Source organism: Salvia splendens, chromosome 22, assembly GCF_004379255.2.
Source record: "Salvia splendens isolate huo1 chromosome 22, SspV2, whole genome shotgun sequence".
In the NCBI taxonomy this organism is placed as follows: domain Eukaryota; kingdom Viridiplantae; phylum Streptophyta; class Magnoliopsida; order Lamiales; family Lamiaceae; genus Salvia; species Salvia splendens.
Window position 1 is genome coordinate 16,132,044 of NC_056053.1, and position 54,640 is coordinate 16,186,683.

The following is a 54,640-nucleotide window of genomic DNA, read 5'->3' on the forward strand; positions in this document are numbered from 1 at the left end:
AAATACACAAAAACTTTGACTTGTACTTTTATGAGCATGCACTATAATTATTTCCTTTAACTGCAAGCATATACCAAAAAAATTTTTATGCCAACATAGAAAACAGAACCTATGTATTATGAATAGCAACTATAAAAAAGCCGTATTTTAATTGATTTACAAAAACGAAATCTTCCTTATATCCAAAAAAAAGCTGATAGTAATTATATTTCTAATGCTCTTACCTGTCTTCTAATATGATAATTCTATTTTATAATTCCATTAAAAATTTTTAATGTTATTATAATAAATTCCATTAAATGTCGTATGTTTATTTAATACTGAAATGCAATAAATTAATATATGATATGAAGTAATGAACTATTTAATTTATTGTGTATATGTTGACAAATTAGCATGAACAATACAATTTTAGAATCTGTTAATATAAATTCTACTTAATTAATATTTGAAATATAATTATAAAAGTGAGATGAGTCGGGAAACTTCATTAACGTCATTGATATTATATTAAATTAATTTTATGCATAAAACAAGTTTTGGTTAGTATCAAAGTCCCGAATAATTCTGGTTAGTATCAAAGTCTCGGTTCTGTTGAATTGTAAAGCTGCTAGAGCATTGATTAAATTAAAAGGCAAATTTTATTGGATAAAAATATGGTCCAATACAATGTAAAGAAATTGGCTTCTCACTGAAGTTTTAAACTTCTACAAATACCAGTTCAAGTTTTCCATAACATCATTATCCAAAAACTCCTTGGGCAAAAGCTCAGTCCGACCAAGAGTAGAAATCGAAACAAGATATGAGAGAAGAAACACATCAACATGATGAAGAAAAAGATTTTGGTTATTTTCAAGATTCAGATTCCAATTTCAACCATCACTACCCAAATTACCAAGAACACTATCGCCGGGGAGGAGCGGCGTTACAGATGTAGACGATGGTGGGATTCCAGGAGGGGCCGCATCCGGATTCCTTGAGGGAGGAAGACTATTATTTTGAAAATTTTAAGGTTAATGGATGCAAGAAAGTTGTACTGTAACATTTTACAGAGAGAGAAAAATGAGAGGCGTGGTTGCATCTATTACTCCATTGGGGGTTTGATATTTTGGAATGTTTTATACTCCTATGAATTTCATATTCATCAAGTATGTCATTTTATTTTTTCTTGCATATTAATGGGTTGATTCAATTTTTTAGGGCTATGAATTTATTATTGGTCCAATATTAATATTGTTTGTATTATAGTTTTATTGAATAATACTTTTATTGATTTTTTTAATATTCTATTAGAACGAGAATAGGAAATGATCCAAATTAACAGTATTGTTTTATGGAATATAACTATTAATAAAATACTTATCGTTATTAATCATGGAAAATGAAATTATTTATTAATCTTTGATTGTTGCTACTTCAATTTATTTTTGAAAATTCTAACGCCGACCAAAAAAGATAATATGGTCGAAATTGGTGGGATTTCCAACAAATTTATATAAATAAATCCATTTTTATACATGTTTGAAGAAATTAAAGCAATAAATTATTTTGAAGTAAAACATATGTGCATGCATGTGGGTTACCATAAAGAATGAAAGATCGTTGTTTCTCTTGAATGTATCTCATTTTTACGTAGATAATGTAGTTCGATCTGTTTATAGTCCGATAATTATGAGCGTTGTTCTTATAGATGAAAAGAATTTATCTAATGTGAATTAGACTAATTATTAGTGACATTACTATTTATTAGCATTTTTTAAATAATATTGACATTATGAATGAGTTATATCATATTTTTTATAGCTGATGTAATTCGATCTATTTAGAGTTGATAATTATATGTGATATTGTTATGTAAAAAGAATTCATCTAATGTGAATCAGACTAATTAATTGATGTCACTATTTATTAGAATTTTTTTTTGTGAATAATATTAACATTATGAATAGGTTAAATTTTGTTCAATCCAACATAATAATTTCTTTTCATCAATTTTTTTATAATTTTTTTCTAGTAATCCTTTTATTGTACCAATCTTTTGTAGTTGATGTAGCTGGATCCGTTCAGAACTATAAGTGATATTGTTATAGAAGAAAAGAATTCATCTAATGTGAACTAATTTACATTTATCAACTTTGATTCAAGACGAAGGCACTATTTATTATCGCTTTTTTGTTGTAAATGAATATTAACATTATGAATCATGTTAATATTGTTCAATCAAGCACAACTTTTTTTTCCATTAATTCTTTAATGAAATGATTTTACCTTTTTCACATTTATCTATTTTTGACATATTAATTTAGTATACATATTTTCAATTAATTAAATTTTAGGTTAATGTAATGAAAAATATTTTTTTGTACGTAATTATTACTATATGTTTATTGTATTAGGTATAAAGTCTCGAATACCAAAGCAAAAGATTGACCAAGAAAGAAGACAAGATGTAAATTTAAAGTTGTTTATAAGAGAGGTAGAGATGGAAGAACTTATATACATACCGACTGTGTTTGAGGTTGCGGTATTGGTGGTGAAAGATTTTAACGAAGCGTTTGGTGATACAAGTATTATTATACTTCATCCGTCCGCGAATAGAAGTCTCATTTTTTCATTTTAGTCCGTCCGCGAGTAGGAGTCCCAGTTCACTTTTACCATAAATGGTAATAGGGTCTCACCTTCCACTAACTCATTCCACTCACATTTCATTTAAAACTAATATATACAAGTGGGACCCCTATTTCACCAACTTTTTCCCACCCACTTTTCTTAACATTTCTTAAAACCCGTGTCGCCATGGAGTGGGACTCCTAATGGCGGACTAAGGGAGTATAATTTTGTTTCGGGCAATTGAAGCGCATTAACTACTGCTTCATTGTTATTATTCTAAGTTAAGTTTGTATTTAAGTAAACATGTTGTGCATTAGCATACACGTAGATAAAGTATGATTGTAATGTTTTTATTTGAAATTTGAAAAATAGTCTACATCTCAAGGAAGATGACAGCTTTCATAGATGGCACGGGATTTTATGCGACTTTATTTTGTGTGTTAAGTGGAGAGAGCAAAATAAGAGAGAGAATAAAGTAGAGATAAAAGATGTTTTCAATTTTAGTAATATGTCATCTTAGTTGGGACAAACCGAAAAGAAAAATGAGTCATCTCCAATGGGATTGACGGAGTACTATAATTAGCATTTGTTTTTTTTTTGAAACATTTTTATGGAGTACTATATATCTACTAAATTGTTATTCAAAATAACACATTTTCTTAATTGGAAACACCATTATCTCCAATTATTCTTTAGAGCATCCGCAGCGGTGGCGGTTGGCGCCACCGCCGTCCGTGCCAGCGGCAAGGCGAAGGACCGCCACCGCTGCAACCGCGCCGCTGGCACGGCGCTGCTCGATGTATCGAGCACGTCCGTGCCAGCGGACGCACACGTGGCGGTCTCCCATTCGCCAACGGCATAGCCGTTGGTTTCAAACACTTTTTTTATTTTTTTTTTTTAAAAAAATCGGATTTTTATTAAAAAAATCGATAAAAAATAAAAAAAAAATTTCACTTCCCCAAAAAATTATATCCGTTTATAACCGTTTTTCCCCACTTTTTAATTTTTTTTTATTTTTTTTACCTCAAAAATACACACTTTCATCTATAAATACCCCCAATTTCACTCCAAAAAATTCACACTTTCACTACACAATTCTCATCATCAATCTCTCATATCCATTTTCATCTTCCTCTCACACCCTACAACACCACTATGTCCGGTAACGACGACAACCCAAGCGGCTCTCACGGTTGGAACCCCGAATGGTTCGGTTCGCAACCGTTTCATAGTCCGGAAACGGAATATTCGGCCCCTCCTCTCACCCAAGATTCGGGCGTTCCGAGTGGCTACCGGCCATACCCAATCGACGATCAAGGTGCCTCCGATGGGCGCTACGGGTGGACACCGGAGCCTAGGCCTCGCGCCCCTTCCCAAATGCCGAATCCTCCATCTCGCGCCGGTGTCCGCACACCGTACTCACCGGCGGAGATGGAAAGATTGTTCAAGGCGTACTTGGAAATCTCCGAAGATGCGGTGGTTGGAACGAACCAATCCGGCGATCACTTTTGGTGGCGCGTCTCTAGCCGGTACAATGCACACCGGCCGCCGGGAACAATCGAGCGCAACGAGAGTATGGTGCGCAACTGCATCGGCCGAGCCAACGAAGAAATTGGCAAGTTCAACGGCTATTTCATCCAGGAGTCCCGGAATGCCGGGAGCGGCCGAAGCGAGGTCGACATCATCACCGCCTCGCTGAGCACCTACCAATCCATGAACGGTAAGTCGTTCAAATATCTTAACGTTTGGCAGGAGACGCGGACGCACCCGAAGTATAAGGGAGGCATAACATCCTCCTCTAGCGGCTCCTCCAAACGCTCACGGTCGGCATCCCTATCCGACGCCGGCGAAGAAGTGGCTAGCCAACTCGCCGAAGCTAACTTGGGTAGCCCCGATGCCCAACCAAGCGGTTCCCGACGCCGACCGCAAGGTAGGAAGAAGGCGGCGGCCGAACGACGTCGCGCCGCGACTCCATCTGCCCCTGCTCCCGAACCCGCACCCTATGTTCCACCTCCACCCCCGAACAACTCGTTGTGGGCCCTTTTGGCCCAACTCAATATGGCCGATAGGTCAACTATGACCCCCACGCAACTTCAAACGCACGAGTCCATGATATTGGGTCTCCAAAAACAATTGGGGTTGGTGCCGCCGGATGCGTAGTCTTCCTCGGGTTATATTAGCCAATAATTATGTAATTTTTAATTTTTAGGAGTTTAATTATGTAATTTTTAATTTTTAGTATTTTAATTATGTAATTTTTAATTTTTAGGATTTTAATTATGTCTTTTTATTTTATTTGTAATTTGTTATTTTTATTGTGGTTTTTTTAATGAATTTTAGTATTATGAAAATGTTTTTGTGTAATTGAATTTTATATTAATTGTGCTCGTCCTTGCGGAAGAGCACAGTTGTGGGTGTTGTGCTCTTGCCAGAGAGCAGGCATGAATAGTACCGCCCGGGCCCACAACCGTGCCGCTGGCAAGAGCACGGTTGTGGATGCTCTTATCTTATTATTCCTTCTCCACTCAACTCACAAAATAAGAATATACTACAAAATCTACAACGAATAAGAATTAGAGTGGGACAAGAGAAATACATTTCCTTTTTTAAAAATGTACTTAATTATATTAATCTTATTTTTGTTGAATTATTTAGAATTTGTATTCATCAAGTGAAAATCACATGACCCGTGCATAGCACGGGTGTTAATACTAGTATACTAGTTTGAATCGGGTATATCGGAACTAGTTATATATATTGTGACAATTTCAAAACTAAACAATTTGATATAAGTAAAATGAAAAAAGTGCCGCTGTTATAAATAATTAAACATAGTCACTCTTGTAAAGATACTAAACCAAATTTTATTTTTTTCAATAGAAATTAAACATAGTCACTCTGGTAAAATTTCTATATCAGATTTAGTTTTTTTTTTTTAAAACCATTTTCAACTCTTTAATGGACTAATTATATATGGTGTTAGTTTTCAACATTCTAAAGCTGACTTTAACTTCCTACGACGAGCGTAACTTAGTTAGTAAGAAGTTTCTCCTCTATCTAAGAGTAATTCCAAGGGGAAAAGTAAATGAAGAGGTAAACTAATATAAAATATTTACTTTTTTTCCATAAAAAATCATCCTCCAATGGGAGAGGTATATGAGAAGGTATTATACCTTTTTCTATTTTGAAGAAGTATCTTTACCTCCCCATCAATGGAGAGGTAAAATTTTATAACTACCATATTTGTCTTCTTTTCATGAAAAACCATTCTCTAAGAGGAAAGATATTTGAGAAGGTATTACACTTTATGTTTTTAATGCATTTTATACTATTATTTTATTTTAAAAAAATAATTTACCTTTGTATATACCTTTTCCTTTTGGAATGTGTTACTTTTTAAAAGGGTATATTTCACTTTTTAAGAAGGTAAAGACATAATATACATTTTCTATATACCTTCTCCCCTTAGAGATGCTCTAATAAATCGAGGTTCGAGTCATCGCAGAGATAAATATGTATCCATTATTGATCTTTTTTTTGAAAAGAAAAAAGGAGAAAAGACTTCCTTCTTTTAGAGTATGTATATTGTAAAATACGTTCCAAGTTATTTGTATATATAAAAACCCTGCATGCATTTTACCGGTTGAAGAGAGAGAATATTTTGTCACATTGATTTTTTGTATTCATTTATGATAGTAGTATGTTTTACAAGCATTAAATATTTAAAAGAAAATGAGACTAAGTTTTCTGCATTATCAACTAATCTGCAGTTTGACTTGACACAAATTTTAAGAAATATAATAAAAAGTAAGTGAAAAAAGTTAGTAGAATGTGAGTTGTAGTTAGGAGATTGTGAAGTTCATTAATAAAAGTAATAAAAGGTAAATATGTTAATTAATTGAAGACAAATGATAAATAAGCAGTAGTATAAAAGAGGGATAAATACTGTTATACTGTAAATAAATTGTTTGGTGCGAAAATGAAATTGAAACAACATAAATAAATACAATAAATAAATTGTTTAGGCCATCCGCAACGCTGTCTCTTAACCGTCTCTTAACCGTCTCATCTCTTAACTATTCATGGTCCCCACTGTACTTTTCACTCCATCTCTTAACTAAGAGACATCACATGCATCCCTCCATCTCTTAACCATCTCATCCCTTAACTATTTATTCAATTTCATTTTTTTAATTCCAACAAATTCAAATAATAAAAACACACTTCATTAAATAAAATAAAATTATAATTTAAAATCCTAAAACAATAAAAAAACACATAATTAAAATCTAAAAAATAAATAAAGACATAATTTAAAATACTAAAAATAAAAAATTACACAATTAAAAACTACTCCGCGGGCGAATCATCCCCCGAAGGCGGTGGCGGTGCACTCAAGCCACCTGTAGACGGAATACCAATTTGTCTTGCCATATATTCAATTCCGGCAATATGGGCTTGATATTAGGGAGTCGTCATGCAGGAAGTGTCAGCCATCGTGGCGGTCAAGTACATGGACAATAGGGTGTTCGAGCCCGAGACCGAGCCCGCATGGCTTGATTCGCCTCGGCTCCTCCTCCCTCTAGCCGCCTTCGCCGCCTTGGTCCCTTGCGGCCGACGGCGCCACTGGAGGAGCCCCCTGCATCGGTGGCCATGCCCTCAACCTCTTGTGAGGCGTTGCCTAACCCTCCCTCACTAGACGAGTATTTGGCCACCACCCGTGTGCTTCGTGCGTTTCGAGCTCGAGCCCGAGCCCGTGCTGGACTGGACACCGCCAGCCCACCTTTCAACGTCTTTGACCGCCTCCCAAACATCGGCATGTTTGAATTCTTTGTTGTTGTCGTCAAAAAAGACTCGCATAGCCGCTCTCAGAATGCCGGCTCCACTGGCTCCGCTTTGGTAATTCGCCGCTTCATTCTTGTAGATCCCGCAAAATTTTTTGACATCTCTGTCGACTCGGTCAAAATGACTGCGGAGCATCTTCATGGTGCGGCGGCGGGACCCATTTGGCTTGTTCTCGTTGTAGGCATCGATGACCTTTTTCTAAAAACACTTGCGGGTTTGTTGATTCCCGACGATGGGATCGTACGAGACGCTGACCCAATCGTTGAACAGAGTCATCGTGTCGTTGCGGCTGTATGGATGACGGCCTACATCCTCCTCCTTCTCGGCCGCCTCCTCCTCTTCCTCCACAGCGTCGAATGCGCGACCCCCGGAGCTTCCACCGCCCCGTCCTCCTTCTGGAGTGGATTCATTCGGAAAATCCTCTATAATTTGGGATAATCCCTGCGATTGCCCATACCTCGGGGCGGAGGGACGAGCGTATGCATCCACATCAAAATAGGGTGGTTGGTACGCCACCGACGTCGACGAACCGGAACCGGAAGCACCCAAGACATTGTACATGTCCCCCCAGTCACCAAACGTGTTCAAGTCATAGCCGCCGGAGCCGCCAGAATTTCCATCGCCGGACATTTTGAGATGAAAATTGGAGAGGTGAGATGAAAATTGGAGAGAAAAGATAGATGAATTGGGAAGAATAGATGTGTGTTTGTGTGTATAACGAGAATGAAAGAGGAGTATTTATAGAATAAAAAAAGAAAAAATAATAAAAAATTAAAATATTACCGTTTTTTCAATTTTATTTTATTTTTTTTATTAAAATCGAATTTTTAAAAAAATTATTTATTGCGTCAGCATGACGACGCCCACTCGCGGGCCGGCGAGTGGGAGTCACGCCTAGCGCCAGCGCTCGCCACGTGGCATTGGCGCGTGGCGAGACGTCTCGCCAACCCACCCTCCGGGCCGAGACGCCCGCCGAGACGAGACTGAGATGGATGGCTGCATCGCTGTCTCGATTAGAGGTGCCCACAGTTTCCGGTTCCGCCGACCCGAAACCGTGACAATAATCTTGAACCGGAACCGTCATATTTGGAACCGCGGGCCGGTTCCGGTTCAAGATTTTACGAACCGAAACCGTCGTCGAACCGCCGGTTTTACGGTTCCGGTGAGGTATCCGAGGCGTCAGACCGTCGATAGCTTTTTCAGGCGGTTTTTTGACCGGAACCGACGGTTAACCGCGAAAACTGGTGGTTAACCGTGAACCGGCGGTTTTCCGGTTCCGGTGCGGAACACAAGGCTGACACGTTGCAGAGCCGATGAGATGTTTCATGCAGGTCGTCAGGCGGTTAACTGGCGGTTTGTTGACAAAAACCGGCGGTACCCCAAAACCAGCGGTTCCGGTCAATTTTCAATTTTTTTTTTAATTCTGATTTTGAATTCAAATTGATCCATTCTCCCCATTTTTATCTATAAATACCCCCTTCTATCATCACTTTCATTCAGCCCATTCTTGTGTTAACAAGAGTCTCTCTCTTCAATCTCCCAATTCTCTCTCTTTGTTTCTCATTTCTCATTTGTGCTATTGTGCTTACATTTGAATTATTCAAGTGCTACTCTTATACTACGCATTGTTATACTTGTTCCGCAGTTCTATAAGTTGTCTTTCTCAATTGCTAAAACAAAAAAAATATATTTAATTCTATATTTCTACTATATAATTTGTTACTGTCAAGATGTCTTCATCCCGAGAAGGTCGTGTTGATAAGGGCAAGGGAAAGTCCAAGAGGCCAAGTCGAAAATCCGTTATTGATGAGATTTCTCAAAGGAACATGGATATGTGGCAGGTTAATAATTATTATCTACTAATATTATTAATTATGAATTATATTACATTATTGTTCATAATTCTATTTGATATTTACAATACAAATATTATTTTGTAGATTCAAGAAGAGCAAGATATGGTCAATGCTATTGCTCTCTCTCGCTCTCAATTCCAAGGCGGGCGTGGATATGGTGGTGGCGATGCTTATGTTGGTACTGGTAGTGGTGCTCCTGGTCCCGGTGCCTATTCTCAACAAATTCCAACACCGGTGAATCTTGATGACGACAATGATGATGTTGACGAGGAGAAGGAGGAGGAGGAGGAGGAAGAAGAGGCGGAAGAGGAACGACAACAAGAAATGCCACCCCCACCACCACCAAGGACAAGGAGTCGTCGTGGTCGTGGTCGTGGACAACCTCCTCAACCTCCTAAAACAATTGAAAGGTCTTTAACCTCAAACATCATAGTGAAACATTTTAAGAAGGTACGAGATAGTACCGATCCGAACATTTATAATGTGTATTGCAACTATTGCGAAAACGTATACACATTACGAAAGGGTAGAGGATATGGTACATTTACCCGTCACATGTAGAAAGCGCATCCGGTCGAGTTTGGTATCGCTCCAACCCAAACTCAACTCAACTTTCAACATGGAGTCGGGACCGGGAGTGGGACGGGTCATCCCAAACATCAGGTATGTGTAGCAATACTCTTTTAAAACATGATCACAAAAATGCTCTTAATGTGATGTCTAGATTTGCTGTGATGAACCATTTTCCGTTCAATCATCAATGCTTTTGATAACGATGCGTTTGTGTCGAGTATGCGACAAGTTTATAATGCCGCTGCAAGAAAATTGAGTTGAACTTCTATGACTCGAGCTGTTGTTAGACAATGCTAGGAAAAGAAGGCGCAATTAGGTACGTTTATTGTCAACTTGGGTCATGAAGTTTCAATTTGCTCTGATGTGTGGACTGATTGTTTTAGCAAAATTCATATATGGGCATCACTGTGCATTTCGTTGATCACAGTTGGACTTTAAACAAACGTTTGATTGAATTTCGGGAATTTCCCGCACCACACACTGCACAAGCAATTGCTCAATTGATCATTCAAGTTTTGAATGAATTTCAATTGATCAATAAAATTTTTTCATTTGGTTTTGATAATGCAAGCGCTAACACTGCTAGTATAGATGAACTCATCAGTGCATGTTCTCCTGTTATTGATGGCAAATATTTTCATGTGAGGTGTATTACTCATATTTTGAATTTGTGTGTTCAAGATGCGATCAATTTGTGGCAAAAGTATGTTGATTCTATTAGAACTGTTGTTAAGTTGATTCATAACAAAGTTTCTATTAGTAGAGCTAGGAAGAAATATTTTCATAGCAAGCAGTGCAGGTACACCAATTTTCGTTTGGATGTTTCAACTCATTGGAACTTGGCGTACGATATGTTGGAGTCGACCTTGAACTACATTGAATATTTATGTGATTTTTTTAGAACTTGCTCGCATGTTCCTTCTGATTTGCTTTTGATACCCTCTTGTTGGGACCACAGCATGGATTTGTTTCGATTATTCCAAGCATTCAAAAATGCCACTGTTGAGTTATCCGGTGTTTATTATCCTACTTCTGTGCGCGTTTTGGAGCATTGCATATATGTGGCAATTTATTTTAAGACATGTGTGAAAAATACTCAATTCATAGAGTTGAAGGCTATTTTGTTTTATATGGTTGAAAAATGGTTGAAATATTTTGCGGGTATTCCAAATGTGTTTTTGATTGCAAAATGTTTGGATCCAAAGTGGAAGTTGCATGGTATTCATAAAATTTTAGACATGTACTATGGTTGTTTGCACAATTTGGATTTTTCTCAACTTCGCGAAATGGGCTTGACAAGAGGAGAAGCCTTCGAACTAAGTCTTCCGAATGTTGATGAAATCAAACTAAGGTTAGATAGTGCACTTCGTGCTCTCTACGCGGAATATGAAATGCGGTATAACACCACTCACCAAGTACGTGCTCCTCCTAGTCCTTCTACATTTGATTTTGGTGGCGGGAACTATAGCAATGTCATGATTGATCCAGACGTAGTATCACAATTGCAAGATCTATACGGTGCTACAACCAATAGGACTAGAGCTACTAGTGAGTTAGATATATATTTGGAATCGCGCTTTATTTTTCAAGATGCAGGTCCTCCTACTCAACAAATTGACGTCCTTGATTGGTAGGGAACACATGACAAAGAGTTTCTGATACTCTCGATAATGGCTAAGGAGATTTTCTCCGTTCCCGCTTCCACCGCCGCCATTGAGCAAACTTTTAGTGTCGGCGGTTGTGTCCTAGACGACAAAATGAGCAGTCTCTCCGCAAAAAACATGGAAGCCACTATGTTACTTGATGATTGGGCAAAGACGGACATGAGAGCACAAGAGCCGGATTTCGACTTCCGTATAGAAAGTGATGGTGAAGACTTTTCCACCGATGACGAGGTCGGAAGCGAGGACGCTCAACAATATCAATGAAAGGGGGGGTGAATGGCGAGCACGACCGACCAAAAAGGTAAGTAAGGTAAGAGAACTACGTGGGCTTTGATTCCTCAATAAAATTGTGGATACGTAGGCAACTCAACTTAAATTTGAAAAGTTTAATTTTGTTTAAGTTGAGCTCAAGCCTTTTCAATTTTTTTTCTTTTTCCCCCATTTCATGTTTTTTTATTTATGTTCCGAGGATGCTTGTAAATTATATGACATTGTTGTATACTTGTATATGTATTGTAAATTGTAATGTATCATTATCCGTTACAACTCAAATTCAATAAAATTGATATGATTTTCACCTTATTCGTCTTATTTGAATTTAAATTATCCATTGTCTTATTCCAATTTATTGTATAATTCCTAAATTTCAAATTACATAAAGGAGAAAAAAAACCGAAAAAACCGCCAAAACCGTGAGAACCGTCCGAAACCGGCGGTTCGGAACCGGAACCGGAACCGTGAAATAGCCTCACAGTTCGGTTCTGGTTCCGCCTTTCTCAAAATCGGAACTGCCGGTTTACAAACCGTGGACACCTCTAGTCTCGATGTCGTCTCGTCTCTCCGAGACGAGATAGAGACAGCATCGAGACGCGATGCGGATGGCCTAAAGAGAGAGTTGTAGAAAGCGTAGAGAGGAGGGGAGAGAGAGAGATTTTTGGTAGTGCAGCAGCGACAGCGTTGGAGCAGAAAAATTGGCGAATTTATGAGTGAAAGAGGGCCAGCAGCAGCGCCGCCGGCGGGAATGGCGGTCACGGATCATCAAATTGCGCAGGCGCTGGACTCTCTCCTTCGCGAAACTAACTCCCTCACTACCGTCACCGCCGTCGTTGAACAGCTCCAATCCAAACTCGGCGTCAACTTGCTTCACAAAATCGACTTCATTCGCAGCCAGATCCACCATTTCCACCTCCTGCACTCCAATTTCATGCCCCACTTCCAGCACCCCAAGGACCATTTCGCCATCCATCAAAACCCTAATTTCCCTCCCGCGCATTTACCGCCCAATTTCTCCGCTGCCCAGGGTTACGCCTTCCGCCCCCCTCCCCCGCTGCCTCCTCACCCGCCGTCCCCGTCCTCGGCCGTAAACACCCCCAGCACCGCCTCTGCTGCTCTCCCTGCTAAAGAGAGGTGCGTTTCCTAAAATTTAGGGGCAAAGGTTGTTTCTTGTTTGGTTGGTGTGGAAATTGGGGCTGCCTTTCGGATAGGCTTTCCTTCAATTCCTCACCTACTAAAGAGATCATTTTGTTTTTCCTTTTTTCTTTTTATAGAATTCTACCTTAGTGTAGTTGTCAGTGTGTGTTTTGGAATCTAGTAGTATAATTTAATTTAGGTTTTGTATAGATATTCTCTTAGCTGTAGAATTGTCACAGCATACCGACGAATTGTGGTAATCTTTTAGCAAATTAAATCAAGGTTTCGCTGTAAAGCATTTTAGTGTGTTCACTGTTGACTGAACTGAAGGGGTAAACACCGCTCGGAATCATTTTCTGTGATTAATTCTTAATCTCTGTTTGCAGCTAACATTTTCGTAGACATTCATTATCTGAAGTTTTTGTTGATGATGCTTGATATATATGCTAAGTTGCAAACATAGTATAATTTTTTCCATGAAAGGAATCCGCCGATGCTAAAGTTCTGCTAACAACTATCATCATTTGGTGTAATGCTAGCTATATCTTCCACTTTGTTGCAGTGCATCGACCGGGAAAAAAAGAAGAGGTGGGCCAGGTGGTCTGAATAAACTATGCAATGTTTCTCCATTGCTTCAAGCCATTGTAGGCCAGCCATCCTTGCCGAGGACTGAGGTATGAGAAGTTGAGAATCTATGTTCTTATTTCTTATTTGATCTGGAAAAATATATTCTTCCTAAATCTAGATTTTTTTGCAGATCGTGAAACAGTTGTGGGTGTACATTAGGAAACACAATCTTCAAGACCCTAACAATAAAAGGAAGATAATTTGCAACGACGAGCTCCGTTTGGTATTTGAGACTGACTGTACCGACATGTTCAAGATGAATAAACTGTTAGCTAAGCATATAACTGCGCTCGAGCCCACAAGTATGGATCTTTAAGTGTCAAAATCCATCCTGTGATCTTTGTGATAGTTTCCGCTCCTAATAAATTTGAAAAAAATGCATCTCATTTTTGCAGAACAGACGGCCCAAGATGCAAAAAAACAGAAGGTTGATGTGGAATCAGGAACTGAATCAACTGATGCCCCAGTTCCAATTGTGGTAATATCTGAAGTACTTGCCAGTTTCTTTGGAACTGAGGAGAGGGAGATGTCACAAGCTGAAGTGTTGAGGCAAATTTGGGAGTATATAAAGGCTCACCAACTTGAGGTATGTCACTGAGTTAATGCTTATATTCCTCTTCTCGGTTGCAAAGAGTTGTTTTTCCCCCTTGTACTAAACTGAACCTATTATATACTCATGTAGATTTTGGCTTCTTGCTTGTGGCTTTGGAAGGAGTGAATTTAACATCTTTTTCTTTTCAAATTTATCCGTGTCTTTGGCATATTCCTCACTTCAAATTTTCGAAGTTAATTTTGTTTGTAATGAGCTTAGATGGAAAAACCCCATTTGATTTGTGAGCTGGAACAAGAAAGTAATCTTCTAGTTCTGTGTGTTGGTTATCTCTCTGTTCTGTGATTTTTTTTTCTCAGTTAGTCCACTGCTGAACCATGCTTTATTGAATTGAACTCCCTTCCCTCCTTGCTTACTCCATTCTTCCATTATTTCTTTTTGCTTTCCGTCACAGAAAATGTTCTCTTTTATGATGTAAAGTAACTTTTCTCTGTTTTACTTCTCTAGGATCCTTTGAACTCAACAGCAATCTTGTGCGATGAAAAATTACGAGAGCTTCTTGGCTGTGAAAGCATTTCAGCGTTGGAGGTACCCGAGATGTTGGCGCAACGCCACTTGTTGAAGAAATCGTCACAAAGAGATCTGACTGGTAAGTCTTCCCAAGTCTTAATTTTTTTATTACTACAAAAATTATACTTTTTAAGTCATAAAAGATATCGCAACAGAACTTTCTGCTACCTATTTGGAATTGTAATCAAATATCCTTTTAAAGGTCCCTGTTTTCTCGTTCTGCTCAAATTTTCAGAGTCCCGGTTTTCCCATAATATCTTAAACTAGCTGACAACAAAAGAACTCGTAGTTATACTTTGTCATAGTTTTCTTTGTTTTTTTGTTTCCCGGTTTCTGCCATGCCTCCAGATATTTCGAGGTATTCTCCTCCTAATAAACGTAGTTGCACAACTAAACTTATTCAGATAGTATTGTTACAAGCTCTTAAATAAATGTCTAATAATGCCCTCTATTTCTTTTTGTTATAGATTGCAGATAGATGATGTTAATCCTAACACACTGTATCCTGACATTACTCCTCTGAATGGTGTTCTTCCTGTAAAGAAGGTTCTATGGCTTGTGTCTTATGATTGATTAGGCTTGTGACTGTGGCGCGAGAAATTCACGGTGTTGGTAAATTATGAATACAATTCCAACTCATCTCGTCATCCGATATGTTAGATTTCTTTATCGTTGCAACGTTTATGTATTTTTCTGATGTGGGTATTTGCTAGTTTGTGATATGGTAGCTCATGCACTGAATCTCCCAATTGTAAAGAGAGGTGTGTAGGTTTCATTCTTTATCTACTGTTCTGAAACAACTACTAGTGTAATACATATGCTTGCAATTCCACTTGAGTCCTTGAGATAATCTATCGATTATTAACTAATATATAAAGGTTTTTTTCCTCATAAATTTCTACCAATTTTTCTTCCCAAAATCTTAGGAGTGTTCAAATGAATGTGCATATATGCTTTTCTCATCAAATGGACGTCCATCTCTTCTAACAAAATTCATATTGTTTTCAATAACCGAAATCATATCTTGTCTCTCATTTAAATTTCATCTGCAAATCATTATTTCCTCTCTTCTAACAGATCTCATAAGTAACTAACTCTTTTAACAGATTTCAATAGAAAGACCAAAAAAATGTGATTGGGTTGGAATCACTGAAAGATTTGGTATGCCAAAGGTAGAATTATCCAATTTCATATCTTAACTATCTCTTTTCTGTCACATTCAGGATATAAAATATTGTAATAAAATTATTTCATGAAATATCATGAAAATTACTAGTATAAAATAAAATGTGTTACTCCCCCGTACCTGAAAATTTGTCACATATTTCTACTTTCGTCCGTTCCTAAAAATTTGTGACATTTCACTTTTATTATTTTTAGTAGTAGACCGACATCATATTTCACTAACTTATTCTACTCACATTTTATTATAAACCTAACATATAAAAGAAGGACCCCCATTTCACTAACTTTTTCAACTCACTTTCTATTAAATTTCTTAAAACATGTACCGGGTCAAATGATGACAAATTATTAGGAACAGAAGAAGTAGTATTTATGAAGTTTAAAAATTGTATATAAAAAAGTTGCATAACAAAATTTCCTAAATTAGAATTCTCTGCTGTGTGGGTTCAAAAGCCCGCAATTCTTTCGGCCTTAATCCACAAACCTGATCGGGCAAGATTAGCAAACTATTGTTAATACATATTTTGATTGCTAGAAATAACATGTTGAATGAATGATTTGCTTTTGGGTCATAATATGTTACGAATCCATCTGAGCCACCGGTTACTGAGGAGTCGTCGACTGGGGAGACGGCAGAGCATACCCCGACGACATTATCGGGTGAGACGGATTCGACACCAACGGAGGAACCTGGGAAACAGACGGAGGAGGTTAGGGAGAAGATGTTGGAGAGAGAGTTAAGGCCACGGAAAGGCCTGAACCAGAACCCTACCCGGACTTCGTGACGAAGTAGCATGCCAGCTGCTCGACGAAAGGCCTGAACCAGTTTACTGTTTTATTTCAATTTAGACTGTCGAATTTCTTTATTGTATTTTTCTTTTATTATTTTGAACGAATATTGTGTCGAGCGTATTATAAGCTCCGTCGGGTTTTCTTTGTTGGTTCTTTCCCGATGTATAGGATTAGGTCGAACCAACCCTAGGGTCCTAGATATTATAAATAGGGCATCTCATTAATTCCGGCATTCAATTAGCGAAGAATTGTTGGCCCACTTATCGTGTTTAACACTCTCAAAACCCTACCTTGTTTCCGACGGAAATCTCTTACGCGCCAACGATTGTTTTGGCCGCCGACCCTGCACGCGGGGCGCCGGAGTTCCTTGTGTTACTCTCGTAACAGGGCAGAAATATTTCGTTAAGAGGAGTCTCTTAACAATTGGCGCTTTCATTGCTGAACTCATGGAGATCCAGACGGAGTCGACAAGCGCTCCTGTGGGGTTGACCGGGGGCAACGCTCAAGAATTGGTGACCACCAATGCACGTCGTCACCAGGGTAATTGCAGAGACGGTGGCGGCCCGCCGCGACCTCCCCCCGAGGGGCGACCGCCAACCGACGGATAGAACTCCCACTGATCCCTTGACGCAGGGCTTTGATAGGATCATGGATCGTTTTGACCAATTGGAGTCTCGAATGGATGTATTAGAGAATCCGCATTTCCCGGATATAGATCCTCTGGACAACGAGTTTGATTCAGATGACGAGGCGTATACGGAGCATCAGGAGTCAGAATTTTTGAGGAGAGACGCGAACCCACGACATCAGCAATTGGGGTTGCGTGATCAGCGACAGCCTAGGTGGGGCCGTCGGGGTGGTGCTTATGGAGCGCGTGGTGATTATCGATGCGACGGAGGCTGGCAGCAGGAGGAAGTCTCCGACCGCCGGTTAGTGATACACCAGCCGCGCCAGATGTCCAGCTGGGACCCGCCACCAACACGCGGGCGAGGATGGCGTGACAATCGCCGTTCTTCGTGCTGGGAACCGCCGCCGCGCCGTGACCGTTTCTCCTATAATCAGGACTCGGATTCGCGTCATGGGGTAAAGATGCGTGCCCCTCACTTTGATGGGTCGGACGCGTCGAATTGGATTTCACGTGTCGAGTACTATTTTGACCATGTGAGGATACCGGAGGAAGACCGCCTTCATTATGCGGTTGTGTTGTTTGAACCACCAGCCGCAGAGTGGATTTTCAACTCCCGAAACAATAACCGTTTTGTATCGTGGACTGAATTCTTGGAGGATGTACGCCATCGTTTCGACCCGCAAAGCTTTAAGAATTATATTGGTCCTTTATCTAAATTGGTCCAAACCGGGTCTGTGGCTGACTATCACGATACCTTTGAAAAGTACTTGAATTGGGTCGAGGGTATGCCCGACTATGTCTTGTTACCAATATTTATCGAAGGACTGAAGGAGCCTATTCAGGAGAAAGTGGAGATGCATCAGCCTCAATCCCTCGCGGAGGCAATGGCAATTGCGCTTCGCCTCGGGGCTAGTCAAGAACGCAGGTTTCAGCAGGCCTCTTCAGGGTCGAAGAAGCAGTGGTCTGGCCGCGAATCCCGACAGCCTCTGCTGATCGCTCTCGGCCCATCCACGAGCACGGTGCCACAGTCGTCAAGTGCCCAACCGAAGATAACTCTGATTCGAGTGTCTAATGCAGAGAAGTCAGAGAGATCCGCAAGGGGCTATGTTGGCATTGCCTATAAAAGTATGTTCCCGGCCATGTCTGTGCAGTTAAACTCCTTTGTTATGTAGGAGAGGATGACGAGGGGGAAGATGTGGATCACCTCGATGAACATCAGCAACCCGACGAGGTCATTAGGGCGGATCTGTCACACCTCCATGACGAGAGGGAAGATGTGGATCACCTCGATGAACATCAGCAACCCTAGGGTCCTAGATATTATAAATAGGGCATCTTATTAATTCCTTCATTCAATTAATGAAGAATTATTGGCCCACTTATCGTGTTTAACACTCTCAAAACCCTACCTTGTTGCCGACGGAAATCTCTTCCGCGCCAACGATTGTTTTGGCCGCCGACCCTGCACGCGGGGCGCCGGAGTTCCTTGTGTTACTCTCGTAACCGGGCAGAAATATTTCGTTAAGAGAAGTAGTCTCTTAACATAATACTCCCTTTATTCCACATAAAATGACCCACATTTCCTTTTCTTCAATGTTACATTAAAAAATAACATATTCGACGGATTAGTTAAGAGACACAATGTCATAAATTATGCATGCAAAATGGGATGCATGTGATGCTTGTTCTCGCAAACCCACGGACTTCAATTCCATCCATTTTTATATTCCCAATCCCTAATACTACATTGACAAACCAACAAAGCTCACATGAACCTACAACCCTCACAAACCATTAAACAATTCAATTCATTCTCACCAATTCCTCTATAAATAACAGCCAATGAAATGATGCAATCCAACAACTAAAAGTACTACCAATTAAACAGAATGTCCAACTCAAGCACATTCAGCCTCATGCTAGTATTCGCGCTCGCGCTCCTCGCCGCCTCCGCATTGGCCGACGGCAGCGCGTACGCGACGGCCACGCCGTCGACCATCTGCAACGTGGGCGTGTCGGAGCTGGCGCAGTGCCTCCCGGCGATAACCGGGAAGGCTCCGTCGCTGCCCACGAAGGAGTGCTGTGGGGTGATGAAGAAGGCTAACCTGCGCTGCCTGTGCAACTACAAGGAGCAGTTCAAAAGCTTCGGAATAGATCCGGCGAAAGCCATGGCGTTGCCCAAAAAGTGTGGCCGTAACCTTCCAAGACAATGCTGAATGCACTAACAAGTTTTTAAGGCTTTATTTATGAATGTTTGATTAATGCTTCTCTTGTAATCTCTCTTTATAATCGTTTGGCTTCTTTGCTTGTAGACTCAATGTATTATGCTTTTGATTTCACATCAAATGTCTAAATAAAAGAGAGAGGAACAAATGCACTACCTTTTTTTGTTAGTGAAACACAAAATTTGTTAGATTCACACTTGGGGATCACTAATCAAATCTCAGTGATGGTCTATCACAAATCAATTGATGATAGAACGAGAGATATAATAGATATTTAAGTGAATCTTTTTTAATTTACATTTTCAATATACGACAATGTGCATCTTATTGGAAGGTATATATAAGTGTTGTTCAACTCCGACTAGTTTGGGCCTTTTTTAGAGTGATCCAAAAGTAAATTCATGTGGGACGGACTTGACGAAAAAAGGACAAGTCAAACTAATGTGCAGTCGACGGTTCTAATAAGTGGTATCAGGATCGGGCCCTGGATGACCTATGTTTGAGTTGGGCCCATGATGACTCAGGTTCGAGTCACGGCCCATAATGTTTCGATGTGTCAATTACGTTCCCGATGTGGTCTCGGTTCGTGTGGAGGTTTGTTGGGTTACAAACCCATCCCATACCAGATAAGTGACAGAAGTTGGAAGCTATATGGAGTATAAATATTGTCCAACTCCAATTAGTTTGAGGTCTTTTGAGAGGAGTCCAAAATTAAATTCGTGTGAGTGGACAATATCAAATTAATATACAGTTGACGATCCTAGCACACCTGAATAACACAATAAAAAATCAATGTGCAGACATGCACCCTCTGTACATGGACATTGTGCATAGCGCCTGAAGGTGAAGCTTTTCGAAGAGCTTCATTAAATATTCCCTCTGTCCCAAGGAAGATGACTCATTCCTTTGGGCGACACGAGAGTTTATACAAATTAATTTTGTGTGTTGAGTTAAGAGAATAAAGTAAGAGAGATGAAATAAAATAGAGATAAATGTGTTTCTATTTTTAGTAATAGGCCATCTTGATTGGAGCAAACCAAAAAAGAAAATGGATCATTTTCGGTGAGAACAAATTTAGATATTCACTCAAAAGGTAGTTTGTATTTCTATATGTTAGTAAAATAAATGTCGCAAGAGGTTGTGCTTGTTTTGTATACAAAGACTATATCATTTCAAAATCCTACTAGCATGGCTATCCTTTTCAGATAATTGTCACATTTACATTTTATTAATTTTGATAAACAGATATAATATTTCACTAATTTTAATTTTGATAAATAGATCTAACATTTCATTAATTTCTTTTTTTCACGTGGAGTATTTTGGGCCCCTCAATGTGAAATTCCTAGCTTTGCCTCTAGAAATTTCCCTATGTATAACTAGAAAAAAATAACATTTCTATAAATTAATTGTGCAGTTAAACCACAAGTGAAATCGAGGCCTACTACAATCGATTTGAATGAGATTCCGTTGGTAATGCTGCTTGAGAAGTCTCCGTCTCCACCCCAGCACACCACGCTGCTGTTGGACCTTATGATCGTGCAGGTGTGGTTTGCTTAGCGCGAGGTCAACGACCTAAAAACCCTAATCTAAACTATTAATCGAGTAAAAAAACACCCTGAATTGTCGTTGACTGTTACATTTTCACATATCTAAATATAGGGAGTACTTCCGCCAAAATAGTTACTCCCTATAAATAGTACCCTACCCTGAAATAGATTAGTACTAATAATACTACCATTTTTTTCTAGGTTACGTATCTAAAATATGCAAATCTTACTTTACATGGATTGGTTATAAAGTTTAGTCTTTGAAATAATTAACAAACCCATATTGGACTAGTAAAATTCCAATGGGCTTATATTTGAATAAGCTAAATCAAATGAAACACTCGCAATGATAGACAGTGCATATATAAGCGACAGTAATTGAGGCTCGAACATACATACAAAAATGCAAATTAATAAACGTTATTCTTTGAGTAAGAAAGTCATTGATCAAGGCCATTTTTGACATTTATTTGTTGTATCCTCATCTCTTCAATGTAACAATAAGAGGGAACGGTACAAAAATTCCCTAATTTTTCGCCTTATAACGGCGGAGATCCCTAACATTTAAAAATTCCATCAGAGGTATCTAACATAATATATAATCACAAACCTTATGTTTTTTGCCATTTTCTGGATAAAAATGTCCAAATAGGCTGAAGGGCAGTTTAATCTCTTTACCTACCAAACCTGCATTTCTGCACACCCTATGTCTGCTATGTAAGAGTTATCTCTTCAAACATAATAGTCTCTATTTTTCCATTCTCTTATTTTCGTCACTCCATCAACCCTAAAAAAAACCCGAGCTTAGAACTTCAACAACTAATCAGTTCATTTCTAAACAAAAGCAAAGTCAGCAAGCAGAAATCAAAAGAGAGAGGAGCATTACGAATGCCAGGGGCGCCACCGTTGCCACCGCCAATTGCGGTGGCGCCTCCGAACAAAATGAGGCGGGGACCATGGGTTTTTGTCGCCGCGACGGCTGTGAGCGTGTGACCACAACGGGGACCCGGCGCGTCCTCATCGGTGTCCCAATAGCTCTCCAAATGTCGATATTCCGGCGCAATGCAGCCACGGCTTCGATCCCATCCACAAATCGAATCAATCAACTCAGCAGAAAAGTTTCATTTTTTTCCCTTTTTTATTTTGTTTTAAGTGATGGACAATATCTGGATTTCACAAATATTGCAAAGACAACTTCATGACTACTTCAAATGAATTGAGTACATCTACTTTTCCAATTTGATTCAGAAAATGTTGGATATATGTAATTAAGTGAATTTTTGGTTGATCTCCTTATATATCAGTGTTGGTGTTTTAGCAAAAAAATAAAAGGTTGCTTATACTACTTCCTGTTGTAATTGCATGTTGTGTTCTCTATATATTTTATTTTGTCCGAGGTGTATTCATGAAAATCTTTAACATTCATAAGATGATTTCTTTTTATTTTTGCAGTGGATTGAGGAGCCAGCAGTTTTAGTTACCCGCTTTGAATATGCGAACATGTTTCACACAGTTACTGATTGGTACAGTGCGTACGTGGCTTCCAGAGTCACTGGCTTGCCTAATCGACCTCATTTGGTGTTTGTAGATGGTCACTGTGAGGTATGTTGCCTTGGCTTTTTTAACTTCTTTTCAACCCACTGCATTATTTTGTTGCATAACCCATTAAAGAAACTTATCAGTAGTACTCTAATAAAATCTATTGAATTGTGCTATTTCTTCGACAGGGTAAAAACGTGCTTTGATGATTCTTTCAATTCATGTAATTTCCTTGTAGTACTTCCTAGTTGTCATTTTTTTTGTAAGGGCATGCTTCTTCCATTTTAACTCTTGCATGGATGGTCTTTTGAATATGTAATGTTGGGGAAGCAAGTTGAGTCAAATGTTTGTGTAGAGTGATTCTATGATTCTGCACGTTAGATTTGCTAATGAAGTAAAATAGACAAGATATTCATCGAGGGTCAATATCTCAGGAAAGCACTTCCATGGTGTCATTCTGGTTAAAGTAGGTTTTGGTGCATTATATGTTTATCCAAGAGTTCCATTATCTTGGATCATGTGACAAAAAATTCGTGATTTGGGAGGTTTAGACTCTGTATTAGTCTGTACTCGCTGAGTGACCAATTAATATGTCCCCTATGTTACTTCTTTCACCTATATTTTGGTTCTTTTTCATGAAATCTCTTAGTAACCATAATTTTTGTGACAAAATCAGGCTCCCTTGGAAGAAACATGGACGGAATTATTTTCAAGCCTCACCTATGCCAAGAACTTTACTGGTCCAGTTTGTTTTTGCCATGCCGTTCTTGCCCCGCTAGGGTACGAAACTGCTCTTTTTAAGGGACTCGGTCAAACAGTAGACTGTCATGGAGCTTCTGCACATGATCTGTGGCAAAATCCTGATGATCACAAGACTGCTCGGTTGTCAGAGTTTGGTGAGATGATAAGAGCTGCTTTTGGTTTTCCAGTGGAGATTATCCTAGTACAATATCCTCTTTGTGCGACGTGAAGATTATCTGGCCCATCCCCGTCATGGTGGTAAGGTACAATCAAGGCTCAGCAATGAAAACAAGAAGTGTTTGATTCCATAAATAGCTTGGCATCAAATCACTCCGAGTGCAGATTAAATGTTGTGAATGGACTTTTTGCACACATGCCCATGAAAGAGCAGGTTCGAGCCATCCAAGATGCTTCAGTTATTGTTGGAGCTCATGGAGCTGGTCTCACTCATATAGTATCTGCTTCCCCGAAAACTGTGATCCTTGAGATAATTAGCAGCGAATACAGGCGGCCCCACTTCCAGTTGATAGCAATGTGGAAAGGTTTGGACTACCATCCCATTTATCTTTCTGGATCACATGCTGAACCTCCACGGGTAATAGAGCAACATTTTGAAAGGCATTGGATGTTAAATGGCTAATATTTCTCTGATTTTACCGAAGGGGAAGAAGTAATTGAGAGTTTTAGATTCTACTGCTAATGCAGCAGTGCTCTAATTTGGTTTCAGGCCATACAGAACACGTTTGACAAAGATCGTCCGTCATATTTCTGAGGTACCACAGGTTGCCTTAAACCGCGGATGAAGCTCTTTGTTTCCAGCAGGAGGAAATGGCAACGTGCGGCCAACTTGCAGCAAATACATTTAGCTCTTCAATTATCTTCCTATTGTTAGAATTGGATGTTTGGACTGAAGGTTACCACTTACACTAAACAAACTGGCTTAATTAGATTACAGAAAACTGTGAAATACAGTGTAATATGCTGAAAATGATGGCTGATTTGTGAACTCTACTGTCTCGTTGATTGATCTCTTATTGTACACTTTTATGTGTGTTTGGGTTACGATTAGGAGGTTTAAAGAGAGTAGGTAATTTCATATTATGGGTACAATATACCAGCAAGCAACTCTTCTTCAGTTTGTGTAAAATTCTTGATGATCAGACAAGTAGTTTTAACAGAACGAGTGTTTAGGAAACGTTTATGACGCATGGTGGCTGGAGATAGAACAGTTTTATGTTGTAACTCAATTAATGTACTTCCACCGTCCCAAAATAATTAAGTCATTTCTATTTTTTGGCAAAAACTTTATCCTCTTTTATACTAGACTCTCTTCTCTCTTAATTTATTCCCCCTCTTCACTTTTTCCACTTTAACCTTTAACACAGTAATTTCTTAAATTCCAAAACTACAAAAAATGCCCAAACTACCTTGTGACAGATGGAGTATTAACCAATTCCTAATCATTTCATCTTCAAAGATGAAGTATGAAGAATGTGTATATTGATCTGCCTGAATGAAAGTATGAATAAACTAAGAAACAATGGAACAGCAGTTCATAAGCAGATTTAACCCAACAAGTTGCCTGCTTTAAAAAATGATTTAAATCTAAAGCATAGCCAAGTATCAAAAAGAAAAAGATAAGACATAATGTCTTGACAAACTTAATAGTATGGTTAAGAAAGTAATGTCTTGACAATTTTGTTCAGTACAAAAGGTGAAAACTCGGGATAATTCTGGACTGCAAAAATTTTAGTTATCATTACATAACTTATGCGGTGCTTGCACCTTTCCCCTTCTTCTTCTGCAGTTTCTTCATGTAAAATTCTAATTCCTTGCCCTCCAAAATATAACTGAAACCACAAATGTACAAACCATGTTAGAGGCAAAACAAAGTGTTGCTAAAACAGCATAGCGAGCAGATGTATGCATCAGTTGCACAATCAAAATATAGTATTACAAAAGAGATTTAAATCCTCACACTAGATAGAATAATTCAATGGACCTCATAGCTAGCTTTCTGTATATAATAATGGAAGATTAAAATTCGCACTCAGACCACAAATAAGATGCAATATGCAGAAGCCCCAAGCCAACACTGTCCTTTCACAGAATTATGAAACAAATTTATAGAATTATAAACATGATATTGCTAGAATTTTTTATTTTGGATTAATAGATTGGCAAGGCAGTACAGCCTTAATGGAAGTTAAGAAATCAATCTTCAATTTTTAAGGTCACAAGAGTTAATAGGAAAATGCATAGCAGATTACATACCCATCACATCGCCCACATTGTCCTGGACGAGAGGCGATCGCAGCTAACAGACGCCCACCGCCAAATTGTTCCTCAATATGTTGGTCGATTTTACGGTCCTCTTGGCGTTTTTCTAGTTTTCTCTGGACATGTTTACTCTTCTTGGTCTCTTCAGTCACAGCAGTCTCAGTCTCCTGTAATCCAGTGAAACCATTAACAAGAATTCAAGGAAAGAACATATCAAGAATTCAGATCAAAATTGAGTTGAAGGGTAAAAAATCCAGCTTGAACTACCATGGCAACTTCTGGATCAGAAAGTGATATTAATCTGACAAGATCCCCAGGTTCCACATGAGAATTTTTAAGGGTACTATGCTAGGAGGAGAAGGTAGTAAAAACAGTTTTAAGTTGTTAAACTGGGGTCTGTAGTTGAGGAAAACAAAACATGGAATAACTACAGAGAAATCGTTTTAACATAATGGGTCAACTAGAACATGATAAGATGATGGCAATCAATTAGCTCCCCCATGACAACCTAATTATTTGGGATTCCGAAGTGTCATTCATTGCATAGCAGTATTCCTATACATCAATCAAAATTAAAATATCTCTCTGAAATTGTTTTTCCCAGCCTAAAACTTAGCTTCCCTAATGATTATATTTATACTTGAGAGGATCTATATGTTTTTAAATCAATTGGAGTTAGCAGCATACTGTAGTTAGGTTCATAATAAAGTAAATCCAAATTAATGTTTCCAGCTATTCCTTTCTTCCAGCAATACAAGCATCAGATGTAGTATCCAAGTATGACTAAAAAATAGTTAAAGAAACTTGAAACTACAAAAAGTGCGCAAAGAAAAAAGAATTATACCTCTCCTTCCTTCTTTGAGGCTGTCTTCTTCTTGCGACCAATTTCAACACCATAATGCTGAAGATACCACTGCTTGAAGGGTGCAGCATCTACTTGAACAATAGCACCCTTCACCAAAGTCTGGGTTCTGACCAGTTCATTGTTGGATGCATTATAAACAACATCAAGAATACGAGTCTTTCGGGTCACGGCTTCACTTCCCCAAGAGTAGTTTCCAGTATCAAGCCTCAACGCGCGCCACTTCACATTGCCTCCACGAACCCTGACCCTGCGAACCGTCTTGTTGCTGGACAACTTAGTGTTTGCTGGCTGCCTTCCAAGCTCATACCTAAAAAGTACAAAAAACCACAACAAACCACTTGGACATTATTACTACTACTATAATAATGGACAGCATCAGAAGTCAGTGCAATTCTAAATGAATAATAAACAAATCTATTTTAAAAGAAGATGAATATATCCAATGACTAAAAACATATCAGTTAATGACATTAAAAATCCATATTTTATTATTTCTGCATACGGATTACAGTGAAACGAAATTGAAACCAACTTTGTAGAAGGATAAATTGACAGATCAAGGAGAAAAGAGAAATTAATAGTGTTAAAAGACGAAGAAAAAATTACTTTCGCTTCTTCCTCCAAGCCTTCTTCTTGCCTCCAGTGGCACGCCGCTTGTGCATAGAATCGCGAGAAATACCTGAATACAAGAGACATTTGTATCATAATCTCTACTCTCTCTATTCCAAAGAAACAACATCTCGATGAGTCTGTGTGCAGAAGCTAAGCATCCAAAGATAACAACAGAAAAAAGGAATGAAAAAGAAGAGAAATTTACCCATGATTGCTGGTGAATGAGCTCCGGTTGCGGTAGGGAGTGTGTAGCTCTGCTTTTATGAAACCCTAGATTTCAAATACCAACTTTTCTTGGGCCCATTCATTGGGCTTTAACTTTCAAGACATCACCTCATTTTATCCAAATCCAGATATTTAGTCTCACGGTAACAACACCAATAATAATAACCTGTAAAATAAGATAAATTAATAATAATAATAATAATAATAATAATAATAATAATAATAAAGTAATCAGTAATAATAATAATAATAATAATAATTATTATTATTATGATGATGATTGCCGCTGATTTTAGAGGATAAAAATAATTCAATGGATAGTGGACCTCTTATTATAGTATAATGTGTGGTGGAAAAATTTTTAAAATAGAAAATGAACTAATTTATATTTCTCTCATTCCAAAAGAATATGCACTTTGAGTTCGGCACATGTTTTATGCAAAAAATGGTAAAGTAAGAGAGAGATAGAGAAAAAAAGTAATTAAAGTATTATTAATGAGAAATGGGTTTTATCTTATTAGAGATAAATGAGTTTCTAAAATTAAAAAGTGCATATTCTTGTGGACGAAGGGATCAAGACATAACAAAGAAAACTACTAGTATTTTTTTAGACATAGAGAGTGTATTATACTCTTGTACTTTAATTTACAAGTGTACTTATTTTTAACAATATTTTTATTACTTATTTCACTTTCTCTCTAGGACTCATTCTCCACCAATAATATTTTTATTATTTTTTCTCTCTACATCTCTCTTAATTTACCCATTTTGCAAATAAACTCGTGTCAAATCCAAAGTGCATGTTCTTTGGGAATGGGAGGAGTATATACATTATACTCCATCCGGTAATAAGAGTCATTAAACAACGGATGACGCCTTCCTACTATTTTATTTTGGAAACAGCGTTAATTCAATGGTGGGTGAGAAACTTATCAAATACTACTTTATACTCCATCCGATAGTATGAGTCTCGATTTTTTCCATTTCAGTCCATGTGTGATATACTCTCTCCGTCTTAAAATATGTGTTTGACTTTGACTTGACACAAATTTTAAGAAATGTAAAGGAAAGTGGATTGAAAAAGTTATTAGAATGTGAGTCCTACTTTACTATATTAGTTCTATAGTATAATGTGATGAGAAATGAATTAGTGAAGTGTGTGGTCCATTATCAAAATAGTAAAATAAAATGGGACAATTAATATGAGAAAAATGAAAATGAAAAACTAAAACATATAGTGAACAGACGGAATATCAATAAGAGTATATTTTATTTTATTTTTTTAGTATAAAAGATAGTTGGCGACACTTTTCATTAACTCGGTTCTTTTTTTTCAATTCACGTTTTATTCTAATTCTTAAAACTAGTGTGAAAAAAATGATTCCCAATATTAACAGAAGTAGTAGTAGTTGGTTTGATCCAAGATTGTCATCAACTTGTTAATTTCAAAGTATGTAACTATACATTAATTGCACCAAAACCTTAATTTATAATCCAAATAATAAATCTATCGCGATTTCCATTAATTCCTAATAAAACCTTAATTTATACTCCATTTGTATGCGAATAGGAGTTATTTTTCTATTTTGGTCTGCTTACAAATAAGAATCTCGGTTCATTTTTATTATAAATGATAACATGACATGACCCACATTCCATTCATATTTAATTTAAAATTAATATACATATGTAAGAATTATATACCACTAATTTTTTTCACTTATTTTTCTTAACATTTTTTAAAATCCATGTCATAAAGAAATGAGACTCCCATTCGCGGACAGAAATAGTACTTTTATTGGTATGCATAAAACAAAAAAAAAATCAATTAAAAGTATATGAATTTGAGATAAGAGAAAACTCATACTCCCTCCGTCCCCAAAGAGTGTGAACTATTTCCTTTTTCGTCCGTCCCTAAATAGTACGAACTTTCTAATTTCAAAAAATTCAAACAACATACTGCCCATACACATCATTTTATTTACAACTAATATCATTAGTATTAACACTTATACCATTAGACGTCACCACGGTTCGGAACCGCCGGTTCCGGTTCAAGATTTTCTTGAACTTGAACCGGCCCGTCCTAGCTTGGACGGTTCCGGTTCCTGAACCGTGAACCGGCGGTTCACGTCAAGATCCGGAACCGCCGGTTCCTGTCCGGTTCCGAGCCGGTTTGGCGGTTCATGTTTTTTTTTGTTAAAATTGTAATTCAAGTAAAAAATGTAAATATACTTGCATAAATAAAATTATAATAATACGATGTACAAATGCAATTTTATTGATACAAATTTCAACTATATTACAAATTACAACTTTAGAATTACAAATTACAACTTAAAATTTACAAATTACAATTTAAAATTTACAAATTACAACTTACAAATTATAAATTACAAAAGACTTAAAGTCTAGATTACAATTTACAAATTACATATTCGAAACAAATGGGAGAAAAAAGAAATAAAGGAAAAGGACTTGAGCTCAACTTAAATTTAAAATTTAAGTTGAGATGCCTACGTATCCTCAATGCTCAATTGCATTTTGGAATCAAAGTTCACGTAGTTCTCTTACCTTGGTTACCTATTTGTCTTGATCGGAGGAATTGGCCTACTCTTCGTCAGGGAAGTAGTCTTGGTCGGGTTGTACTAGTTGATTGTCCCAATCCGGTTCTTGGTCTCTAATTTCGGCAGAGCACCAATCATCAAGTAACATGGTGGCTTCCATGTTTTGCCCGGTGAGTCTACTTCTTCTGTCGTCCAAGACGTTGCCTCCAACACTAAAGGCGGACTCGACGATGACAGTGGAAGCCGAAACCGAAAAGATCTCCTTGGCCATTGATGCAAGGATGGGAAAATCTTTCTCGTGTGATCCCCACCAATCTAGGACGTCGATTTGTTGGGGAACGGGGCCTCCTTCTTCATCATTGAAAGAAAAATGTGAGTCAAAGAATAAATCTAACTCACTTGCCGAATTTGCCGTCCTTCCTCCGCTGTTGTAGTCGTATAGGTCCGCCAATTGGGATTGGGCGTCGGGGTCATCAACTTGGAAGAAGCCAAAGTTATGTGTTTGACGGGGGGTCTAGGTCTCACTTGGTGGGTACTGTTGTACTTGGCTTCGTAATCATGAAAGACAGCCCGCAAGTCGAACTCAAAACTTCTTTGTAGGGTTGAGAGGTGGGGGAGGTTTATTTGGAATGTTTGGGCTAGGTTTATGTTGTTGTCGTCGTCCTCATCATTCGATTGCAAAGCTCGGAGTGGTTCAAGATCAATAGAAGCCAAATTGTTGTAATAAAATTCTAAAATTTTTAAAGTAGCAACTAGTCTCCATTTTGGATCCAAAACTTTTGCAAGCAAAAAAAACGTTGGGATCTCATTGAAATACTTAAGCCATTTTTCAATCATATAATATAAAACACACATTAATTTAGGATTATTTACGGAATTTTTCATTGCAGTTTTAAAACCAAGTGATATATACATGCAATGTTCTAAAACACGAACGGATGTGCAATAATACACACCTGATAACTCAATGGTGGCATTTCTAAAACCTTTGAATAATTTAAATAAATTCATGCTTTGATCCCAACCAGAAGAGGTTAGATATAAATCATCTACAGGGAAAGTTCTATAAAAATCAACCAAATATTCTATATGATCTAATGTAGAATGCAACATATCATATGTAGAGTTCCATCTAGTAGACACATCTAAATTAAAAGTTGTGTACCTTATTTTCTTCGAATGGCAATACTTCTTCCACGCCTTGCCAATATGAGGCTTCCAGTGGATCAATGATACAACTGTTGTAATAGGTTGAATTTGTCTTTGCCATAAAGACAAAGCATCTTGTACACATAAATTTAAAATATGACATATACATCTTTGGTGAAAATACTTACCACTTATCACCGGGGAGCAAGCCGCAATTAATTCGGGTATACTTGCAGTGTTAGCGGTTGCGTTATCAAAACCAACCGAAAATATTTTGTTGCATAAATCATAATCATTCAAAACTTGAATAATTAAAGATGCAATTGCTTGTGCGGTGTGTGGTGAAGGAAATTGTCTAAAACCAATTAAACGTTTATTTAATGTCCAACTATTATCTATAAAATGACATGAAATTCCCATGTAAGAATTTCTATGGTAAGAATCCGTCCACACATCAGAGCAAATATTAACTTTGTGTCCCAAGGTAGATAAAAATTTTCCTAGTTCTCTTTTTTTTATCAAAAAACTGTCGGTTGTTAGATCTTTGAGCAGTTGAGGGGGGAATTCTTTTGTAAAATGCTTCATTGCTGCCCATCTTACCATAGCATCGGTAATATTTTTGGGATCATATTTAAATAGAGGCGTACCTGTTTGAGACGATGAGCCGGCAGGGAAGTTTATTTGGCTTTGGGACTTAGTATGCCCATATTCCACGCGATGTTTTACCTTCAAATGGTGATGGAGAGTACCATATCCCCCACCGGTTCCAAATGGATAGACTTTCTCACAATAGTTACAATATGCTTTGAACTCATTTGTCTCTATGGTAGTGGTCGGATCATTAGGATTTGAAATTACCACCGGGACCTTCTTAGTAGGTCTTCTAAGATATGTGGCACCAAAACATGAAATAACACCTTCAACAAAATGTATTAGATAATCTCTCGTCACCGTTGAACTCATCCACAAATATTCATCAACGACATCGGATGATGTCCCATACGCCAACACCCGCATAGCTCTTGTACATTTTTGTAACGATGACAAACTTTGTCTCCCTGTAGCATCGTGTCTCTCTTGAAAATACTCATCATTAGCAGTAACGGCTTCTACTATCCGAAGGAATACAGATTTGTGCATGCGAAATCGGCGTCAGAAGACCTCTGTTTCGTATGTCGGGTTGGGACCAAAGTAGTCATTGATCAAACGCTCAGCACCAATCTCGCGTTGTCTTTCACAATACCTTTTTCTGACTGTAGAAGCTGAGCCCCTACAGTTAGATTGAGATTGGTGGATAACATGTTCTCAACAATTGTATAGGTTTGATGATTTTGTTGAGAAACTCGTTCCTCCCATTGATTGAGTGCTATAGTATTCGAACCATCAGAACTTGAATCCGATGAAAGTGAAGACTTTTCACTGGAAGACATTGTTTTGGAGGTGGAATGTATAGTTGGTGTTATCTTCGAAAAATTTCCACACGCTATTTATAAACTAAATATATTTGCCTGTGACACTAAACCAGGACATGTGAGACACACTTGCAGTAAAGCATGTGACATATCAATAATTTTTGCAGGATAATGCATGCGATACGGAAATCATATTTTCACCAAAACATGTGATAGGAACTTACAATGATGCATGTGACATTTCAAACACTTTTGTAAGATAATGCATGTAGCACCAAACTCATATCTGCAAATGCATGCAATAAAAGAACTGATGTTTGTAACATCTCAATTACTTTTGCAGGAAAATGCATGTGACCAAATTTATATATGCAAATACATGTCATAAAGAACTAATGTTTGTGACATCTCAATTACTTTTGCAGGAAAATGCATGTGATACCAAAACTCATATCTGCAAATGCATGTGATAAAGAAATGATGCTTGTGACAACTCAATTACTTTTACAGGAAAATGCATGTGTCACGAAAATCATATCTACAAATGCATGCGATAAAGAAATAATGTTTGTGACATCTCAATTGCTTTTACAGAAAAATGCATGTGACCAAATTTATATCTGCAAATACATGTGATAAAGAACTAATGTTTGTGACATCTCAATTACTTTTGCAGGAAAATGCATGTGACACCAAAACTCATATCTGCAAATGCATGTGATAAAAAAATGATGCTTGTGACATCTCAATTGATTTTGCAGAAAAATGCATGTGACATCAATTGATATCACACAAACTTAATATTACACAAATTTATATTACATAAAGTACAAACAAAGATCACACCAACATAAGCAAATTAAGATCACACAAAACTAACATTACATAATTAAAAGCCCACCAAACTAATACTCCCTCCGTCCCAACTAAGTTGAGACAAATCTTTTGGGCACGAAAATTAAGAAATTGTGCTGAAAAGTAGGAGAATGGAATAAAGTAGGAAAGGTAAAGAGAGAGTAAAGTAGATGATGGAATAAAGTAACAGTGATCGGATGTTTTGTTTTTTGTTAAAAAGGGAAATGACTCAACTTAGTTGGGACCCAAAGAGGAATATGACTCAACTTAGTTGGGATGGATGGAGTATTACTCAAACTAATGGCACACCAAACTAATATTACATAACTTATTGTCACATCAAACTCATATCAAACTAAAATCATTCATTTTCCAAACACAATCTCCATTAGTCGGTGTTTCATCTCTTGATCTTCTGGGGACAAGTGCTCTTTGTCCAACAACTTAATCAACATTTTTTGGTACATCTTCATAGAGGGCTTTTCCAGCTTTTCACGCTCTATCCGCAGTCGAGTCTTCACTAGTTAATTCTCATTATCTTTAGCTAGCCTTAGTGCATGAAGTTCTGCAGCAACTTGAGCATTAGTAGACTCAGATTGTGTTACCTTACCTTTTCCTTTTTTTTTGGCCTTGTCTCTCTACCTATAGGCCGATAACTAGTTGAATATCCAGATGTAGGAGTTTCGGGATTTGAAGGGATAGTATACTCGCTAGATTCAGAAGTTTTTGTCTTCTTTGAGTTGCTACCATCCGGTTCATAAGCAACATTTTCATTGTCATGAAATACCCCCACTTCAGATGTTTGTTCATAACTTCATTAAACACTATCAAATCATGAAATTTGTCACCGCCTGCTGCTTGGTAGATGCTATGAGCTTCATTCTCAACATCTTGGTCGCTCATTCCACTCCTCCTTCGCGCGTTTGCTTCTCTGCAAGCAGCCACCCATTTGTTTGCATTTTCGTTAAGTCATTTCCATCGACACTTCATAGACTCCATGTTTCTTTTGTTAATTTCATGTCACGGCTGCCCTTACTAAGGATAGTAAAGACGGGGAACTCGTGACTATGGGGAAACGATAAAGAACAACATTTAATATGAAAACTCAATTAACTTCAAGAGAAAGTGTTTTAGTCTACAAAATGGTTAAGCAGTGGATAAATGTGTCAAAGTACTTAGTGGCATAAAACTGTATAGAGTCATGCGGAAGACTGAAAAAAATAGTTTCAAATAAGGCATAGAAAAACAAGTATCAAAGGAGAGTCATAGGATGACGCTCATGTATGAAGACACGACGCATCCGGGAATTCCTAAAGCTCGACTCAACATCCGCCGCAACATCCCGCTCAACCTGCACATAGAGAAAACATATGCAGGGCTGAGTACTTAATATACTCAGTGGGCACATGCCGAAAACATTTTATAACAGTTATGTCATCCATACCACAGTGAACTCGAGTTTTACATTTAAATAAGAAATATCATCGAGTATCACAAAAACAGTTTCATAGTCTGGCCAGACAATCAATCTCCCCACTTTCTCAACAACCATACAATCACATCATATTTCCACATTGCAACGAAAATGTGGTCACACTATTCGCCCACGAGACCGGCCGACAAGCAAGGACGGCTCCCGATCCCACCAGTGTACACAGCCTGATTGGGTTTGCGGCCCTTCTCAGACCCGAATTCGTTTCACACATAGCCCTATAGCCTAATGGAGCAAGCTCAAACGAACTAGGCATCAAGCAACAATCTCAACATCAAAACAACCATGGCATGACATAACACTTTAAACCACCCTTATAACTCCAATATCACAATTTTGAAACGTAAAAGGAGTTTAGTAAAAGAAAGCCCACCTCGCCTGCTTATACACAATTCACAACTTTATTTCAACCCTTGCTCTTTGTACCCACGTACGCACCACAATCCTTGTCAACACCATAACACAATCAGTCTTTCCATCAATACATTTGTCATGCATGCCCTATCGTTCCTTCCATCGTTTTCTTATATTGTCCATCCTAATGTTCATCAATTTAAATGAAACGAACATTCAAGCATACCTCAACGTGCAACACATAACCACATCATAGGATACGTTCCTTATTCACATATGTATCATGTAATTCACTCAAACTTGCCAACAAAGTTCATTTCAACAAAACCAGAATCTGGCAGAACAACGCAGTCGTTTTGTAGAAATTATAAAAACTCCATCCGACCTCATATGACCCTAAAATTTGGTCACCACACAGCAGACACATCAAGGTTTATCCAGTTAAAATTTCACACTAAAATCACATCTTTAGGTCGGTCAAATCAAAAACAAAACTCACTGGACGAGAACACAAAGTCTGGCAGGACCGCGCAGTTCAATTGAAAAATCCGTTAAAAAATCATCTTTCATCAATTGAGGCTGAAATTTTGACACAACACAGAAGACACCTAAAACTTCACTCAATTAAAAAATTTGTGCCAACATAAGATCGTTTGGTCGGTCAAACACTCGTCGGAACCTACTGTCTGAACACCACAGTTTTCATGCTCAACATTTACAAACTAGGGTTTGTCTATCATTCATCCACACATACCAATTCATACTTTCAACACATATTCATGCTTCAAAAATGACCTCACAACCATGACCTCATATTTACACATAACATTCACCAATGAATCATCCACAAACTCTCACACACACATACATACACGCACATACACATACTTTCTCATACAAACATCCTTCTCAACCGATTAATTTTTAGGTCTACGATTTCTACACTCACTATATGCATGAGGGGATCAAGACACATGGATTCAATGGTAAGAATGAGAAAGATGATTCAAGTATACCTTTCCCTTGCAAAATCAATCGGTAGGAATGACGAATGATGCGATTCTTCGATGAATCTTGAGTTTCCAACTCCAAAATGATGCAAGAACAAGGAATTGGTGAAGGATTTGTGGAGAGGGTGAAGAGAGGGAGAGAGGCGTGTGGGAGAGAGGGAGAGGGAGGAAAAACGTGTGAATGGGGGCTAGGGTTAGGGTTCCTCCCTTTTTATATTCTAGGATTAATCCCACACTTAAATAAATTAATTATAATTGTGGAGGAATAAAATAGAGGTCAATGAATAAATCTCACAATTTAAAAGAAAATAGGCGTGTGGAAAAAGGGGAGGGGTTCTTGAAATTTGCCATTTAATTAGCAAGGGAATTGATTTTGTATTTACTTGGAGAGAAATATATTCACAAATTAGGTAAAAAGATATTGGGTATTTCATAAATAAGGTAACGAGATAGTTTAAAAATCTCCAAGTATGGAACGGGGGGGGGGGGGGGACGTGTACTTTAGGGAGTAGCAAGGAAATTATTTAAATCCTCCAATAAAATAGGAATAAGATTTAAATTTGGTAATTTTTTGTAGAAAAAGACTCCCACAAAATAGGTAACAAATAAATTAATTCCCCAAGGAAATTTATAGGTATATGGGGCGAAAATTATAGGCCCTTAAAGAAGGAAAGAGTCAAATCCTAATTAAAATAGGATATGGAGGGATTTGACAAAATATGGTTAGATTTAATTGGATTTTAAATTCAAGAAAGAAATTAAACAAGGTACCAATTAAATCTACAAAAATAATTCATCATCCTAATTAATAGGGGATTTTCGAAAATCTCCAAGGAATAGGCTAAGGGTCGAAAATCATGTAGAATAAATTAAGGATAATTTGGTTTGGATTTAATTTGGATAAATATCCCAAAATAATAAATCCAAAAAAGAAAATATTAATTCCAATAATTTGAAGGGGCCGAAAATTCCAAATAAAATGGCTAGAAAAAATGCATGATCTCATTTAATTAATTTCCAACATTGGAAAATATAGCACATTATTCCACATAACTCACAACAATTAAAACTCACATCGTTAACTCAAACACATAGAAATTAAATTCCATGAATGAAATTCCAAATCGACAACCACATTAAAGAAAACAAAAGTCGCAATTTTCGGGATGCTACATTTCATCTGGATTTTCTGCTTGACTTACATGATACAAATTTTGCACACGTAACCATAGTGCTTCTCCCTTCTGATTTTTACCGCGCACACTATGTGCGCTTGCATAGACCCAAGAAGACATAAGTGCTAAATCTTCTTTCACAACCCAACTTACAGTTTTTGAGCTCCTCTTCTTTTTGTTCGCTTGTTGAGCATCTCCGAACAAGTTGCAGGTGATACTTTCTGATGTGGGAATTTTAGTAGATGTAGGAATTTTGTAGATAATTCAAGGTTTTGTGAATACTCTGACTTTGAAAAAAATTGGGGATTCTGATAAGGTGGTGCAAATTTGGAAAAATTTTCAAACTTGGATATTCTGATTATTATTGATAATTTTGGGAATTTTGATAGGTTGGAAAACACGGCCGATAATTTGGATGATTTGGATCCATAAAACCAAATTTATAAAAACAATAATGAAAGGAAATTTTGTTTGATAAATTTGGTTTGCTTGTGATGAGTTCTACATGTTAAGTGGGATATATATAGAAAAATGAAGCACAATATAGTAGCAAATAATAAAAAATAATAAATTAACATAAAAAAATGAAGTAGTTCACGTCATTTTTTGGAAGAGTGGTTCACATGATTTTTTTGGAAAAATAATTCACATGATTTTTTAGAAGAATAATAATCATTAAAACATTATTTTACTGTTCCACAAATAAAAGGAAGACATGTGGACTTGACCTCCACTTTTTCTATGGGTCGACATGGTAACACCAAATAATGAGGGGGGTTGGAGTAATTGATTTTAGAATTATTTTATTTTTACTATTTTATCTTTATATGTGTGACTTTGCTTCCAATATTACCGATGGAAGTAGTCTAATAAGAATCAAGAATGAAGGGGTTATCACGTTTTAAGAATGAAGGGTTATCATGTTTTGGTTATGTTCCTCTAAATCGTATTAATAGTTGGACTTGATAAAAATGGATTATATGCTAAGTTTAACGAGTAACTAAACGAAATAAAAGTGGAGTACTATCATAATGCAAAATTCAAAAAACCCAATTCAGCCAAAAGAAAATTTTAACATAATCATCAAAAGGACGATTTGAATAGTGTAGTACGGAGCGGATCACCTCCCCCACATGCTACACCATTTGCTACTCCACCAATAAAATAGTGACATGTATTTACTCTTTAAAATATTAAAAAACAAGCAAAATCCTAGATGGCACCTTCTTCCCAAAATATTGTCAACGCATTCATCTTCCTTTTTTTTACTGATAATCTCACCTCTTAAACATCAAAATGACGCCGCTGGAAAATCCAAAGCAGCACTACCACCACGAAGCCTCCGAGCATCACTACTAGTTGCTAGCCACCGGAATCCCCGATCACCTGGCCACCTCTGCCTCTCTCTCTCGTTCCCCTTACTTGTCCCTGCCTATAAGCTCCAACACCTCTCGGATACCCTGCAAATCGCCACCGGCGATTCGATCTCCACCAAATGGCAGCCACTTTTCCCACTGCCGTATGACTGGTTGCTCGGATTCTTCTTCCGGCACCTCATCTCACAGTTATCCCCATCCAGTCTGTGTCGCCCTCCTTGCCGCAACCAACTACGACTTCCTCCCCGACCTATCGCAATCCCTAAGTTTTGGTCTGCTCTCGGGAAGTTGGACGCTCGGACTGCAGCTTGCTGCCCCCCCCCCCCCCCGCTGGTGCACCGCCGGGTTGGTTGGAGATTTAGAGAGTGCGACGGTGGAGCAGTGGTGGCTGGACCGGGGTGAACAGCAGCGCTGCACGACGGAGGACCAGGCGGCAGCGTGTGCGAGGCGACGAATTGGAGTTGCTGTTCAGTTGGGACAGTGATAGAAGGAGAGAAAGACGAGAGGAATAGGGGACGGCAGCGGCGGCGACAGCTGCTGGACGCCGACGACGGAGGCGGCACTGTGACCGGATAGAAGCGTGAACGGCCGACACTGGCGGGTGAACTCCGAGAGCTGGATGTTGACGGCGCAAGAAAACAAAATAAGAGAGTAGGCGGAGATTTCACTAATTCGAGGAATTCTGGTCGAGAGAGAGAAGTGCAGGAGGTTGTGTCAAATTTGAGAAGGAATGGTGAGTTAGAAATTGCTGTAAAGAACGAATTTGAAGAGGGAGAGAATCACGAAGAAGTTGCTGTTGTTGACTATTGGAAAATGAATTGGACTTGTTCAAAGATGAGATAATAATTCAGTGAAAATGAAGATGAAGTGTCCGACGATAGTATATACGATTTTGGGAAGAAGGTACCATCTAGGATTTTGCTTGTTTTTTAATATTTTAAAGAGTAAATACATGTCACTATTTTATTGGTGGAGTAGCAAATGGTGTAGCATGTGGGGGAGGTGATCCGCTCCGAATACTCACTAAAATGTTAATAGATCCCATGCCTATTTTGGTCATTTTACAACCTGCTTTAAAATTTTAAACGCACCTCGTCGTGTGGCATTTTGCAACGGTCATATACACAACAACGTCTCTCTTCATTCTCTCCGAACAACATTTCAAATTTCAATCAGATCTTCGCCTCTTCCTCTCTCATCTCTCTCGCTGCAAACTCTGCCATTGATATACAACCTTGTTTCTTCAGCTTTATCAGATATTTCCTAAAATTTACAGGCTCCTTGAAAGTAATTAACTGGTTCCAATCAAGGCCAAGTCCGGTTCAGAAATCTTCGAGAACAGCAGATTTTTCGGGAGCATCACCTCTTCAGTTCCGTTCAAGAGCCTACTCTCAAAATCGAAGCAGAAATCGCTAACTCGACGCTCCAAATTTCCGTCCGACTCCGAGAACGTATCTCCGATGGATCCCAACATTCAAATCTGCGATCCCCCCCCCCCCCCCTTCCTCCTCTGTTTCCTTCCCCAAAAAATCTCCTTCGAAAGTCAAAATCAATCCTCGAAAGGGAGAACTCGCCGCATCAGAAGTTGAACAAAAAGTACCCGAAGTCTCAGATCCACCAGTGAAGGTATCTCTAATTTGGCGTAGTGAAACCCTAATTATATTTGTATAATTCGAAAATTCTTGCTAAAATGATGCAAAAGAGTTTTTCTTTTTGCTACAGAGATGGGAGTCGTGATCTAGTTTGCTGTTTTTTTTGGTATTTTGATAGATAGCGGTGAGAATTAGGCCTGCTGGTGGAGATGCAATGTTGAGAAAAGTTTCCAAGGATTCACTGTGTTGATGAAAGGAAATTTACATTTGATACGGAGTTTGAGTCAGATTCGACTCAGGTTTGGCATTTATACAACAATTTTCATTACAAATCTCTTGAGCGTTTCATTTGGATCCTCTATTTCCATGGACTGAGATTGAAGAACTCATCTTTCTTAGTTTAGTGCTAAAACTTTAAACTTAAATAAAGTTATGGCTTTGTGGTTATAGGAGGAAGTATACCAATCAGTAGGCGCTCCTTTGGTTAAGGATACATTATGCGGTTATAATAAATCAATAATCGCTTATGGACAGGTAAATTTCTGGCCTAATCTTAAATTAGATTTTAATATTGAAATTTTGATATCCTTTGGTTTTTGAATACTAGACTGGGAGTGGGAAGACCTACACAATGTGGGGACCTTAAAGTGCAATGGTGGATGATCCATCCATTAGTGGTCTCCAGGGTATCGTCCCTCGCATTTTCCAGGATCTTTTTCTCGAAGATCCAACAGGTAGATTGCTCAGCGTAATCAGTTTAAATTGTCAGATTTTAATTTTAACTCACAGTTTGACTGATGCGGTATGTATATCATTGCTTCTCAGGAACAAGGGAGTGTTGATGGCAAAAAGATTAATTATCAGTTTCGCTGCTCATTTCTGGAGGTGATTCTTCTTCACAGCGCATAAAAATATTGCTCCTACTTGTTTGAGTTCATTGCACAGCTTAGTTTAAATATGATCCGTTTCTATAGGTGTATGATGACAAGATTGGTGATCTTCTTGATCCAACACAACGGGACTTGGAGATAAAGGATGATGTAAAAAATGGATTTTATGTAGAGAATTTGACTGAGGAGTATGTTGCCTGCTATGAGGATATCACTCAGATTCTAATTAAGGTGAGAAGGAGGCTTGACCTTATATTGATACTTGCATATTTTTCTTTATTATTGCTGGTTTTACTCTAGTTAAATTTTATCACGCAGGGAGGGCCTATCAAATAGAAAGATAGGAGCAACAAATATAAACTCCAAGAGCTCAAGATCCCATGTTATGTTCACATGCATAATGGAATCATGGTGCTAGGTATAATCAGCAATTGTCCAACATATTTGATTTCAATGTTCCAGACAAATATAAACAAGCTGTGGAAAACTTGTTATGGATGTTTACATTGTGATAGTTGATTCACTTTAATCTTCTATATCATTCAGTGTTGTTTCTTCTAGTGATGGTTGAACATCAAGTGAAAGTTTATGTGTGTATTCTGAATCTATTCCTATATTCCTTTAATCCTCTAATCCTAGAAACAACCATGCAGGATTCGTCATCCAAGTGCTTTGGTAGCTCAAAGACTAGTAGAATGTGTCTGGTAGACCTTGCTGGATTCGAGAGAAATGATCCTGAGGCAGCCTCAGCAGTCATGTGTTAGCATCTCCCTTTAGGGCAGATGGAATTGCGCGTAGGCAATAATCTTCCTCCGTTGTGTCGTTGGGCCTTTTCTGAATACTGCACAGCTTACTAAACTCATTTAGGAACTCGTATGGACACTCGTTCCTACGCCCGAAGAACGTCGGTAGAATACCTAGCACATTTGTCTTAATATCGATGGACCTCTGACGTTGATTCGTGACTATAGCCTGGGCTGGCTCACCATCTAGATGGGCAGTGAACGAACCAATCTCAGGATCTAAATCAACTACCTGTGTCATGTCTCTGATCTCTACCTCCTCTATATCTGTTTCTGAAGACGACTCGGGATCCTCCCTTCCTGACTAACTCCAATCCTCGTCACTTCCTGAACCAAACAGAAATGGATTTCCCGTAGATAATCCCGATCTGGTGGTGACCGTAGATGCTGTCTCCTTGACTTGCCAAGTAAATCAATCGTTTCTCCACCCAGATGAGTTACTCCAATGTCCAAACCGTGAGCCTATGCTCATAAACTGGAAATAAAGAAAAAGAAAAAGAAAAAGAAAAATCAAAACTATATACGCCAAAATCTCTAAACATAATCATAAACTACGCCATCCATCCCCGGCAACGGCACCATTTGAAAGCTCCTAAATGTGTTTGGTTATAGAATATGTGTGCGCTTTTGTGCTAGGTCAAGTCTCTCAAGCCCAGAGAATCCGCTAGATCACAAGGTCTAGGAACTCAGAGGATCCTGTGAGTCTCGGTCGTCGGACACACAAATTCCGCGTTCAAAAAACCTTCAACCCGCTATACTATGAATTAGTACAGGGAAGTAGGGGTCGATCCCACGAAGACGGATGCGTAAGAAGACATTTAAAATATTCTGGAAAAGGGAATTGGCTGCTGCCACGCAATTTTGGGTTGAGAAAATTATAACTAGGCTGAGAAATGAAAACTGACACTAGACCTAGGAAACTGAAATCATCATGTGGGCATGGAACATCTCATCTTAACTACAATATCTCAAACAAACTTCCTCGACCTAGTAAACGACTTCCTAAAGTAACTAAACAGATATCAAACATGCAGTGGGGACCATTTCCAGAAAATGTAAAGTACGAATGAAAAGCTGCAACTAACTAAATCTGAATTTAACAAACAACGATATGCACTCTTATCACCTAATTCAAGCTCGAATCATGGAGAAAACAGAGTAACAACCCAGATTCAAACAGAACAACATAATTCAGACGTCGCTAATGTTGCGATTAATCGGAAACTGAACAGATCTACACCTACTAGACTAAGCAAACAGAAACATAGAAATGAGCCATCAGATTCATGCTCAATCACCCAACTCTGCTTCAGATCCACATGTCGGACACTCAATCCACTCCGGATCCAAGCAATCCGAATCAAACTACAACCAAAAACAACTCCATGAGCTCCGATTCAACAAATTTACTCCGATCAACGACAATCCAACCTCGATTCAACTCTGATTCACCAGATCAAGTGCGAAAAGCATCCATTCAAGTAAACAACCACAAACTCAGAATCAAACATAATCAAAACTCAACACCAGCATCATCATGACAGAAAATAGAAGTTCCATAGATAGATCATTAATATTTCAGCAAATACGAAAGCTGAGCTTCGAACAACGAAGACTCGGTAGAAATCCGAACAGAAAACTAAAATGAAAGCAGTAAATTGTTTCTTCGCCCTGCATAAGGACGGTGGTACACAACATCAAACCGAAAATGACCCCCCAAAAACCCCTAGACTTCCGATTCCCCCAAGTGTGTGTAGAAGAGTGTGTGAGTGAGCTCAGAGCCAAAAGTCCTCCTTTATTCATGTTGCATGCCCTCTCTTTTATAGATGTGGAGGCGATCTTCTAGAAGCCTTCTCTTGAAATCTCTGTTCTGCCCTCCGGCTAGCGATCTCCTCCGCCTGGCAATTTTTCCTTCATTATGCTCACTTTCTCGCCAAATCTTTCGCAAGGCGATTATCTACCTTCATTCCTGGGCATGACGATTCCTTCTACACACCTGGCTTAAAAGATGTGTTAGACCCCGTAAATTGTTGAATTTAACCCCCTTACCGATGCATGAAATTAGCCTTATCATGTGTGCAGGAGAAGAACTCGACGATGGAAGAAGTGAACGAGAGGCTGCGGAAACAGTTGGAGAAGGTGAAGAGAAAGCACAAGATGGAGATGATCACCATGAAACAATATGTAGCAGAAAGCAGACTACCAGAGGCTGTTTTGAGGGGCCCCATATATAGACAAGACTCTGATGAAATAGCAGCAACTCCTTGCTATGACACAATGCCAGATGATGATCAGGCTTGGAGGGCTGAGTTTGGGGCAATATATCAACACCCCTTTTAAAACCCAACATTTTCACATCTATCTACTTCCTCTTTATTCTTATTTCAATAGCATTCAATGTTTGAGTGTGGTTCTTGGCCACATGATTCATTTTTATGAATTTATAAACGATGTTGGTTACATATGCTTGAAAATATATTTGTTTTCAAGTAATTAATGTTGGTGTCTGTGATAATTTCCAAAGTCGGATATTCAGGCTACGAAAGAATTCTTATGTTATGTGTTGTAAATTGTAATACTACGTGGATCCTAATAGACATTGCGTAGCCCACGAAGAGATTTTACATCTCTGGTATTTGCATGTAAATTCATAAATTTTCGAGAATTCATAAATCATTTACTTCCCCATTTTGCTATCAATCAAAATTTCACCAATAAATAAACATGACTTATGGCTTACAATCGAGACTAATGGCCGTCAACTAAGGGTGTCCACTATAAGGTGGACACGCCCAATAGCCCCGCCCCAGTTTTTTGTCCATAGCCCCGGATTTTTGTCCATAGCCCAAAAATTCTATTTCCGCCACTATAGTGGATACCTCCAATAGCCCCCAAATTTTATAATCAATTTTCATTTTAAAAATAAAAAATTTTGCATGCGTCGACCGCCGCGCCGGAAGCTGCGGTCACTATGACCGCCGCGCCTATAGGCGCGCCTCACCCCCACCAGCCGCGTCCTCGCCCCGCACGCGGCGAAGCCGTTTCCGCCCCCCTCCCCCGTCCTCAGGCGCGGCGGCCACCCCAGCCACTATGACCGCCGCGCCTCCCGCCTCGCCCCACACCCCTCTTCGGCGACCGCCGAGCCGCTCCCATAGTGGACACTCAAAAATTTCTTAATTTTTGTTTCATTTTCTTCCTTCTTTCTTAATATAAATCCTAATAAAAATGAAATCATTCAATCTAGTATAATGCAATGTCGTTTCTTTGCCTAAAATATGGTGTTGTTTTGGTTAACGTTGGATAACACCACGAAAGTAAAGTCATCAAATTATATCAAGTCAAAATCTTGACGGGTTGCAAAATCAAAACAAATCAATAGTACGTAGATTTTAAAATTGGTATGCAAAATCAGAATTTGACGGAGCTAAGGAAGAACCAAATGTAGGTGGAAAATCGGCAACTCTACCGCTGGGTGTTGCCAGCGTTTGCCGTGTGTTGCCCTCCTTGTAGGTGTGGCCTTTCGGAATGTGTTTGTACTACTAGTACATTGTAATCATATTTTCCATGAGTTAATTTTTGGTCTCTATTCTCTTTTCTGATAATTTTATACTCAAATTTCTTATAATTTGTCATTATTTGATCTGATACATGTTTTAAGAAATATAATAGAAAGCAGATTAAAAAAGTTACTGGCATGTGAGAATGAAAATGAATTAATAGAATGTGAGGTCCATTACCAAAAATGGTAAAAGTGAAAGGTGACAAATTTTTAGGGGTGAACGAAAATAGAAATAAGTACTCCCTCCGTCCCACAAAGATTGTCTCATTTTTCCATTTCCGTCCATCCCACAAAATTTATCTCATTTCACTTTTTACCATTTTTTGTAGTGGACCTCATATTCCACTAACGCATTCATACTCACATTTTATTATAAAATTAATATATAAAAGTAGGACCCACATTCCGCTAACTTTTTCAACTCACTTTTCATAAAACCTGTGCCCGGTCAAAATGAGACAATCTTTATGGGACAGAGGGACTAACAAATTTTCAGGGGCGGATGGAGTAAGTATTTAACTGAATCACTCTTTTTGGCATAGAGATTAAGAAAGAGATGTTTATAGTAGTATGTCATGTGAATAAAGAATAAAGTATGATAGAAAAGAGAAAATAAAGTAGATGAAAATATTAGTTTTTGCTGAAAATAAAAATGACTTAATTAGGCCACCCGCAACGCGTCACGCGGGTGGCCCGTGTTTCGTTCCGCAGTGACAGAACCGGGGCGGGACGCGTTGCAGCATCTCGTCCCGTCCCCAGCCCGTCACGCAACTCGTTCCGCCACGACGAAATGCGGGACGGCTCGCCACGCGCCGAGGCGACGTGACGCGCTCCCAGGCCATGCGTGATGCCCACTCGTCGTCCCGCGAGTGGGCATCGTCACGCTGACGCAATAATTTATTTTTTTTAATCGGATTAAATAAAAAAAAATAAAAAAATGTTAAACGGTAATATTACCGTTAATAGAGCCGTTTTTCCTTTTTTTTATTTTTTTTATATTTTTACTCTATAAGGGTGTCCACTATAAGGCGAACACGCCCAATAGCCCCGCCCGAGTTTTTGTCCATAGCCCCAATTTTGTTGTCCATAGCCCCAAAATTCTATTTCCGCCACTATAGTGGACAACTCCAATAGCCCCCAAATTTTATAATCAATTTTCATTTTTAAATATTTTTTAGTTTCAATCAAGTGTAATTTAAATAATCGCAGTATAAATAACTAGAATACGAGGTAATTAGGCCCGGATATTCGTTGTATTGCAAACCGGTAAAATTATACAACGAATAATTAAAATAAAATACAACTACAAAACTCCGGCACCGTCTACTCGGTGTCGGAGTCGGCTTCCTCGTCTTCTTCTTCTTCTTCTTCTTCTTCTTCTTCTTCTTCTTCTTCTTCTTCTTCTTCTTCTTCTTCTTCTTCTTCTTCTTCTTCTTCTTCTTCTCCTCCTCCTCCTCTCTCGCTGCTGCCGGCCTCGGTATCCCCAGGCGCATTATCAACCAACCCCAGTCGACTCTCAAGCCGATTGATGAGCCTCTTGTAGACGTTCCTGACGTACGGGTCAGTTTCACCTGCGTATGACCTGCATACGTCTTGCAGTTGTTGCATCAACGTTACGTCTATGCTATTGGCCAATACCTCGTGGGGTTGCACCGTGGGCTGTGGGATTGGGGCAGACTGGGGGATGCGCGATCCGGACGCGGCCGCCGTTTGGCGTGAGGCACTTCTACCCCCTCTGGCTTTGCGGATAGCGGCCTGTAGTCCCATGGGCCGTCGTCGCCTAATGTGAGTCGCGGCTGGCTCTTCGACTTGCTCGTCGGACTGCTCGAACTCGTGCGAGCCGCTCCCACTGCTGTATTCCCGGGCAAGGTTGTTCCTTGTGCGCTTCGGGCCAGGAGCTGTTTCCACCTCGTTCGCCACGATCGACCTGAATTTCGGACAATCCGCGAGGACAAGATACTCCTCCCACAAGGTGAACTTCGGCTGGCCCGTCTTGTGGTATTGGCCCTCCGACAGGGTCTTAACATCTGCTACGCTTCGGCCACTCTCGGCGTGGCGAAGGTTGTTCTCGTATATGGACGCGAACAGCTTGGTAGCCCGCAGTATCCTACCGAACTTTTTTCGGATCTGTTCTGGGTCGCGCTTCTCGGCGCCGTCGGGCTTCAATTCCTCGTATGCCAACATGACGCGCCTCCAAAAACTCCCCGACTCCTGATCGGTACCCACCACGGGGTCCGAAGTGATAGAATCCCACGCCTTCGCCACGGCAATGCTCTCGTCTTTGCTGTATGGCTTGCCGCGGCTGGACCGCTCGGGCTGATCACCGCTACCGCCGGCGCCACTGCCCCCGCTACTCACAATGCCGGGGCAGCTGCCCGAGTGTCCACCGACGTTGCCGTTGCCACGACTGCCGCCTCCGCCCCTAGGGCCTCTGCCCCTACCGCCACCAGAGCCCCGACTGCCGCTACCTCCTCGGGTCAGAACGGGTGTTTCCACCCGCGCTGCCGGCGTATCTGGGATGCCGGAACTCAGCAGACCCAGCATAGTATCAAATGCGTCTTGATCTGCTTCGGTGATCGGAGATTGGCTGGCTTGGAAAGGGGAACCCGGCCGCGGCAGGTGAAGCGCGTCTAGGTTGGGTCGGTAATCTCCAAAAGCAGAACGACTCAGATTCCGATGTAAAGCGGGCGGCGTTGGTGAGGATCTTCACGACTGAGATGGAGGAAGGGGTGGACTCGATGCCCACGGTGGTGGAGATTGATTCCAACTCCAAGGCTGTGACGGAGCCGCATATCCGCCAAATCCCGACGGCTGAGAAGCATATCCGCCAATACCCGATGGCGGCGAATGATGGGCCGACGGCTGAGATGGATTGCTGTCATATCCCGATTACTCAGTGTCGGGTGATTCATCGGCTCCTCGGTGCATTTTGTAGAGAGTGTTTTTGTAGAAAGTGGGTGTATGGATTTTGTGAAAATGGGAGTGGGGGAAGAGGGGGAGTGGTATTTATAGATGAAAAAATGAAAAAAAAATTCAAAAAATGCGGCTATAGCCGCGGCGGATATCCGCCACTATAATAGCCGCGGCTATAGCCGCGCCTATACACCCACCGCCGCGTCCTCGCCCCACTCGCGGCGAAGCCTCGTCCGCCGCCCTCCCCCCCACCAGCCGCGTCCACCCTCGCGGCGGACACCCCCTCCACTATAATAGCCGCGCCTACCGCCCCGCTCGCGGCTATAGCCGCGTCCACCTTATAGTGGACGCTCTAAATACTCATATTTCATCATTATTTCACACACAACTACACATCTATTCTTCCCAATTCATCTCCATTTCCTCCCCAATTTTCATCTAACATCTCATCACAAAATATCCGGCGACGGAAACTCCGGCGGTGGCAGCTCCGGTGCGTGGGATCTCAACGCGTTCGGCGACTGGGGGAGCATGTACAACACATTGGGTGGTTCCGGTTCGTCGACGCCGGGCACCCAGGGTTCGGGCACGCCGGGGGTACCAACCACCCAATTTTGATGTTGATGCATACGCTCGTCCCTTCGCCACGCGGTATTCACAGGGATTATCCCAGATTCGGGAGGATTATCCGGTTCAACCCACTCCGGAAGAAGGCCGAGGCGGCGGAGGCTCCAGGGCGGAGGAGTAGGAGGATGTAGGTCGGCATCCGTACGGCCCCAAAGAAACGCTGGCGATGTACAACGCCTGGATCAGCGTCTCGTACGATCCCATCGTCGGGAATCAACAACCCCGGAAGTGCTTCTGGGAAAAGGTCACCGAGGCCTACCACGAGATTAAGCCGAAAAAGACCCACCGCCGCATATATAAGATGCTCCGCGCTCACTTTGACCGAGTCGACAGAGAGGTCAAACGATTCTGCGGCATCTACAAGAATGTAGCGGGTCAGTACCAAAGCGGAGCCACGGGAGCCGACATTCTGAGGTCGGCTTTGCGGGTCTACTACGAAGACACCGGCAAACAATTCAAATATGCCAATATTTTGGAGGTCGTCAGGGACGAGGAAAGGTTGGCCGGCGGTGTGCGGTCCAGCTCGGGCTCGACCTCGAAGCGCACGAAGCACACGGTGAGTGGCCAATACTCGTCTGGTGAGGGCGATTCGGGCATCGGGCCACAAGAGTTTACCTTGCAGGAGGAGGAGACCCCGACAGACGATGCCGGGGGGTCCTCCCGTGGGCGCCGTCGGCCGCAAGGGAGAAATGCGGCGAAAGCGGCTAGAGGGAGGAGGGACCGAGCCGAATCAAGCCAGGCGGGCTCGGGCTCGGGGGGACCCTCGAACTCCCTTATGTCCATGTACATGACCGCCACAATGGCGGACACTTCCCGTTTTACGCCCACCCAATACGAAGCCTGGCTTAACGGAGTCCTGTTTATGGCGGCACAACTTGCTATCCCGCCTCCAAGTGGCCTCAGGGCACCTCCACCGCCTTCGGGGGATGATTCGCCGGCGGAGTAGTTTTTTTATTTTCTATAAAATTGTATTTTAAATTATGTCATTTTTATTTTTTTAGGATTTTAATTATGTCTTTTTTTGTTTTTTTGAATGTTAAGTTGTATTTTTATTTTATGTTGTAATGTTATTTTATTTTTAATGATGTGTGTTTTTTATTAATTGAATTTGGTGGAAAAAAATAAAAAAATGAAATTGAATGAATAGTAAGATAAGGGACTATTAAGGGACGGAGGGTTGCAGGTTTCGTCCCTTAGTTAAGGGATGGAGTAAAAAAGTACAGTGTGGCTCGCAAATAGTGTTTTAAGGGACGGTATAATGGCAGTGTTGTGGATGGCCTTATCATGCAACAGCCGCACGCCCGCATCCATATTGCTCTGCTATGCTCTTCACAATTGATAGAGGTATATATAGATTATTTTGGAATGAATTAGTAGGATATGCTCAGGTAAAACATATTCTTTCTCATTTCAACTGCAAATCTGGCATTGGACCACATCAACACACAACTTTGATGCAACATTTACAAGAAAGACATGATCATGGCCTGTCAATATTTGAATAAACATCATAGTTTCCGTTGCACAATCAAGATTTCGATCTCAATAAATCAAATCTCATATTTCATTGACACACAACACTACCCTTCATCTTCATGTTAATATACCCAATATTTTAGATAAAAACAAAGCTATGATAAAAATACAAGAACTTGCTTGCTTCCCACTCACTGATCACAAATTCATATAGCATGGAAACAAAAGCCACATTCACATTCACATTCACAACAAAAAGTTGCATCTCTACGCCAATAGGAAAACTTAGGCTTTCTCTTACAAGCATGCATAAACATAACAAAAAACCCCCAAAACCCTCCCAAGCCCAAACAACACAAACTAAATGACATAATCCGACCAGTCCGAAATGTGCGACGTCTGATCCATCGTAAAACTTGGCATCTTATCCATCTTAATCGGATTCTCCTTCCCCCCAACCAACCTCGCCGGATTCCCCACCGCCGTCGTCCTCGCCGGAACCCGCTTCAGCACCACCGACCCCGCCCCAATCTTGGCCCCATCCTCAATCCTCACATTGCCCAGCACACACGTCCCCGCCCCAATCAGCACCCCATCCCCAATCTTCGGGTGCCGGTCGCCGCACGCCTTCCCGGTCCCCCCCAGCGTCACGTTATGCAGAATCGACACGTCATCCCCGATCACCGCCGTCTCGCCTATCACCACCCCGGTCGCGTGATCGAGCAGGATCCCCCGCCCGATCCTCGCCCCCGGGTGGATGTCCACCGCGAAAACCTCCGACACTCGGCTCTGGATCAGGAGCGCCAGGATTTTCCGGCCCTTGTTCCAGAGATTGTGGCCGATTCTATGAGCTTGGCAAGCCAAAAAGCCCTTGAAGTTTAAGAAGCAGTGGACGTAGGCGATGCAGGCGGGGTCACGCTCCTTTACTGCGAGCAGATCGTAGCAGACCGCGTGCAGGATGTCCTGGTCATCTCGCAAAACCGCGGAGAAGAGATCGTAGAGAGTGGCGAAGGGGAGGGTGGAGTCGCTCAATTTGATGGAGATGTGATTGGCCAGAGCGCTCTCCATGGAGTCATGTGATAAAATGGAGGTGGAGTAGTAGTTTGATAGGATGGGTTCGTGAGCGATGACGGCCCTGGCCTCGTCCTTTATCCGCAGCCACAAATTGGGATTGGGATTGCGGAAATTGAGGTAATCGTCGAATTTAGGGGAAGGGGTTTGGGTTTTGGAGGAGTGGAGGGAGGTGGGGGGCATGGAGTGGGGAAAGGGGAAGAAGGGGTGGTGGAGAAGGGCAGGTGCAGGTGCAGCAAAGTTTGTGGACATGGATGATGGGATTGGGAGGAGTGAATTAGTAGATAGGGAGGGAGTGGGAGACATTTCAAATACAAAATGCCAATGGTGATGATGGGATGAAGGAGGAGGGAGTACAAATTAATAGAGCGGAATTGGCGGCGGATGGGATGATTCGGATGCCTTGTCTTTGTGGTAATAATAAACAATGAATTAAATATTTAATTGAATATGAAATCCAATAATATAAAATATACTAGTAAAAATGATACTATTATTTGATGACTAACAAATCGGCCAGGAAATGTGGAATATGAACTTCACTTATGAACTTTACTTATATATATAAGTTTTAAATGATATGTGATTGGAATTAGTTGGTGGAATGTGAGACTTTTTACCATTTATAGATATAATGAACTCGGTCTCCTATTCGTGGATGTACCAAATGGCAAAATGGGACTACTATTCGTGGACATAGGGAGAATTTGTTGAAAAAATCATCTTTCTTTTCCATCAACGTCAGTTCAATTCCATAGATCGGATCATCTGTTACAAAATGTTATATCATGACCATAATATTCGTTACTTAAACTATCAATTTGTCAAACAAATTTCGTAATTCAGCATCAATTTGATGACAGAATTCATACTCAATCATAATTCATAACAATGTAATATTACTCCACAACATCGAATGGACTTTTGGATTGAGAAATAATTTGAAGATTTTAGGTTAAAATTCATAATTCTTGTTCCACATCAACTTGGTAACGATCCTAATTCACCTATCTAAGTGTGGATAACCCTCCTCTTATAAGACCTTTTTAAGGGGTGAGTGGCTCATTTCTAATATGGTATCAGAGTGGGCCCAAGTCAATGATGATGGATTATATTTCTTTATCTCTTCTCTTGCCTACCCACGTGAAGGAAGTCTGATGTATCATTCCGGCCAATACATGGGGGGGGGTGAGTGGCTTATTTGTAATATTTTATAGTTCTTAGTCATGAAACTTCTGTCAAATTCAATTCTAAAGTGAATATATCTTCTTTCTAATGATTGGTTGGAATGAAGACGTGATGCTGGTATAGATTCAACATCGGACCCCGCAAACTCTTCCTCCCATATTTTTATCTTTTTACAAATATTTTATCAGATAACATAATATATTAATTTATCTTGAAATTCATCCTCGCCGATCGACCACATGACTAAAGGTTTTGTCCCCTTCATCCTTTTAATTAATCAGTCTATATAAATTTGTATAGTCATAAAAATATAATCTGGATTTTAGTACAAGTACAGACGACCAAAGCCTTAATGTTTACTTCATCTCATTATGGAGTTATAATAGTACTATAGTATTAGTTTTCCTTTTGAGTTGATAAAATGATTATTCGATTCACACAATACTTATTAAAGATAAAGGTTCATTATAGTTGACGTTCACGTTATTACAGTTATAGTAGTAGTAATAATTTACGATTTAGAATAATCAAATTTCAGATTGAGATTTAATATTTTTTATGCAATTTTAAAGGTATGATATCTCACTTTTCAGACTATCATTCGCAAGGTCTGTGCTAAGCATATTTTCAATTTATAATCACCAATCATTGTAAATTTCCAACTGATTATGAGGCATCGTTGGCTTGGTCGTGTTTAAAATTGATTTAGTCTTAAACAGGTTTGGTTAGTTAAAAGTAGTAGTAGTTAATGTTAAAATAATTGAATGAACAATTGCATAAACCACTCTATGATGATTAATAAAAAAACGATGGAGATGGAGAAGGAGTATAAACCATAAAGCGGAAGCGTACCTTGATCCATAACGAATTGAACAGTGGAATTGCTTTGCAGTGGCTATGGATCTTCCAAACGATCATAGACGTTCTTCACAATAGTCTGTAGAAGAAGTACAGAGATATCGAATCGTTCTTCTGACTTCCGGGGACCTGTTACGGACGTTCTCCGTAACGGCTCCGAGATCTTCCTTCTCGATGGGTGGCGAGCAGTTCCCACGACAACCTCGCGGAATTGCTCGAGAATTTGGCTGGATTTGTGGACGTCTTCCACGCGGCAGCCAAGAGAACGAAATAAATTACTTGCGGCACAAGATTTGTGTAGGGAAAATATTTCATTCATAAAATAATGTGTTGATGAAATACCCTATTTTATACTAGAAACCCTAGGGCGGTTCGACGTAACCTAATTCATCCGGGAAAGAACCGCAAAGAAAACCCGAACTGGGCTTATAAATCAGGCCCGACTCAACAGTAAGTAAATTAAAGTTTCCAAAAATAGTAAAACATAAAAGGAAGGAAATAATCAAAAAAGAACAAAGTGAATCGGCTAGTTCGTGAACTTGTTCGGCGCCTTGAGCTTGTCTCTCGGCCTCAAGGATCTTTTCGACACAACTAGTTCTTCACTTCGGTTACTCCCGCACTGCGGCGGGCTGCTCGGCTGCGTCGTGCTGCTCGGCTTCGGGAGCGCTGCGTCGTGCTGCTCGGCTGTCGTTGCCTCCAGCTCTGCATGCTCCAGCTCGGCATGCTCCAGCTCGGCATGCTCCAGCTCGGCATGCTCCAGCTCGGCCTGCCGCTCTGCCGTTGGTGGGGGTCCCGTATCAGGACCATAACCGGATCTTATATTTATATAAATATAAATATAAGAACCTTTATTTTCTATTCGGTCCCTCAATAAATAGAAAATCACAAAATGGTATCTACACTTATTTCCATAACAACTAAATACA

At 39.7% G+C, this 54,640-nt stretch overlaps 6 protein-coding genes and 1 pseudogene across 11 annotated transcripts; 5 read left to right on the forward strand and 2 right to left on the reverse strand.

The window, feature by feature from the left end:
• The first annotated feature begins 9,184 nt into the window (after positions 1 to 9,184).
• Positions 9,185 to 10,046, forward strand: LOC121786810. The gene is made up of 3 exons (XM_042185426.1): positions 9,185 to 9,296; positions 9,396 to 9,681; positions 10,036 to 10,046. The coding sequence occupies exons 1-3, from the start codon at positions 9,186 to 9,188 to the stop codon at positions 10,044 to 10,046; spliced, it is 408 nt and encodes a 135-aa protein (XP_042041360.1). The 5' UTR covers position 9,185.
• Positions 10,047 to 12,289: 2,243 nt separating this feature from the next.
• LOC121787728 lies at positions 12,290 to 15,537 on the forward strand. The gene is made up of 6 exons (XM_042186549.1): positions 12,290 to 12,955; positions 13,521 to 13,632; positions 13,716 to 13,887; positions 13,981 to 14,171; positions 14,643 to 14,784; positions 15,173 to 15,537. Exons 1-6 carry the CDS (start codon positions 12,531 to 12,533, stop codon positions 15,181 to 15,183), a joined length of 1,053 nt encoding a protein of 350 aa, XP_042042483.1. The 5' UTR covers positions 12,290 to 12,530; the 3' UTR covers positions 15,184 to 15,537.
• Positions 15,538 to 19,166: 3,629 nt separating this feature from the next.
• Positions 19,167 to 19,696, forward strand: LOC121786560 (putative lipid-transfer protein DIR1). The gene has a single exon (XM_042185202.1). It carries the CDS (start codon positions 19,200 to 19,202, stop codon positions 19,524 to 19,526), a length of 327 nt encoding a protein of 108 aa, XP_042041136.1. The 5' UTR covers positions 19,167 to 19,199; the 3' UTR covers positions 19,527 to 19,696.
• A 2,075-nt stretch (positions 19,697 to 21,771) lies between these two features.
• LOC121787458 lies at positions 21,772 to 24,392 on the forward strand (annotated as a pseudogene).
• Positions 24,393 to 25,017: 625 nt separating this feature from the next.
• Positions 25,018 to 27,441, reverse strand: LOC121787459 (40S ribosomal protein S8-like). Its single transcript, XM_042186188.1, has 5 exons — positions 27,328 to 27,441; positions 27,117 to 27,189; positions 26,490 to 26,817; positions 25,640 to 25,812; positions 25,018 to 25,215 (listed from the first exon to the last, which is right to left on the reverse strand). Exons 1-5 carry the CDS (start codon positions 27,329 to 27,331, stop codon positions 25,134 to 25,136), a joined length of 660 nt encoding a protein of 219 aa, XP_042042122.1. The 5' UTR covers positions 27,332 to 27,441; the 3' UTR covers positions 25,018 to 25,133.
• A 12,427-nt stretch (positions 27,442 to 39,868) lies between these two features.
• On the forward strand, positions 39,869 to 44,656 carry LOC121787143 (kinesin-like protein KIN-12F). 6 transcript variants are annotated; one of them, XR_006047279.1, is made up of 9 exons: positions 39,869 to 40,363; positions 40,508 to 40,628; positions 40,780 to 40,863; positions 40,937 to 41,063; positions 41,155 to 41,214; positions 41,304 to 41,450; positions 41,538 to 41,637; positions 41,873 to 42,013; positions 44,105 to 44,653. XR_006047279.1 is itself a non-coding variant. In XM_042185792.1 (7 exons), exons 3-7 carry the CDS (start codon positions 40,856 to 40,858, stop codon positions 41,553 to 41,555), a joined length of 360 nt encoding a protein of 119 aa, XP_042041726.1. In that variant the 5' UTR covers positions 39,869 to 40,363; positions 40,508 to 40,628; positions 40,780 to 40,855; the 3' UTR covers positions 41,556 to 41,743. The 6 variants fall into 6 exon arrangements, 2 of the variants coding, with proteins under 2 accessions (XP_042041726.1, XP_042041725.1); XR_006047278.1 differs by having other exon boundaries at positions 40,460 to 40,628; positions 41,873 to 44,656; XR_006047276.1 differs by having other exon boundaries at positions 41,873 to 44,656.
• Positions 44,657 to 50,755: 6,099 nt separating this feature from the next.
• Positions 50,756 to 52,043, reverse strand: LOC121785770 (serine acetyltransferase 1, chloroplastic-like). The gene has a single exon (XM_042184202.1). It carries the CDS (start codon positions 51,972 to 51,974, stop codon positions 50,958 to 50,960), a length of 1,017 nt encoding a protein of 338 aa, XP_042040136.1. The 5' UTR covers positions 51,975 to 52,043; the 3' UTR covers positions 50,756 to 50,957.
• Positions 52,044 to 54,640: the final 2,597 nt, after the last annotated feature.

What these genes read in the sequence shown, in the direction of transcription:
- LOC121786560 (XM_042185202.1), top strand. Translation starts at nt 19,200, where the DNA reads ATGTCCAACTCAAGCACATTCAGCCTCATGCTAGTATTCGCGCTCGCG.
- LOC121787143 (XM_042185791.1), top strand. An exon ending in TTTTCTCGAAGATCCAACAG is followed by an intron (nt 41,064 to 41,154) that starts GTAGATTGCTCA and finishes ATTGCTTCTCAG; the next exon opens with GAACAAGGGAGTGTTGATGG. An exon ending in TCACTCAGATTCTAATTAAG is followed by an intron (nt 41,451 to 41,541) that starts GTGAGAAGGAGG and finishes TCACGCAGGGAG; the next exon opens with GGCCTATCAAATAGAAAGAT.
- LOC121787728 (XM_042186549.1), top strand. Translation starts at nt 12,531, where the DNA reads ATGAGTGAAAGAGGGCCAGCAGCAGCGCCGCCGGCGGGAATGGCGGTC. An exon ending in AACTGCGCTCGAGCCCACAA is followed by an intron (nt 13,888 to 13,980) that starts GTATGGATCTTT and finishes TCATTTTTGCAG; the next exon opens with AACAGACGGCCCAAGATGCA. An exon ending in TAAAGGCTCACCAACTTGAG is followed by an intron (nt 14,172 to 14,642) that starts GTATGTCACTGA and finishes TTACTTCTCTAG; the next exon opens with GATCCTTTGAACTCAACAGC.
- LOC121785770 (XM_042184202.1), bottom strand. Translation starts at nt 51,974, where the DNA reads ATGTCTCCCACTCCCTCCCTATCTACTAATTCACTCCTCCCAATCCCA.
- LOC121786810 (XM_042185426.1), top strand. Translation starts at nt 9,186, where the DNA reads ATGTCTTCATCCCGAGAAGGTCGTGTTGATAAGGGCAAGGGAAAGTCC. An exon ending in GGAACATGGATATGTGGCAG is followed by an intron (nt 9,297 to 9,395) that starts GTTAATAATTAT and finishes ATTATTTTGTAG; the next exon opens with ATTCAAGAAGAGCAAGATAT.
- LOC121787459 (XM_042186188.1), bottom strand. An exon ending in GCTTGGAGGAAGAAGCGAAA is followed by an intron (nt 26,818 to 27,116) that starts GTAATTTTTTCT and finishes TGTACTTTTTAG; the next exon opens with GTATGAGCTTGGAAGGCAGC. An exon ending in CCTCAAAGAAGGAAGGAGAG is followed by an intron (nt 25,813 to 26,489) that starts GTATAATTCTTT and finishes ACTGGATTACAG; the next exon opens with GAGACTGAGACTGCTGTGAC.